The sequence below is a fragment of the Galleria mellonella genome, unplaced genomic scaffold (assembly GCF_026898425.1).
Source record: "Galleria mellonella isolate WM207_F2 unplaced genomic scaffold, CSIRO_AGI_GalMel_v1 utg121, whole genome shotgun sequence".
Classification (NCBI taxonomy): domain Eukaryota; kingdom Metazoa; phylum Arthropoda; class Insecta; order Lepidoptera; family Pyralidae; genus Galleria; species Galleria mellonella.
In genome coordinates, this window is record NW_026441983.1 from 3,061,167 (window position 1) to 3,122,907 (window position 61,741).

General features: G+C 35.4%; 5 protein-coding genes across 8 annotated transcripts; all 5 read right to left on the bottom strand.

The window, feature by feature from the left end:
* Window positions 1-1,090: 1,090 nt before the first annotated feature.
* On the bottom strand, window positions 1,091-6,945 carry LOC113510039 (serine hydrolase-like protein). The gene is made up of 5 exons (XM_052898940.1): window positions 6,486-6,945; window positions 5,876-6,037; window positions 3,855-3,962; window positions 2,976-3,255; window positions 1,091-2,713 (listed from the first exon to the last, which is right to left on the bottom strand). Exons 1-5 carry the CDS (start codon window positions 6,562-6,564, stop codon window positions 2,407-2,409), a joined length of 936 nt encoding a protein of 311 aa, XP_052754900.1. The 5' UTR covers window positions 6,565-6,945; the 3' UTR covers window positions 1,091-2,406.
* Window positions 6,946-10,472: 3,527 nt separating this feature from the next.
* On the bottom strand, window positions 10,473-18,784 carry LOC113510135 (serine hydrolase-like protein). The gene is made up of 6 exons (XM_026893562.3): window positions 18,405-18,784; window positions 16,117-16,248; window positions 13,967-14,104; window positions 13,160-13,310; window positions 11,322-11,450; window positions 10,473-10,807 (listed from the first exon to the last, which is right to left on the bottom strand). Exons 1-6 carry the CDS (start codon window positions 18,460-18,462, stop codon window positions 10,507-10,509), a joined length of 909 nt encoding a protein of 302 aa, XP_026749363.1. The 5' UTR covers window positions 18,463-18,784; the 3' UTR covers window positions 10,473-10,506.
* Window positions 18,785-23,638: 4,854 nt separating this feature from the next.
* On the bottom strand, window positions 23,639-35,904 carry LOC113510161 (serine hydrolase-like protein). Of its 4 annotated transcripts, XM_052898372.1 has the most exons (7): window positions 35,435-35,899; window positions 33,638-33,718; window positions 31,647-31,778; window positions 29,582-29,719; window positions 28,317-28,470; window positions 26,469-26,612; window positions 23,639-24,442 (listed from the first exon to the last, which is right to left on the bottom strand). In XM_052898372.1, the coding sequence occupies exons 3-7, from the start codon at window positions 31,738-31,740 to the stop codon at window positions 24,136-24,138; spliced, it is 837 nt and encodes a 278-aa protein (XP_052754332.1). In that variant the 5' UTR covers window positions 31,741-31,778; window positions 33,638-33,718; window positions 35,435-35,899; the 3' UTR covers window positions 23,639-24,135. The 4 variants fall into 4 exon arrangements, with proteins under 4 accessions (XP_052754332.1, XP_026749408.1, XP_052754342.1 ...); XM_026893607.3 differs by lacking the exon at window positions 33,638-33,718; XM_026893609.3 differs by lacking the exon at window positions 33,638-33,718 and having other exon boundaries at window positions 24,237-24,442; window positions 26,522-26,612; window positions 35,435-35,903.
* A 2,390-nt stretch (window positions 35,905-38,294) lies between these two features.
* Window positions 38,295-46,348, bottom strand: LOC113510166 (serine hydrolase-like protein 2). The gene is made up of 6 exons (XM_026893614.3): window positions 45,852-46,348; window positions 43,635-43,766; window positions 42,786-42,929; window positions 42,023-42,176; window positions 39,801-39,929; window positions 38,295-39,197 (listed from the first exon to the last, which is right to left on the bottom strand). Exons 1-6 carry the CDS (start codon window positions 45,907-45,909, stop codon window positions 38,891-38,893), a joined length of 924 nt encoding a protein of 307 aa, XP_026749415.1. The 5' UTR covers window positions 45,910-46,348; the 3' UTR covers window positions 38,295-38,890.
* A 4,232-nt stretch (window positions 46,349-50,580) lies between these two features.
* Window positions 50,581-54,017, bottom strand: LOC113510038 (uncharacterized). Its single transcript, XM_026893457.3, has 3 exons — window positions 53,759-54,017; window positions 51,969-52,056; window positions 50,581-50,848 (listed from the first exon to the last, which is right to left on the bottom strand). Exons 1-3 carry the CDS (start codon window positions 53,781-53,783, stop codon window positions 50,581-50,583), a joined length of 381 nt encoding a protein of 126 aa, XP_026749258.1. The 5' UTR covers window positions 53,784-54,017.
* Between the last annotated feature and the right edge of the window lie 7,724 nt (window positions 54,018-61,741).

A 61,741-nucleotide genomic window follows, 5' to 3' on the forward strand; every position in this document is an offset into this window, starting at 1 on the left:
GATGATAGGTGAGGATGCAAGTAGGTCAGTTGGCACATCGCAATGAATTCACCTGAAACGATACGAACACGATATGATATGAACACGATAGTTCCCAAGTAGACGTTTTACCAATGGAAGACTATACAATAGTTATCTATTTGGGTACCTCAATCCCATTCATGTTTCCCATTGTGTATAAAGGTCAACCGTCCACTGCTAAACGCAAGTCTCCTCCTTAAGGTAGCTTTCGACAGTAATTGTTACACTTGGCAGGCGGGTTGGCAATCGTAATTAGGATTTTTTCATAATACCGCCAAATCCTTTTAAAGCTTATATTGGGTAGAAGAATGATCTACCTGTTTATTTCGCTCTTACAAATATATTGTTTCTCTCTTACATTTCAAATTTAAATATTTTAAACCTGAAAATGATTAGCGCGTAAATGGCAGTAAAAACCAGTAGCGCCTCTGTAGAGCAATTTAGTAACTAAAATTAATACATATTTTATTACCTAAGTAGGATCTACTAAGTCTCTAAAATCGCCACTTGATCGCTAGTGGTTCCATAGACTAAGTAAAACATACTCACGTACTAAAGTGATACTGTGAGTACAATTTTTTTTTTTCAATTTTTTTACCACAGGTGGCAAACAAGCATACTGCCCATCTCATAGTAATCGATTGCCATAGCCTATGTACGCCTGCAATACCAGGGGCTTTACGCGCTCGTTGCCGACCCTGAAGAAATCTCTTTACCCGCCTTTTGAAGAACATCATGCTGTAATCTCTTGGTGAAATCTCGGCAAGAAGCTCATTCCATAATCTGAGTGTTCGTGGGAGAAAACATCTCTAAAACTGCGTTGTACGCAACCATTTTGGCTGTAGGGTATGAAGGTGAACTCCCTATCGATGGCGAGCCATCATACCGCTCGCAGAAAAAGGATGTAAAATAGATAAATTATATGATTCTGACGTTAAATACGATAACTGTCAAATTGTATCAAATATTTGTTTAACAGATACCATTGTCAATTATAATCACCCACAATAATCATTAAATCATAAATAAATATTAAGCAATAATAAAAGCAAATAAAAGTCATTTCATGTCATAATAGTATATTATATAATTTATTTAAATAATAACAATAACAAGTAAATAATCAAATGTTATAATGTTTTTCTATATTTAACACATCTCGGCATATTTTATTTCTGAAATAGCAGTAGGTACATAAAAAAACGAATGACAAATTATTTACCGATCGTATCCCGCGGCTCCGCCCGCGTGATTTAGTACATAAAGTATCCTGTATGCTAAGTTAGGATATAATCTATCTGTGTACCAAATTTCATTCAAATCCGTTCAGTAGTTTTTGCATGAAAGAGTAACAAACATACATCCATCCAAAGTTACAAACTTTCGCATTTATGGTATAAATAAGTTGTCATTTATATTGTGCATTTATTAAAAATGCTTCTATATTTTTTTACAAATATAAAAAAAAACACTTTTTCTTTTTAAAAGTTGCTGTTTCGAAGGTGACTTTTTTATTTATTCTTTATTGACCATATTACAAAAGGTACAAAAGGCGGACTAAATGCTTTTTTTTTTATTTTAAAACTGCGAAATTTAATTGTACTTGATGCGGGTTTCAATCATATTTCTATATACTTTCTTCAAAAGGTATTGTGTATACAAATCGCTCGAAGCCGGGTAGGTCGCTAAATTTTTTTTTTTATTACTACTATATACTAGACTTTTCTGTTCTATTTCTAGTAATTAAAAGACGAAGTAAAAATATTGTCTATGTCAAGTATAGAATATATATATATATATATATATATATATATATATATATATATATATATATATATATATATATGTATATATATATATATACATATATATATATATATATATATATATATATATACAATAATACCGAGTATTGCACCATAATCACATTTTATATACAGAAATAATTTATTGATATATCCAAAGCCCTTAATCCCTCCCACCCTTCACTGGTGCCCCACCAGCGAATACCGATAGCGCTGACAGGGTTAACACACCATTATTAATACATCAAAAACTCATTTGAACCACAACTAATATTATAAACTAGCTTTATGCCCGCTACTTCGCTCGCGTGGATTACAGAAGAAAACAAGACCACTTCTAGATAGCGTACCGAGATGAAGCGAAATTATACCAAGATTTTTAAACTATCAAAATACCAAACTGTGAAGGTATTTTAGAGGACTAAACAAAATAACAGTCGGAGATTGATGTCTAATATGGAAGGTTCTGGAACTTCTGCTAGTAATAATGGTGGTCAATCTTCGAGTGTTGCCAGTCGCACGCATACTAACGATAGCGGAATTAAACAAAATAATGCTAATGAAATAACCAAAACATCAACTATAATTTACACTTCTCTTTTTTAAAATCACGATTCAAAAAATCTTTAATGTATCCAATTATTCTGTCCGGATTCGTCAAGTGGACATCGTGGTCACCTTCGACTGTTACCAATACAAAATGTTGCATGTTCTTTGATAGGTCTGAGAGTAGTTTTTCGACGTGCGCCTTCCCTGGTAAGTAGCCCTGACTTAATGTACACTGTATGTGCAGAGTGGGGGGTGAATTTCTTGAGAACAATTGGTAATAATAGTCGGGGGAGTAATTTTGGGGGGCAGGGAATCGGAGGCGACGGTCCCACGAGAGTCTGAAACAAATATTTGAAGTTTGTATTATACAAATTAAATTTCGCACAGATGGACAGACAGAAAGATAAATTAGTATATATATATATATATATATATATATATATATATATATATATATATATATATATATATATATATATATATATAATATGTAAGATGAAAAAACTAATAAAATATAAAAAAATATATATAGGAGAGACTTATGTCCAACAGTGGACAGTTAACAGCTGATAGGATGATGACGATGATGATAAAACTTACTTGTATTGATCATCGCTGATACACTTCAAGCTTCTGGACAGCGCTATCTCCGCTTTCTCCACGTCCAGTCCCCTGGCCCTTATGACAGCGTCGATGGCCCTCTTTTTCGTGTAAACTCTGTCGTCCACGTTATATTTTTTATAATTATCATAATATTCCGCGTAGAAGGCGTCGAAATATTCCGACATATTGTGGATCTGTAGACGCTGCATGGCCATTGAGCCATCGAGTAGAATGAACTTTTTAACGCGGCCAGGGTAGATGACGTTGTAGAATAGGCCTGGAATTGATAGTTTTTTTTTTGTGACAGGGAAATTTAAGAATATAGATAGATAGATACTCTCTATTGTTTCCTCCAAAAGATTACAATAGTAAACTTATTATAAATATAAACAATTACAAGAAATAATCACAATGAGAAAACAATGGGCGGCCTTATCGCTAAAAGCGATCTCTTGCAGGCAACCTTTGGATGGAGAGGAGTTATTATAAACAGTTTATATATATATAAAATTGAACTACAAAAAAGATTCTGAGAATAATTGCGTTTGAATATTTTTTACATGTTCTTCCTACTATGTTGTCTTCCTACAAATCATTTGTAGGAAGACAACAGCTTACAGTTTAATAAAACTACGTGTAATGAATGAAAATCAACAGCAGTTTATTTGATTAAACTAAAATAAAAAATAAAAAAAAAATAGTTTTCGCGAAAAAGGGTCCGGTAGAATTGGTACATAGGCACTTATTGACATTCTGTAATTTTAAAAATATGTAAAAAGTGCTTATATTGTTTAAAATGAAAAATAAAAAATCTACCCTAGATTTTTATATTTCAAATCAAATGGGGAAAAAAAAAGTAGGTATAAAATCGCTCACCCTGGTCACAGCCGTTGGAGTGTCCGATATAAGTGAACTGATCCCACTTGAGGTGGTTGACGATAACCTCCAGGGCACCCAAGAAGTGGATACGACACAGTGTGACACCTAGAACAATTCTTACTAATATTATAAATGTGAAAGTGTGTTTGGTGCCTTATAGCGCCTTAACGGTTTAACCGATCAATATGAAATTTGAATGGAAAGCAAAAACACATATATACGTTTTTAATTTAGTAAGCATATCCCGGTCACACGTATAAAGTCACGGGTAAAAGTTAATAAGTTATAAACTTTTTAAAAATAGTAGTTTTTTGCTTTCACTAAACATTCGAGTCCTTTGCACAAAGTCTTCTTAGAGTAAAAAAATTACCTTTTTTAATTACAAATTACATTTTTTTATTTATTTTACTTATCTTATTCATTATTATTATCATATCTGCCCTTAACTGTCCACTGCTGAACATAGGCCTCTCCCTTTGGGGGGTTTTACCAGTAGTTGCCACGCTTGGCAGGTGGATAGGCGTCCGCAGTTAGGCATTGGAGATGTTTTAAGAGGGATGCTGCTGTCAATCCTTGCACTCTCCCTTAATTATCATTTAGGACATCCATGTGAAAGGAAGCGGTGGCTTATTCTATGCCGGAACCACACAGCATAGAATAGGTCACCCCTTTATTTAACATATTATTTTTACTAATCTTATTATATACTAGCGGCCTGTCCCGGCGTCGCACGGGTGGACATTTTTACATTTTAAAAAGTGGCCATTAAGGTTGCACACGCGACGGAAGCTTAAAAATGGAGTAACTTCTCCCATTTTCCCAACATTTCCCTTCACTGCTCTGCTCCTATTGATCGTAGCGTTATGAAAAGTATACTATAACCTGACCAAGAGTACGAAGAATAATTGTACCAAGTTTCGTTAAAATCCGTAGAGTAGTTTTTGTTTCTATAACGAACATACAGACAGACAGACAGAAAAATTTTACTAACTGCATTTTTGACATCAATATCGATCACTAATCACCCGCTGATAGTTATTTTGGAAATATATTTGATGTACAGAATTGACCTCTCTACAGATTTATTGTAAGTATAGATTATTAAAACTGTATCTATGCAATATATGTAGTACATAGGAGATATTTAAGAAAAATTAATATGAGGGGTCTTAGTAGGACCAATAGATGTCAAAAATAATAAAATTTAAACATATCGTCTGTATATCCATATATTTGTTCTACTTAAACTAGAAAAACTACACCAAATTGGATTTTTTTTATACAACTTAGAATGGCAAACAAGCAGACAGACCACCTGATGGAGAGTGGTAACCGTCACCTATAAACATAAGCAGTACCATGGACATAACAGAGTATACTGTTTTGCCCATGATACCCCCTATGCGTTGCCATTCCTGAGGACTCAGATCTTATTCCTCTGTACCCTATAAATTTACACCATATCCCACCCTTCAAACCGAAACAGCCATGCAAACACAATTGTTTCATGGTAGAAACACGAATGGGACAGAGGTACCCAAGCAATCGACTTTTGTACAGTCTCCCTCTGGTAAAGAAATGGATGCAGTTTTCCCAATTATATAGTGTATATTTTATCCTGATATGACATCTAGAACTGGTCTAGTTTCCTACCTCTGAAATCCACGCAGACAAAGTAGCAGACAAAAATCTAGTATATTTTTAAATACATAATCAGGGCTTAACGTGATGAAAAAGCTTTTATGGGTAAATAGTATATACATATCTGCTTCTTTATTGACCACATTTCGACCTAGATTGCACTACAGTATGGTCATGACAGGACAGGACATTTCGCCACGTTAAGTCCCAATTGTGTATTTAAAAATATGTGTAAACAATCCCAAATACGCACAACAGCCCCAATGAGAGGCTAAGTGCGGAAAATGGAGTCCTATTTACATTACATTTACAATCGCAAAGGGTAAAATTAACTAAAAATGTACTATAATCGTAAAACAAATTAAAATAAAACTCACCGACAGGGAACGGATCCGACTTTCCATTTCCAGGCAAATCTGCACCCACATAGTGGTAATTATCTGGCAGTAACTCCAACAGTGGGATGAATGTGGCTACACTGTCTGAACGGCCGTGTACCAGCAACACTGGCTCACCATCGGGATTACCCCAGGATATCACTGAGAATGTGAACATGTTATGGTTTTTTATTATTAAAAAATCAAGAACTGATCCTGAAACTAGTCGAGAGTTCTCAATCTGTCAGTTAGATTGCCTGTGGTCTCCCCTGGAAACCATAATGCTGGTGTAAACATCATGATGGGCTAACTGATCTGCCTTTTCCTTACCAATCATCCCTCACTGGTGCCTTGCTAGCGTATACTGATCGCGCAGGCGAGTTTACCATTCTATTAACATCCATTAAAAAAAAAAACACTTTAAATCCGTTTTCTAAATTTGGATTTAGCAACAATATGATACCACTTCGAGTAATAAGAAATAAATATTAATTTATTTACGATGTTTTATGGCCTTCCCTACTTTTCCATTACACAGACATTTCCTTTCAAAGCATCTATAGGTACAATAAGTAAATTTTATAAATTTATAAAAATATAAGATACTCACTTGCTATTTTACCCCATGGTGCATTGATAAACCATTCTTTATTTGGTTCTTTCATAATTGAATTTGGTTTTATTTGCATGTAATTTAAAATTAAGGTTAAATTATTCAATATTATAAATTAATTTTATTTTGGGAAAAAAATCCCTCAAATTATTACAGTAAGTACATATTTATAATTTAAAGTGTAATTTTCAATATTATTTAAATATTTGGAAAGTTTTTAAAGATAAGATAAATAAATAAAAGTATAAAAAAGAAAATTCTAAACAACTATCAAAGACACAGATCTATGTCAGTTCGAATAAAAAATATTTGAATGTGTCTACGCAAACAATAATTTTTATGACTTAAAAAAATTAATGATATAGCTGTTGCTATGATACTCATCAATGCCAATATTTTGGATAAAGAAATATTATATACTAGCGACCCGCTCTGGCTACGCACAGGTGCAATGTAAATAAATAGTGCCGCCGGCGCTGGCGCCGACTCCTATTACATTACGATATTATATTATAGTGATGGGATTCGAGTTGCTTTCCACTCGAGTGACTCGAGTAGTTTTTATATTACATGCACTCGAGTTAAATTTTTGACGACTCGAGTTTCGAGTGACTCGCGTCGACTCGAATTACGAGTGACTCGAGTTGACTCGTACCACTCGAGTGGTTTATACCGAACCGAGTGAGAAATTCAAATTATGACAAGCTTACCCGCGGTAGCAGGAAACTTTTAAGAGAGAAAATTCTTCCTGATGCTTATCATGCCGCACGCACTATAATTGTAGATATTCTACATTTAGTTGAATATACGGCTGCTACAACAGATTTATGGACTTCTGACAATAATAAAGCATACCTAACTATTACAATACTTATAATTCAAAACTTTTTTCGCAAACTGTTACTACTAAAGAGGTTACGGAGAAACATTCTTCTATTATTTTAACAAGTGTGCTGAAGTCGATATTATCGAAGCCGTTTGGTAGGGGAGAAATTGATCAATTTATTTTTTTAAAGTAGTTATTACACCAATTTCAGTTAAATTTGTTATCTCATTAAAGATACATTATTTTTGTTTTTTGTTGAGTTTATTTAAGTTTCATTTAAGTTAATTTTAAAACACGTATATTATTACATAAAATGTGTAAGAACATAATAAAACTGTTCATATTTGGATCTCATGAAAGTTCCTTGTTAGAATAAATTAAATTGGATTAGAACTTATTAGTAGTAGATTATAATATTTTAATTTGACTGATAGTTGATATAAGAGGTTTCTTGATTATGTAGTTTGAAGGAAAATTCTATTTTTTACATTTTGTTTAGATTTTTTTTTAAAAAAATGAATACACATTTTCTATGTAAAATTAAAACTGTTTTATTCGTTTTAAAATTTTGGTCACTCGAGTTTTATATTCCGAGTGACTCGAGTCAATAAAAATCACTCGAGTTTTATCTTCACTCGAGTGGCATTCAAGTGAGTAACTTATCAGTACCGAGTGAATCGAGTGAAAAAAAATCACTCGAGTCCCATCACTATTATATTAGAAACCTTTAAAATTATTAGTATTTCTTTACTATATTATGGATATATTATACATATAAACTTTCTTCTTGAATTACTATATTCAATAAAAAAAAAACCGCACCTAAGTCCGTTGCTTAGTTTTAAAGATCTATGCATAAATTAGGGTAGACAGCGAGAAGCGATTTTGTTTTATACTATGTAGTGATAATTGTATAATACCATAAATACGCTTTTATTTCATTGTATCACTACTTTCAAATAATTGCATAGATTTATTTATATATATATATTATTTTATTTCTCATTTATAAGTTTCGTAAACATATATATAGTGCCGACTCTTAATTAATGGACCAATGTGATATCTTTGATGACAGTGGTGATATGTCATTGTCAAAGTCAAATTCAATCATAAATATATATTATTCCAGACAAATTATCTTTTTGAAGACTAGGCAGCATGGTCTCCGACCTTAGCCTGTTCCAAACGGAACAAACGTACTAAAAAAAAAAAAATCATAAATATATAAAAAAAAGTGTCACTGAATTGCTAGTAAAGCAAATTGTCTATTTTATCAATAAGTATAATAAATAACTAGACAATGTTTGCACTTCGAAAATACTTAAGAGAAATTTATGTAAAGAGTCTAAATAAAAATAATAGAAGCTAAGATAATGTAAAATTTTTGTTTGTCTGTTTCACATGTCTGTTTTACACGAAAACTATTGCACAAAATTGAATATAGTTTTCACCATTATGTTAACTAAAGGTCTAATTTAAAAACATCAGTATGAATTGTTGCAGCCAACAGGTACAAAAAATAGACGAAGTGAAATACGTGTGCACACGCAATGCGTGAGTGACTGTGCAAATAGTTCTCAAGATATGAGAAGTCCATCGCATCTGGGAATTTTTAATCAAATTACGAATGGCGGTCTATGGCGCGATTAGTTTTATCTTTAAAACGCTTATCTCATTAAATTTTTATGTTGTTTTAGCAAAAAGTCAGTGTAAGCAAATTTTTTTTTTTTTTACAACACGGGGCAAACGAGCATGCGGCTCACCTGATGGTAAGTGACTACCGCCGCCCATGATCACCCACAACACCAGCGGCATTGCAGGTGTGCTGCCGGCCTTTTTATTTTTGATTATTTATTGATTTAATTAATTTTTGATTCCGTTGTTGCTTGTTGTTTTTAACTCTACATGGGTGGGGGAAGGGATTGTTGGTAATGGGGAGGTTAGTCCTCATTGCTATCAATATACCGTACCAGGTCGACCTCCACGCGGTTCCCCCTGGAAACCATCGTAACTAATTTATCGATGAATTCGTCACGATGGGCTAACTGACCTACCTATTCATTTTCACCAATCATCTCTCACTGGTGCCCCGCTAGTGTATACCGATAGCACAGGCGGGGTCATCATTCCGTTATCATCCATTAAAAAAAAAAAAACTACATGGGTAAAGGATAAAAACATATTATGTTTTTATCCTCTATCCATGTAGAGTTACAATCATTCAATACGTATAAGCAAAAAAAAATGGGATATACGTGGTGTGGACCACCAATTAAAACATTAAGCTAATTTAAAAACGACTCTTTCTATTTTTGACAAATAATTGATGAGTTGTGCTTGCATGACTGTGTTTCGGTCAGTAAATTTAAATAAGGTACGGAGATATAATAGTTGACACGCTTGGCAGGTGGGTTAGCGTCCGCAGTTAGGCTTTGGTCGATGTATTAAAAGAGACACTGTTGCTCATCCCTCGACTATAAGCTCCCTTAGTTGCCTCTGCCGACACCTACGGGAAAGGAAGAGTGGCATTCTATGCCGGGACCACAGTGCAATTTTACTATACTAGATAACACTAACTAATTATGCATACTCACGAACTCTTACAATGGGTAATATGGGTACGTTTGGTTTTACTTGAAAAACCTTTACTTAAATCTAGACATATTGTAGTATAATTCATATATGTTTTTACTTTAATATTTTAATTCTTAAATGATTAAATAATTTTTTTTTGCATAATTATGTATTACATTCTTCTATCTATGGTCATCGGAACCAGCGGGTCTACCATGAAATGAAATTCCGAATTTTCGGACTCAATTTCGTGTTTTTGTTTATACCAAAATCGGATCAATAAATGGAGTTTAACATTTCTTTCGTCATACATCCTATTATAAAAGTCCAAAGAAACGATATTTTAACATTTTTAATATTTCCAAACAGTATGTATTATGTAATTTTAACATCAAATTTGTGTTTCATTTGGCTCCGAAATTTTGGAAAACATTTTATGGTAGGCCCTCAGGAACTCTTTTAGGCCGAAAGCTCGTGGCATTTTGCTCGCTCTACCATCCTATTGTTACGTCAGTAATTCCAACTTACCACAACTGGCCATCCGCTTACTTGTCAAAAATTACAGAAAAAAAATAACTCTATTCTTTTCACTATGCCCTTTATTTCTAAAATACATCACAATTTTGACTTAACCGTAGTACAATTTAAAAAGTCGGTTATCTGATGCACTACTTCTCGCGGACTAGTGATGTGCACATCATGTTTGCCTTCCACGTAGACGTTTCGGTGTACACTATTTGGTTCCGTATATGTTTTTAACAGTTTATTAGCTATTTCCACCATGACCGGTGTGAGATTGTGTTTCGTGGCGTTCACCACGAGGGTGGGGGGCGGGTTCGATGTGATCACGTGTTCTAACGTGTACTCTGGCAGCCAGGTGCCGTACACACGACGCATGGCTGATTGGAATGTCATTCTGGAATTAAAATATATTATTTATTTATTTATCAAGTTCTAACAAAGACTATCTCATTGGACAGCGTGTACCACCGGTGGCCCGCACTAGACTGCCTTTTCTGGCGGCGCGTACCACCGGTGGTATGTATTCGATGATGAAGCGTAGCATCAATAAGAGCGCCGCCTCGCAGCAAAAAACATTAAAGTCAGCCCCCGCGTGAACGTGTTAAAGGAGAACGTATAGAAGTGAGTATGTAGCGCAAGAATGAATTAATAATATAACAATGAAATGAATAATAATGGAATGGCCGCCCTGCCTGCGCTAACGGTATACACTGGCGGGGCACCAGAGGGATGATAGGTGAGGATGAAAGGGCAGGTCAGTTAGCCTATCGTGATAAATACACCTGGAATCCAACACGACGGTATCCAGAGAGGACCACGTACTACGTCATCTCCTATCTTCCCCCTCCCCCCTATATATTTATTTGCTACTTGTCTAGCAGGCCCAAAGGTTTAGATAAAGAACTCACTTGTACAGTCCATAGTCAGTTGGCACTAAACACCTGGCCAACAAGTGCTCTGTCTGCTCCTTGGTGAGGCTCCGCGCCTTCATCATGGCGGCGACAGCTTGCTCGTATTTGTAGAGTTTTGCATCATTTCTAAGAAATATATTAAATTCATTAACTTAGGTATCTTACACCAAAAAGTCCTTTAAAATATGAGAGTCATAATGTCATACATGTCGAGGTAAAAAAGAACAGACTCAACTTTTTTTTATCTATGGTCTTGTCTCTATGAAAAATGTCTGCTTTATGGTTATTTGTCTTTGATGAGAACTCGGTATTTGCTGTATTAATTTGAATGTCTGAGAATAAAGAAACAATTTATATCATATTAGAAACACGTAAAAAAGAATTAAAAAAGTGTTTTTATTATTAAAAATACACATTATGTTAATACAAGTAAATAAAAATTTCAAATTACGAATGCTGATATCCCAGCTAATGGAGTGTGTTTTTTTTTAATGGAATGGTAAGGAGGGGGGATTGTTAGTAACGCGAACAATACGTCCCATTGCTAGAAATATACCCTGTCATGTCGACCTTCAACCATTAAAAAAATCCCTGCTGCACTAACAGTATATGCTGGTGGGGCACCAGTGAGGAATGATAGGGGCGAATAAAAGCAGGTCAAGTTGGTTGGTCGATGGTTTGATAGTACAGAACCTGACAGGGTATATTACTACCAATGGGACTGGTAGTTCGCATTACTTATCTCTTCCCCCCAATGGAAAATTAATTTAATAAAATAAGTGTGTATGTGTGCGTGAGTGCGTGCGGGCGTGAGTGCATGCGTGAGTGCATGCGGGCGTGCGTGCGTGCGTGCGGGCGGGCGTAAGTGCGTGCGTGCGGGGTCAGGCGGGCGACCGGGCGTGCGTGCGTGCGTGCGTGCGTGCGTGCGTGCGTGGGTGCGTGCGTGCGTGCGTGTGTGTGTGTGTGTGTGTGTGTGTGTGTGTGTGTGTGTGTGTGTGTGTGTGTGTGTGTGTGTGTACGTTTTCCAAAAATAAATAAATAAATAAGATGGAAAATATAATAAAAGTTAAAAGCTTGGAAATTTATATTCGAGATCGGCGTATAAAAAAAAATGGAAAATGATAACCGCTGCATATAGACAGGAACAGCACCATGTATATTATACTCACGTTAGATCTTGGACGGGCGTGTTATGTTAACGTAGACAATCTATACTAGGATCGATCAATATTATATATTGATTGATTTTTTAACATAGTATTATAATTTTGTTATTATTAGTTGAATAAATAGTTGGTGTAATGTTAAGTCACTTACACGTATGTAGATATTAAATGTAATGTATCTTGTACCCAATAATAATTTTGCATGCTTTAGACTATAAGCCGAACATTTGTACTTCACAATGGATAAATGATCTAATCTAATCTAATCTAAGATTATGGTGAAGAGCTTAAGTAATAATAATAATAAATAAATGTAATCTTTATTTCAAAAAGTGGATTACAAAATTGATTAACAACGGTCCCCATATGGGTCGAGCCTGTATCTGGGGAACCTACTAACTATTAACATGGATATATATAATTTTAATATAAATATATATAATAATTTGTGTGTGTATGTGTGTGCGTGTGCGTGTGCGCGTGTGCGTGTGCGTGTGCGTGCGTGTGCGTGTGCGTGTGCGTGCGTGCGTGTGCGTGTGCGTGTGCGTATGCGTGTGCGTGTGCGTGTGAGTGTGAGTGTGCGTGTACGTGTGCGTGTGCGTGTGTGTGTGTGTGTGTTGTGTGCTCGCATTTCAATAAATATTTTAGAGTTGAAGTCTCCTTACTTACTTATTATATATGTCATAATATTCTTGGTAGTTCGACTTGTACCACAGGCCTAAATCGTAAATTACATAATACTGGTTCCCAACGGGCACTGCGGGGTCAATGATGATCATCCGCTCGACTTTACCAGGAAACGCGTGGTGATAGTAAATTCCTGGAAAGATTTAATTAAATAGTATTAATAAATAAATTAATTCTAAAGTTAACTGTTCACCGTTGAACATAGGCCTCCCACTTGGGGTCTTCTGCCAGTAAATCTATACTTATAATAAATCTGTAGAGAGGTCAATTCTGTACATCAAATATATTTCCAAAATAACTATCAGGGGGTGATTAGTGATCGATACTGATGCCAAAAATGCAATCAGTACAATTTTTGTCTTTCTGTCTGTCTGTATGTTCGTTATAGAAACAAAAACTACTCAACGGACTTTAACGAAACTTGGTACAATTATTCTTCATACTCCCGGACAGGTTACAGTATACTTTTCATCACGCTACGATCAATAGGAGCAGAGCAGTGAAGGGAAATGTTGGGGAAACGGGAGAAGTTACTCCATTTTTAAGCTTCCATCGCGTGTGCTGTCTTAATGGCCATTTTTAAAATGTAAAAATGTCCACCCGTGCGACGCCGGGACGGGCCGCCAGTAAACAACTAAATCAAGACAAGTTTAATTCAAGTAATCTAATTTATAAGGTAATGCTTATAAATTTGATTAAAAAAATACGCGCGGATGTTTAAGAGAGACGCTGCTGTCCATCTATCATCTGTCTATGCCGGAACCGACACGCACGCACGCACTTACGCACCACTAATAAATCCCATAGAATGTGACACAAAAATGAACGTCTTCCATCCCATGTGGTCGACTATCCGTCGAATAACCTCCGTCAACAGGGTCTGCGTCACGAGGGGTCCACTTTGTACGTGGTCAGATTTGCCGTGACCTGAAAAACAATGCGTTTCATTCAGTGGCGAAACAAATATAATATAAAAATAGTTAATTTCTAAGTAAATGATATAATTGTCTTTAAACATAGGTAGAACCCTGCTCCCTAAATTGGTAAAATTCTCCCTTATAGGGGAGGTCTATGTTCACCAATGGACAGTTAATATCATAAAATCAACACCATACTCGACTGGGGGGAAAGGGATTGTTAGTAATGGAGACTAAAAATCCCATTGCTAGCAATATACCCAACCAGGTCGACCTCCTCGCGGTTCTCCCTGGAAACTATCATGATTAATTCCTGATGAATTCATCATGATGGGCTAACTGGCCTGTTTTCATTCTCATCTATCACCCTTCACTGGTGCTCCGCCAGCGTATGCCGTTAGCGCAGGCGGGGTTACCATTCCATTTTCATCCAACAAAAAACAAAAAAAACTATACTCGACTATTAATAATAAATATTTATCCGTGATAAGATTTCTAATAAACAATTAAAATATTAAAGAAAAACAATTTTATTTAGCTAATCAGCTATTAATGTCATTAATTTATCACTCGCTATCATTTTTTTATTTATGCTCAAAACAAGGCCGTTAGGTTTAGGCATAAATTAAATTCCTTTCGCATTACGCATTATATTAAAAAAAAAAAAAAAACCGACCACGTGCAAGTCGAACTCCCTCACTGAGGATTCCACACAAATTAGGTGTGGGTAGGGGGGAAAGGGATTGTTAGTAATGGAGACTGAGAATCCCATTGCTAGCAATATACCCAACCAAGTCGCTCTCCTCGCGGTTCCCCCTGGAAACTATCATGGTTAATTCCTGATGAATTCATCACGATGGGCTAACTGGCCTGTTTTCATTCTCATCGATCACCCTTCACTGGTGCACCGCCAGCGTATCCCGTTAGCGCGGGCGGGGTTACCATACCATTTTCATCCAACAATACTAAAGCCATCCCTCGCCCATAAATTCCCTTAGTCGCGTCTTACGATACTCACAGGATAAGAGGTAGCCAATTCTATGCCGGGACCACACAGCGAGACGATTCTGGAGTATAAAATTATATTTTCCCTAGTCATTCCACAAAGAATTATTAGTCATGAAAATCATCATGGTTCGATGCACGATATAATATATCTCTGTGCCAAATTTCATTTAAAACATATTGATAAGAAAATATCATATAAAACTCACGCTTATCTAAATAAACCCAATAGCCTTGTTAACATAATTCTGTAAGATAATCATAAATTTCACTAGTTAATTATCATTTCCGCAATTTTTTGCATTTAGAAGACTCAATTCAATACACTGGATAATAAATCTAATATATAAAATTCTTGTGTCGCGGTGTTTGTTACTAAACTCCTTTGAAACCGCTTTATCGATATTTATGAAATTTTGTGTGCATATCGGGTCGGTCTGAGAATCGGCCAACATCTATTTTTCATACGCCTCAATGATAAGAGTGACCTACCTCATTTTTTTTTTTATATTTTTTTACTTAATTTATTTTTTATTGTACACAAATGTTTTTTTTTTATTTTATTTTATTATGATTAAGCATTGAAAAATACATACATCTTCAAATTTTCATGCTTTTACGATCAGCCCCTGTTTTTTTATCGCGATTTTTATATGCCGCAATAGGATTGCAAGATGGCGATCGAATATAATAATTGTAGTACGATAAATTTTCATGTATAGTTCTCGAAATAATGTATATGGTAAAACAACGTTTACCGAGTCAGCTAGTAAATAAATAAAAAACTATAACCAAAACTAAAAAAAAAAAAACAAACTCTGAATACAAAATTATGGCAATTGACAATGACAGTATCATTATAAAAAAAAAAAATTAAAAAAAAACAACGTGACACGTCAGTTTCGTAGCTGTTTAAATACATGTGTCAAGATTTAATGAAAGTTGGCTTCGGTATAGATGGAATTTATCTGTCTAAATAGTCTAAGACTAGGAATTAAGCCCAATGAAGCAACTCACCAGGGAAGTCGAAGCTGACGTAGTAATACGTGTCGGGCATGTGATCGACTAGACGTGAGAAGGTGGCCGCCGTGTCCAGGTAGCCGTGCACCAGCAGCATCGGCGGCTTGCTGCTCTCGCCCCACGATATCACTGGGTGGACAAAAGAGAAATATTAGTTCATTCAAGTGTAATTTTGAGTGATATTATTTAATATAATGCATATATTGATATACTACCAGAGGGAGAGTTTGTACAAAAGTCGATTGCTTGGGTACCTCTGTCCCATTCGTGTTTCAACCGTGAAGCAGTTGTGTTTGCATGGCTGTGTTTCGGTTTGAAGGGTGGGATATGGCGTGAATTTACTGGGTACAGAGGAATAACACCTGAGTCCTCAGGAATGGCAACGCGTGGGGGGTATCATGGGCGAAACAGAATACTCTGTTATGTCCACGGTACTGCTCGTGTCTATAGGCGACGGTTACCACTCTCCATCAGGTGGGCCGTCAGCTTGTTTGCCATTCTAAGTTGTATAAAAAAAATACATATATTGGGTTTCTCTGGACCTTGATGGCAAATAAATAGTTTTTGGTTATTGGCCATTTCGAATATCTACTTGTACTTGTAATGGCGAATAAATAATTTATCTATCCATTTTTTTTAATAGATAACAATTAAATGGTAACTCCGTCTGCGCCAACGGTATAAATTGGCGGGGCACCAGTAAGGGATGATAGGTGAGGATGAAAGGGCATGTCAGTTAGCCCATCGTGGTGAACGCTACTAGAATTAACCACGATAGTTTTCAAGGGGAACCGCGTGGAGGTCAACCCGATACGGTATATTACTAGCAATGGATCAGTTAGATTCCATTACTAACAATCCCTTTCCCCCTCTATTTATTTCGATCGAGTTCTATCTATGTGTGTACTTAAATTCCGGTGTAGGTATATTTTACCCAAATAGGCTATCTACAAGTAAACGTTTTGTTTTTCTATTACTAGTATCACCTGATGGACAACCGCGTCCCTCTTAAAATATCTCTAAAAGTCTAATTGCGGTTACCACTACTAGCAACGCACCTTTACAAATGACAATAAAAAAAATTGTGTGCCACAAGTAAATGGACCTCAGTTGTACCGAACCAATTTTGACAACATTTCAAAGCAAATACTTTGAGATAAAAAAAAGTTTTTTTTTTTTAATCTGTTTATAACATGCGGCAATAAACATAAAAAAATACGACCAGAGAGAAAGATTCGATTGTTTGTTTGTATTGGATAAATTGTAAAAACTGCTCAATGTATTTTAAAAATTCTTTAGTAAGCTACAGTATCAGTAAATAATTTAGGTTGTATATTATTTTCTGTATATCCATATCATGCCGGGGTGAATCGGTAGTAATTCATAAAGATGTCGCGTTTTTATCGTTTTGCGCATGCGTATGCTGTTGCCTAGCAACGAGCGCGTGTTGCGTTTTAATTTCAAATATTTAATATTGTAAATGGTTTCTTATATAACTCTGTGATTATTTCTATACGTATATATATACACATACATATAAGCATAATTCCATAGCTATACATACGTGAAGAGACAGTGGAGTTTTATAAATGTCTTCTTGTTTGACACCATGATTTTAATTTTGTATTTTGCTAAAAACTACACTGCAAGCATATTCAATTTAATAGTCAGTTGGAATTGGATAGCTAAACCATGCCACTAAAAAAGGTAATTAATTTTTAAATGTGGATTGTGGATTCCACTAGATATTCTCTTAAAAGATTATATTGAATATTAATTCAAGTTATTGCTTGGAGTTTTTTTTATGCAACTTAAAATGGCTGTGTTTCGGTGTGAAGGGTGGGATATGGCAGTGAATTTACAGGGTACAGAGGAATAACACCTGAGTCCTCAGAAATGGCAACGCATGGTGGTATCATGGAATGGATGAAATAGTATACTCTGTTATGTCCATGGTACTGCACATGTCTATAGGCGATGGTTACCATTTTCCATCAGGAGTTCAGTTCAGGAGTCAGGAGTTCTCACTTTAACAGTGCGGTCTTTGGAGTCCAATGCTGCAAAAACCCTTCAAATCATCCCTAAGGGCCAACGAAGTGGTGGAGCAGTGGGCACAACTAATACTACCACCATACCTTCACGTGCATTTTCAGTGACAGATTGCCATTTGTAACGTTTTTGTAAATTTAACAAATAATCCTTGAATCAGGCCCACCAGAAATAAATAATCATAAAAAAAATTGGTAATAAATTTGACGCATAGATTAAGCATTGACAACACTCACTTGCCACTTTCCCCCACGGCATTTCCACGTACCACTCCTTAGTCACTTTATTTGTCATGATTAAAAAAAAACAGTCAAGACAGTTCACTTTAAAAAAAAAAAACAATTTCACCTTCTCACATCAAAAGTAGGTACTTATAATACTTGCACTATGCACCATAGACTTAACTTAAAAAAAAAAAGTATAAAACAACACTGCTGTACGGAAAAAAAAATAAACGTTCTTATTTTGTTTTACATATTTCTGTATAATAAATATAATGTGTATTTTAAAATAAAATAAATTATTATTTAATGTTTTATTTAAATTACTTTTTCTATATTATTGTTATGTGTTTACTTATAAAATAAGTGAACAACGCAGCGTATTATTTGATAATGGCATTGATACTGCTAATTTTGGCTGATTTTAAATTATGATTAATTTTATATCTACGCGTTACATACACGCGAAGATATTATTATTATTGCTTACAAAGTGCGAAGGTCAAGTGTAGGTCGGGTTTATAGTTGTGGAGTTCCGTAGCGTATTTATCTTATACTAGTGACCTTTTCCGGTTTGGCACGGTTTTTTTGTTTAAATAAAATATACCCCGTGTTACTTGATGATAGTGTAGTTTTCTGTAGAAAAAAGAAAGTTTATCTAATACAGGGTATCTCGAAGGTCATGGATCAAATGGAGTCACGCCCTATCGTAAAAAAAAACAAACAAAAATTAAGTAACAGTTACAAAGTATTGGTAATTATAAATATTTAATAACATTGTACATTCCACAGAATAATTTCGCTTTGCTTCTTTTTTAATTTCAGAATTCTTTTTCTTTGGCTTTCCGGTGAAAATACTTATTTAAAATTGGCCTATTTTAAAAAAAAACCTTTTTATAAAAAAATTCAATTCGAATAATTTTTAGTATGAAGTTTGAAGGAAGCCTTTTTAAAAAACATGTACTACACAAGTTTGGTACATTATTATATAAACTTCTACGTTTCACGACGATTCTAAAAATGTACAGGGCCTCCGTGAGTTGGAATGAGTCACCCGGCGTTGCTATCTCATTCTATCTCATGGACTCGCTAGCGATGTCGATTCCATCGACGAATTCGCTTGCCACTTGTCTAGAGGCCCTGAGGGCCTACCATGAAATGTTTTTCGAAATTTCGGAGCCAAACGAAACACAAATTTGATGTTAAAATTACATAATACATGCCGTTTGGAAATATTAAAAATGTTAAAATATTGTTCCTTTTGACTTTTACGATAGGATGTATGACGAACGAAATGTTAAACTCCATTTATTGGTCCGATTTTGGTATAAACAAAAACACAAAATTGAGTCCGAAATTTCGGAATTTCATTTCATGGTAGACCCGCTGTAATGTAATTTAAAATAAATACAAACGTCACTTTTAAATGACATTTCTAAAATAAGAGAAAACATGACGGTAAGTACAATTCAATTTGCCCATGTTTTAATAATGAAACACAAGTGATTAGTATTTAATTTTCGTTTATTTTTTCAAGAAGCGTTGTGATGCGATGTGGCTGCAGCATGATGGAGCTCCTTTTTTTATACCATTGAGGTGGCAAACGAGCGTACGGCCCCCTGATGGTAAGCGGTTACCGTAGCCTATGAACGCCTGCAATACAAGAGATATTACGCGCGCGTTGCCGACCCTGAAGAAACCTGTTTCACCCCCGTTCTGAAGAACACCATGCTGTAGTCTTTTAGGAAAACCTCCTTGTCATTTTTCTCGCATTGTGACGTAAATGAGTAAATAAATAAATTTGATAATTGTCTTGATCATTCCCAATATTGTATATTAATAAATTATACTCGGTCATTCAATAGATTTATTTTATGTTATTTTTTTCTTTCTCAGTAATAAAGTGTTACGGATCCCTAAAATGAAGAAAAGATAATATGTCAGCACAATATAGTTGAGAATCATAACTAAGATAAGATTGTGCCATACTGTATAAGGTTCACGTTATTATTCGCTATATATATTAACATACTTGTAACCTGTGGCCGAAACACCACACAAACATCATCCATTGCTTATCTATGACTAACATTATTATAAATAAACTAGTTGACCCCGTAAACGTTGTTTTACCACTTATTGCGAAATATAAAAATCGCGATTAAAATACAGGGGTTGATCGTGAAACGATGAAAATTTAAAGTTGTGTGTATTTTTCAATGCTAAATCATATAATAATAAAATAAAAATGGAAAAATTTATTAAAAAAGTAAAAAAAAAATTTTTGGGGAAGGTCACCCTTATCATTGAGAGGTATGAAAAATAGATGTTGGCTGATTCTCAGACCTACCCGATGTGCACACGAAATTTCATAAAAATCGGTAAAGCCGTTTCGAAAGAGTTTGGTAACAAACACCGTGACACGAGAATTTTATGTTATATATAAGATATTTTTAGCAAGTTTTTGTTTTTTAAGTTTTTGCTCAAACCATTTTTGTACTTTTATAATAATAAGAAACCTGTTATTAGCCTTAATATTTTAAATATTTGTATGTAAATCTTAACTGTAACGCCGTTGGTTTCTAATAAATAAATTTAAAAAAATCTACTATAGGTAGTAGGTTCATTATTTTAAAATTTACTAGTGGTCGTTCCATGGTCGAAATTCGACCATAACTGTCAAACGATAAATATAATAATTTATTATGTTTATCGTTTGACGTTCAGTGAGACTATAGACAGACATATTTGACATTATTTTACCATATACGATTGCTTTACGCTTCAACATATCTGATGGAGACTATAGACAAATAATATTAACAGACAAACAATATTAATCTATTCTCAATTTGACCATAGACTTTAATAACTTATATATAAAAAAAAAAAAAACCAAGTTTACTTTAATTTGATTGTGTCTGGATAATTTTTTAATGTCCATTGCAGAAAGAAAAAGCATAGCTGTCAAATTTGTTGTTTTAACCATTTTTTCCTTTAATTTTAAACATGAATTATATCACTTTGATTATATGACTTCGATTTAACAAAAAAAAAATGCAAAGAAGTGTTAATTATTGGCAAAGAATTTGTATGAAGATACTTTATCTATTAAACTAAGTTTACAGTACATAATAATTTACTGTGTACTTTAGACATATTTATATATATATAAATATATTCGTTTGAAACTTCGTATGCGTGGACTTTGGAAGTAGGTACTCGCGTCTAGACAGCGTGTTCTAACAATACATACCTTAGCAGGTTAACTCTTGAATCTAATATCAATATAGGTTTCATAGGGGAAAGGGATTGTTAGTAATGGGATCTAATAGTTCCATTGCTAGCAATGTACCCTCATCAGGTCGACCTCCACGCGGTTCCCCATGGAAATTACCGTGGTTAATTCTTACGGAATTCTTCACGATGGGCTAACTGACCTGTTTTCACCCTCATCTATCACTAATCACTGGTGCCCCGCCAGCGTATACCGATAGCGCAGACGGGGTTACCATTCCATTTTCACCCATTAAAAAAAAACAATATAGGGGGGAAGGAAAGGGGTTGTTAGCAATGGAGTTAGACAGTCCCATTGCTACAGCCCTATTAGGTTGGGTTGAAAGGGATTGTTTGTAATGGAGACTGAGAATCCTATTGCTAACAATATACCCAACCAGGTCGACCTCCTCGCGGTTCTCCCTGAAAACTATCATGGTTAATTCCTGATGAATTCATCATGATGGGCTAACTGGCCTGTTTTCATTCTCATCTATCACACTTCACTGGTGCTCCGCCAGCGTATCTCGTTAGCGCAGGCGGGGTTACCATATCATTTTCACTCATCAAAAAAACCCCTAAATTGTGTGAGGCTCTTGTCTTATCCAAATTAAACTATGGTGATGTAGTGTATGGCCCCTGCTTGTTGTCTAGAACTGAACGACTGATCCAGAGAGTGCAAAATGCATGTACCCGGTTTTGCTATCACATTCCTCCGCGCCATCACGTTACTCCTTTCTTAAACAATGCCGGTATCATGAAAATGTTTTCACGTAGGAAGTTGCATCTTGCATGTTTAGTGTTTAATATAATAAATACAGGTAAACCTCAATACCTTTACGATAAATTATCGTGGGCGCAAGAGCATAGTATATATAATTTAAGAGTAGCTTCTATACGTTTAAAGGTACCACGACATAGAACTGCAAGTTTTCAGAGAGGGTTCAAATATGCAGCTTCCAAGATCTGGAATGACCTCCCGCCTCCCATACGAAATTTAAAAACAACTTATACTTTTAAAAATTATGCTAAAAACTATTATTTAAATCTACAAAAAGCATGTAACTCCTTGTGATTGCATAACATTGCTGCTTCGTTGTATAATGTAGTGTTGTTGTATTGTTATTGTATTATTGTTGTACATATCTATATGGGTATATCTTGTCAGTTAAGTGTATGTATGTGTGTATATGTATGTGTATGTGTGTATACATACACACACAGTGTATGTATGTATATGTAGGTATGTATATGTGTATATGTAGGTATATATATGTATATATATATATATATATATATATATATATATATATATATATATATATATATATATATATATATATATATATATATATATATATATATATATATATATATATATATATATATATATATATATATATATATATATGCGTATGTTTGCTGTCGTCGTTCGTAATGTCACGTATGGGCACCACAGAATATCAGCGCTGTAGCAATTAAATTGCTGCAGCACATGCTGAGTGGTGACCATGTTGGCAATAATAAATGTAAAGTTTTTTTTTTTAATTCATAATGTATGTAACTTTTTGTTGTTGTCAATAAATGTTTTCTTTCTTTCTTTCTTTCTAAATATTAAGTCGACCTCCACGTGGTACCGTACGACCTTCCCTGGAAACCATCGTGAACAATTCTTGTTGAATTCGTCACGATGGGCTAACTGACCTGCTTCATCCTCACCTATCATCCTTCACTGGTGCCCCGCCGGTGTATACCGATAGCGCGGGTGGGGTTACCATTCCATTATCATCCATTAAAAAAAAATCAATATCAATCCAGTCTATTGCTAATGACCATTTTGTACTGCATGCATAAAACAACAGTTAGGAATTAGCTTATAATTGGGATCGGTTTACAATAGTTTGCATTGACAAGTTGCATCAATATGCATCTATCAGAACAATATGGATAGTGATAAGATCCAATACTATATCTTAACATAAAATATTTTTATTCTAAAACCATAAAGTAACAATGTAAATTTTGTATATGGAAACACTGATTAATGTAGCATTGTAACACGGCGATCTGTTTCCGTTCGGGCTTCCTCCATCAACTTTCATACGGGTCACTGTGAATTTCTCATTCTTGTAAAATAATTAATTAAAATTTGATAGGGTTATACGGCCGTATAACGTTTTCTGTACACTAGTTTGCTATGAATTTAGAGAAATAGTAACTGATGGTGTATCTTTCGTCTTCTTTTTACTAATTATACTTGCATAAGAAGAAAGGAGACAACCATATGATTTACAGTTTTTATTTTATCATTTCTTCTGTGTAATTTCTTGTTTAAAGGTTAGACAGTCTCTCTAATCTGTCTCTGAAACTGGTCGAACGCGTCACGCGGTCGTAGTTTACAATGAAAAAAAAAAAAAAAACATTAGATTCGAACGTTTCCCGCCATTTTTGTCATATGTCAAATTTGTCATCATAATTTCGATTTGGCCGCAATAGGTCGCTTTAAAAACTCGATTATATGAGATGCTACACCTTGGGGATTGGTGATGTGCACATCGTGTTTACCCTCCGCGTAAACGTTTTGATGTACATTGGATGGTTCCGTATATATTTTCATTAATTTCTTTGCGAATTTCTCCAAATCTGGGGTGAGCATGTGTTTTGTGGCGTTTATGATGATGGCAGGAGGCGGATTCGATTTAATTACGTAGTCCAATGCGTATTCAGGTAACCAAGTGGAGTAGATCGTACGCATAGTGGCCGATTGGAATGTCATCCTGCAATGAAAATATATACACAGATGTTATACATGTAAAATAAAGAGACTACATTGTGTAGTCAAGATTATTTGCCGGAGGTGGAGATAAAGTTTTTTTTTATCTTTTTTATTTAGCGGCTTTTATAAGGATATGTCGGCCTCATCGTGCCCTAATTTTATAAAATACCTCACATACTTAAAACATTGATACATAAATAAATAATACATAATATCTATGTAGTCTATTTTAATAAAGGGAATTATTGATACAAAAATATAGTAATTAAAGATTTCGCCATTCCGGAGTGTGGCTCTGCGTATATATTTGAAAACAAACCAATCTCCCGTCTATTGAGACTATATTTCTGTATCAATACTTGCCTTTGAGTTTCGTATTTCGTACATTCGGATATCATATGCTGAACATCATCCAATGTGATTAAAAGTTGCATATGCACTCTTTGACGTGGCTCAGGGAAGCTTCGCAGCTTTGCTTCATGGGGATGTGCACCAGTCTATTATCTGGTGGGCATGGCCCAGAGCCTCCATAGGTCCCATAGACGTAATTAAGGGGGGGGGGGGCTTAATTACGCCTATGGTGCCTATTGTGCATTGAAAAAACAATGGTTGACTAGATCGTATACCCTTTAAAATAGAATTATCATCAATCAATACATATAATAAAATCGTAACTGGTCGCTGTCTGTAGATCATGGAAGATATATAAGGAAAACTATTATAGGTAATAGACTATATATATACTATTATAGGGGGGCTTTAAGAATGCAATAGAATGCAAATCAATTATTTTTAGAGTTTCTGTCTGTTTGTCTGTTTATTTGTGCATGTTAATCTCAGAAAAGGCTTAACCAATTTGAATGTGGCTTTCATTAACGCCTTGCGGTTTCCCCGCTTAACATTTAGCAATACCAATGTAAAGAATCACATATAAAATGCTATAAAAAATCGGTCAGTTTTAATTGCTTGAAACTTTTTTTTTATTATATGTATTGATTTTCGAAAATTCTGTCTACTCGTGTAAAGCCGTGTCGGATTATTAGTAGTTGCTTTGCTAACCAACATGCCAATTTCATAATTTAATCAAAAGACCAATAAAGTCATACTTGTCTAGCTCGCTCTAACATATGTTTTAATATTTTATCTTTTATTATATTGCCAACTATATACTTATAATCTAACGGTTAAATTCATATTTCTGAGATAAACAACGGGACAAAGACAAAATATGCAAGTTATGAATTAATTCATAATAGTAAATTTTGCTGTATGGACTACACTCTTTGCCTCTCCAATTTAAACTAATTTTAAAACAACAATTGCAATTTTAGTTCCGAAATTGCTCTGCAGAGGCGGCACCAACAAAATATCAAATTAAATTAGACATCAAAGTAGTGCAATATTCGATTACCGCAACTATTTAGCTATTTACTTTTACAGAGCAGTGTTTTTAAATTTTTTTTATGACACGACCTCCCTTAGTATGAAAAAATATTTTTCGAATCCACGACTTATTTTTTTTTTATTTGTATTAACGTATAAATATTTTAATTATTATTATTCTCAATAAATCTATCTTTATAACATTGTTTTACTTTTTTACTGAGGTAATTAGACCTTCAGAAGGTCACAACCTACACGTTGAAAAAGACTGTTCTAGAGAATCACGTCAGCTTAATTCCTTTATAATAAAGTATCATCACACGAACCACATCATACCAGACGGAGACTTTGTACAAAAGTCGTTTGCTTGAGCACCTCTGTCCCATTCATGTTTTAACCGTGAAGCAGTTGTGTTTGCATGGCTGTGTTTCGGTTACAAGGGTGGGATATGGCGTGAATTTACAGGGTACAGAGGAATAACACCTGTGTCCTCAAGAATGGCAACGCATGGGGGGTATCATGGACGAAACAATATACTCTGTTATATCCATGATACTGCTTATGTCTATAGGCGACGGTTGCCACTTTCCATTAGGTGAGCTGTCAGTTTGTTTGCCATATATATTGCATATCTACAATCTGACCTGTATAATCCATTATCAGCCGGCACTAAACATCTGGTCAGCAAGTGTTCTACCTGCTCCCTGGTGAGGCTCCGCGCTTTCATCATGGCGGCGACAGCTTGCTCATATGTGTACAATTTGCTGGCATTCTTCATATTTTTATAGCTAGAAGAGAGAAAATACTTATATTTGAAACTTATATATTTCGTTTTTTTTCGTGTTGTTTTTGCTATTGAGCGTAGATTTTTTTTTTTTACAACACAGGGGGCAATCGAGCATGCGGCTCACCTGATGGTAAGTGACTACCGCCACCCATGATCACCCTCAACACCAGCGGCATTGCAGGTGTGCTGCCGGCCAAGATTTTGTAAATCCTATTAATACTCGTATACTAAATACAAAAGTTTATAACGTTGGATGGATAAATGTTTGTTACTCTTTCACGCAAAAACTACTAAACGGATTTGAATGAAATTTAGTACACAAGTAGATTATATCATATTTTAGCATACAATATATTTTATATACTGATTAACGCTATATGTATATATATATATATATATATATATGATTTAGCTATAGATATATATGGTTGTGTTTTTTTTTGATGGGTGAAAATGGTATGGTAACCCCGTCTGCGCTAACGGGATACGCTGGCGGATCACCAGTGAAGGGTGATAGATGAGAATGAAAACAGGCCAGTTAGTCCATCATGATGAATTCATCAGGAATTAACCATGATAGTTTCCAGGGGGAACCGCGAGGAAAACGACCTGGTTGGGGATATTGCTAGCAATGGGATTCTCAGTCTCCATTACTAACAATCCCTTTCCCCCCTATATAATTGTATTAGTATCTATGTAATGATGCGTCATCTACCCTTTACCTTTTTCTCAATGTCCTCTACCCAAAGGTCGTCTGGAAGAGATTGCTTAGCGATAAGGCCACCTTTTGTATCACTTCTCATTAAAATCAACTGTATTTATTATTTTTATAAATGGTGCAATAAAGTGTAAATAAATAAATAACGCAAATAAAGCCGCGGGATACAGCTAGTACTTACATAATTGTAAGAATACGGGATATCCAACAAAACTCATTAATAATTCACCTCCCTCTTGGGAAGGTTTTGCCAGTAGTTGCCACGCTTGACAGGCGAATTGGCAACCGCAATTGAGCTTTAGAGATGTTTTAAAAGGGACTCTGCTGCCCCTTAGTCGCCTCTTACGACACCCACGGAAAAGAGAAGAGGTGGCCCATACTATACCGGGCACATACGGCCAACTTCAGTGGCGTAACGATGGGGTGGCAGGGCTGGCAAAATGCCACGGGCCCCCGACCCAAAAGGGCCCCGGCTCAAGAGGCCGCGAGCTCAGAAGTATTATTTATTACATCGTATCTGAGTACTTTATTTTACTTGAAAAGTTTTTTTTTTACTGATAGGGCCCCATCAAAAGAATTTGCCGCAGGCCTCAAATGGTATAGTTACGCCACTGGCCAACTTCTTACTAGGCGTAAGTTTAATAAATCTTTTTTTTTATACAACTTAGAATGGCAAACAAGCTGACGGCCCACCTGATGAAAAGTGGTGACCGTCGCCTATCGATATGAGCAGTACCATGGACATAACAGAGTATACTGTTTCGCCCATGATACCCCCCATGCGTTGCCATTCCTGAGGACTCAGGTGTTATTGCTCTGTACCCAGTAAATTCACGGGATATCCCACCCTTTAAACCGAAGCACAGCCATGCAAACACAACTGCTTCACGGTTGAAACACGAATGGGACAGAGGTACCCAAGCAATCGACTTTTGTACAAAGTCTCCCTCTGGTATAATTAATAAAATAAATAAATATTTAACTTACTTCTTGTGATAACTGTCATAGTAATATTGATAGTTAAATTTGAACCACCATTGGAAATTATGAGATACATTGTAATGGGCGCTCAGTGGTATCGTCGGGTCGATAGCAATCATGCGCTCGATTCTTCCGGGAAATGCATTATTGTAGCAGAGACCTGGAAATATAATAAATAAATAAATATATATGTATTCTTTATTGCACTTGTTAGTGCATTTATAAATATTGTGAGCAAGGGTGGACTTATCTCTGACAGAGATCTCTTCCAGTCAACCCAGTACAATAAGAAAGCATATTGTACTATACTTGTATATACTCACGACTTAAAATGTAGCAGCCTTTTATTAGCATTTGTCGACTGTGTTGTGTGCGTTTTTTTTTTTTAATTTTTTTGTGTTGAGGGATATAATGGGCGACACAGTATCTTCAATATGATACTGTTCGTTTCTATAGGCGACGGTTGCCATTTTCCATTGCGTGAGCCGTCAGCTTATTTGACATTTTAAGGTGCATAAAAAAAACTGTCGGCCCACCTGATGGAAAGTGGTAACCGTCATTCTAAACAACGAATTATTATATGAGAAATTGCTTCATATAATTGATTATGGATTAATCTATTGGGTTATTTTATTAATTTGTGATCTATATTAACTATTGATACGATATTTCTAATTAAATAGATAAAAGAGTTTTAAAAATGTTGATATTTGCTGATTAAATTAAACATCTATTTTTTTTTAATAAAAACAAAAAAGAAATACTAGGAATTGAAGACAATGGGGCTGGCGGGGAAGTTTAGTTCTTTTGCCTTCCTTAATAATAGAGAAAATATAACCAGAAATACACCATTTTTTAATGTTGCCAGTACTTAGATTAAACATTTTTCCAGACCAAGTCGATTTTTTAAATGTAAATTGTAAAATATTTTTTTCTGATATTATATAAATACACATAAGTATGTTCGTATTGGTTTCGTTAGTTCGTACAAATTAATATAATGTATGATATTCGAAACGAAAACATCCTCATATCAGCCTTTAAAAGTCCACTGCTGAATATAAACCTTCATCTTGGGGGGTTTTGCCAGTAGTGGTCACGCTTGGCAGACGGATTGGCAACCGCATATAGGTTTTTGGAGATCTTTTAATAGGGACTCTGCTACCCATCCCTCGCACTCTCTTAGTCGCTTCTTACGACACCTACAGGAAAGGAAGGGGTGGCCTATTCTACGCCGGGACCACACGGCAATAGTAATCATTACCACTCACCAATAACGAATGCCATGGAATGCGCCAAGAAAATGAAGCTCTCCCATCCCATGTGGTCCACTATTCGCCTTACGACCTCCACCAGCAAGGTCTGTGTAGATGGAGGTGCTACCGGTAAATATTCAGATTTGCCGTGTCCTGGAAAATATGTATTTCTCAAACATGCTTGGAAATGTGAGCATTATTTAGGCAATCTCCTTCGAGATAGATCAAAATTGCCGTACTGGCCAGATACATGCGGGCAGCGGCCGGCAAAAGTTGTATGAAAATCCTGTCGTGTTTTGCGGCCAGATAAATTACTATATAAACTCATATCTGTCCTGTAATTTAAAACTTCGAAACATGGCTACTAAGGAGGTAACTAATAAAAGGTTTTATTTAAATTTCGAACTGACTTGCAAATAGAAAGCTGTTTATTGAAAAAAAAACATAGGAACATTATGACATACTAACTTTTTACTCCTATATGTGCGACCTTATACATTCCCAAAGAGGGTTGACGTCAGGCAGGCGACCGGTCGTAAAACTATAAGCCAAATCTTTTTGTAATATGGATAGAAAAACATATTACGCCGACCCCATATAATAATTGGCATACGGGTAGGAAGAAAAAGAAGTTGTGTGACCTTTGGTGCTCTGTTTGTGTTTGTGAGGGAACATCTTCAGTAGCGATCCGGCTGGAGGGGTATTATACTCCTCGGTTGAAACCTTGTAAATATTTTTAGTCACACATTTTTAATTCTTTGGCTTTTGGAGATATATGCCATGTTATTGTAGACGTAGACAATCTTTATAATTAAATATATTATGTATGTATATCAAATTATTTATTTATTCATTAGTACAAATATGTGTACATGGCGGACTTAATGCTAAAAGCATTCTCTCCCAGTCAACCGTAGGGAAGTGTCAGAATACTTGAATGCGGTACTAGTAATAATTGATATACATACATACTAAAATTTACATATATAAACAAGTAAAATTATAGAAAATAAAAAAAAAAGAAATTTCTAAATCAGTTTACAACTGTCGGAGTCATGGGGTAACAAACATAAAAAAAATATATTCGTACAATTATAACTTTGAAACGTCTGAACAGATAAAAAATATAAAGTATAGCTAAGAGCCATCTTGATCACGTTAGCTTTTATCATCATCACCATCTTCCTAACAATGTCAGTTTGTCATAATTTTAAAACAGCAATAAAAAAACACTTAAACTTTTTAAAGTCAGTATTAAAAAAAAGGTATATTTGTATTTTTATGTGGCAACATTATTCTGTTTCCCGCCTTTTTTCTCTACGGCGCGCCGTAGAGAAAAAAGAAAAAAAACGACAGACGCCGCGGCGTCTGTCGTTTTTTTTCTTTTTTCTCTACCTATTACTATTTTATAAAGCTTTTAGACATTGCAGTATTGCAGCAGGCGTTGTGACAAAGAGTTACGTAAAGTTTTGTTACGTTAGTTTAAATATATAAGAAGAGAAGTGATTTTTGTGTGCATTGCACATTTTTAATACTCTAAAATTATAATACATTTTTAATGACGTTTCACGAATACGTATTTATCATATAATATTTTTGTTTATAGGCTCTTATCCTACTGCTGGGCACGGATCCCCTCCCCTTTCTCTCCGTCCTTAAGAGGAGAATATTAGTAGTAATAGGTACTTATTTCTGTACCTATTATTTAGCGTGTGTAAGCTGTCAACCTTATATTATAGAGAATTATAGATAGAATGTCTCCATACAAAAGCTTAGAGATAAGCAAATAGTTATGAGTGTTCCCTTTATAACTTCCATATTTATCTTATAATTTTTGCATCTTTTTAATGCGTAAAAACTAATTTTATTTAATTAATAATTACATATAGATACGTCAAGGTACATTTTGTGCGTAAGTATATAGAACATTGCTAAAAAAACGAGTCAGCTAATTTGACAATTAACTGACAAAAAGTTGGCCCGTTTTAGAGGCTTCATGCTCTATCTATGTAATCTATCAACATAGTTAAAATAAGATTAATTGTATTTATTCCTAAGGTGATAAGGGCTGTGTTCTCACCAGGGAAGTCGAAGCTGACGTAGTAGTATGTGTCAGGCATATGTTCCAGCAGACGTGTGAAGGTGGCCGCCGTGTCCATATAGCCGTGCACCATGAGTATTGGCGGCTTGCTGCTCTCGCCCCATGATATCACTGCGGAAACAGGCATAATAATGCTGGTACCATAAAAAAACAAAACAAGTAGTAATAAATCTCCTTTGTAGTAGAGCAAAAGCCGAGGGAAGAACGATTGTTAGTAATGGGGATGTTTATCCCCATTAGTAGCAATATACCCTATCAGGTCTACCTTCACGCGGTTTCCCCTGGAAACCATCGTGATTAATTATTGTCAAATTTATCGAGATTGGCCAATTGACCTGCTTCATCCTCATTTATCATCTCTCACTAGTGGGAACCACTGGAAACCACGATGGTTTCCCGTAAGAACCGCGTGAAGGTCGACCTAATAAGGTGCATTGCTAGCAATGTGGCTGTTAGAACCAATGATTCCTTTCTCCCCAATCGATAGGGTTGTACAAAAGAGAGAGGGAGACTGTACAAAAGTCGATTGCTTGGGTACCTCTGTCCTATTCGTGTTTCTACCGTGATGCAGTTGTGTTTGCATGGCTGTGTTTCGGTTTGAAGGATGAGATATGGTGTGAATTTACAGGGTACAGAGGAATAACACCTGAGTCTTCAGAAATGGCAACGCATGGGGGGTATCATGGGCGAAACAGTATACACTGTGATGTCCATGGTACTGCTCATGTCTATAGGTAACGGTTACCACTTTCCATCAGGTGGGCCGTCAGCTTGCTTGCCATTCTAAGTTGTATAAAAAAAATCAGTAAATCAGTATTAATATGAGACATCTTTTTGGTATAAAAACGGAATGATAAACCTAAGCTTTAGGTTTAGGCCAGCGGAGAACCAGTAACATCTATCACAGGTGAGAATCAAATTAGATAAGTTATTTCATTGTGACGAGGTCAAGAGAAATTTCAAGAGGCACCGTATACCATAAAGTCCAAAGGAAGTCCACCTAATAGTTATATTGCTATTAAAACCCCTACTATTAATAAAACTCCTCCCCTCCTCCTGCTGCGACATCGATCTTTAAAAGCCATAGATTATATAAATAGAGTATGGATTGTCAAAAATCTTAGGCTATATGAATAGAGTGTCTTCGTACAAATGATTAGCCAAAAAAGGCCAACTTTATCTATGTATGCGTGAACAGGGTTACCATAATGTAAATTTTTAGCTTAGTATATGGGAGAATTTATACTGCAAATTGAAAAATAAAAACTATACAAAATTCTTATGAAACTTATTAGAAAGAAAAAAAAAATAAGATAAACAGTGCGTAATTATTTGTTTATCTTTACTGATTACTTTGATTATTTCTTAAAAGAGGCTTAAAATATGTTTTATTTTTCATATCATCCTTTTAATTTATATATGTAATTTGTTTTTTGTATGTATGTAATTGTAATTTGTAAAGCAATACTTGTGTTTTTTTATTATATTAGATAAAATAGTTCCCAATTAAAATTTAAAAAATCTACACGATCTGGTAAATTTTTAAATCCAATTAATTGCAACATTATAAAAAAAAGCGCGCTTGTCAAAATTTATTTAGCCAAACGTCAAATTAGTTAACTTTCTTTTAAAGGAAACAATAAAGAGTATCTATAGATAAAGAGTATCTATAAATTTTGAACCCTTTATGATACTCAATACAATACTGTATCCATGTCATAGACTTAGTATAACGTACTTATATAGGTACTTCATAATCTAAGATCCAAAACACTTATTGAACAAAGCCTATTACACACTAAACGATTACTCGAATGATCGTCTATTATCCACGGGCTCTCTCTTCACTCTTTAGTGGCCATGTATCGTTGGACCGAGTACATACATACATACATACATATCTGTCACGCCTGTCTCCCATTAGAGTAGGCAGAAACAATGGAACGCCAAATGCTTTGATTCAAACAAACCTCTTTCGCTTCTTCCGCATTCATCAATCTTTTCATACACGCTCGCCGGTTACGGGTACTTCTAATTTGGCCCTTCTTCACCTAGTACATTTAAATAAATATATATAATGTTAAAAGAGATTTAAAAGAGTAACTGTTGAGTTTCTTGCGGGCTCTTCTCAACAGATATCAACTTTCCGAATACTGTATTCGTAACAAAAATGATAATTTAAGTGCTTGTAAACAAGTCTGTTTAAATAAAGATGAATCTTATCAGAAACATAAATGTGAAATAAGAGCCAAGTTCAATATCATTAAGTATAATAAAATTATGAATATGCGTTGTTTCGACTCCGCCGGAAAAAGAATTAAGATCTATATGGGTATCAAGTACTTAATAGAAAATCTTAAAATTTATATGCGCATGCAAAACTAGCAAAAAAAAAAAGGCGAAACTCTGTTATATCCATGGTACTGCTCATGTCCGCATCCGAAATCTGAATCCGAAAGGATTATGTGCATTCGTCTATCAGAAGGGCCGTCAGTTTGTTTGCCATTCCAAGTAAAAAATTGCAATATTATAAAATTAATTTATAAACTTTTTTTTTATTTCTTAGTACCATGTTAAGGTTTTCTACAAAGAACTCGGCACTCAAATGGATCTTAATTTTTTTTCCGGCGGAGTCGGAACGAAACATTTATAAAATTAAACTTGACTTTCATTTCACATTGATATTTTTAATGAGATATCATGATTTTTATGTATAGAAATTATTAGTATTCATCATAAATACATTGTTATTTGGAAAATTACTTTATTTTTCTATGTTTACGCTGTACAGTTTTCTTCTTCGTGCTATTTCCCATACTTGTTTTTAACTGTTTAGCCACACCCCCGTTACCCTCTCACGCTGTACAATAGGATTGGCATGAATTCAGCCGGCGTAAAAACTAACCTCTACAGTATTAACTGTATAAGACGGGGGAAAAGGATTGTCAGTAATGCGGATTACCAGTCCCTTTACTAGCAATATACCCTGTCAGGTCGACCTCCATGCGGTCCCTTTGGTAAACATCGTGCTGAATTCCAGGTGTATTCATTACAATAGGCTAAATGGGGGGGGGGAGATTGTTAGTAGTGGGGTCAAATAGCCTCATTACCAGCAATATACTCTCTCAGGTCGACCTCCACGTGGTTCCCCCTGGAAACCATTGTGAACAATTCTTGTTGAATTCGTCACGATGAGCTAACTGACCTACTTCATCCTCACCTATCATCCTTCACTGGTGCCCCGCCGGTATATACCGATAGCGCGGGTGGGGTTACGATTCTATTATCACTTATTAAAAAAAATAGGCTAAATGATCTGCCTATTCATTATCAGCTATCATGCCTCACTGATGCTTTACCAGCGTATAGAGTTAGCTCATGTGAAGACCATCCATTAAAAAATAAAAAAATAAAAAATCTTCCCAATACAACATTGTAACAAAATTTTATTTTTATATTTACCTGCTTTCATACTTAATTACTTAACTTTAATACTTAATATGGATTCTAAGCAAGTTAAGGGTCTTTAATAACTGTGTTGAATTTCCTATATTATTTTAAATAGATTAAATAGGCTTCAAATTGTGAGGCAGTCAAAAGCAGTTTCAAATAGTTCGTGTAATATTACACTTGGCTGCTGCATCGCCAGTTCCTTTTTCTTTGAACTTGGCTGGACACGCTGCCACGTGTCTAGGTTCGAATTTGAACATATAATATAATTCTACTCATTTAAAAAAAAGTTAATAAAAAAAAAATACAACACTTACTGGCCACTTTCCCCCACGGCATTTGCATGAACCATTCCTTGGACACTTTATTCGTCATTATTAATTATAAAACAAAATAAAAAAAAAAAAACAACAATAAAACAAAAATTAACTTTTTAATATAACACTAATTCTCCTTCCTCCATTTGAGTACCTATTTATTATTGTCCGTTATAAATACCTATATATCATACATATCATTATCAGTCGATATGTATTTTTTTTAATTGCAATTAATAACAAAAAGTATGGTACACAAAACGCGGTGATACGCTGAGCAAATAAAAACTTTGCACTGTTACATAAAAAGTTTAAGGTAAATAACAATGTTCCATTTGTTTTACACGTTTCAATTATAAAATAGACATCGTAATAAACCGATTGACACGCGAACTACGCGAACATTTAACAAGTACTACAAATAAATTTGGCCATATTTATCTGCGCGGAAAAAACGTAGGTACCTACGCAGCGCAGTTAGAGACGACATATCAAGGTCAAACGAGCGTCTGACATTTTATTTGAAGTAAAATTTTAACAAGTGTCACAGAATAACTAGATGTGAATTTATTCTCAACTAACTGTGTCTCGCGGCTTCGTTCTTTTATTTTTTTAATACAGGAGCATGCGATTCACCTGATGTTTAGTGACTACCGCCGCCCATGATCATACGCCGCACCAGAGACAGAGAGAGAAGAGGAGAGATACATAAAGTATTCTATGGGTGAAATTAGAATTCATTCAAAAGTTCATTGAAATCTGTTTAATAGTTTTTGCGTGAAAGAGTAACAAACATACATCTGTTGATCGTAACATACTTTCACGTATTGAGGGGGTCAGGATTGTTAGTAATAATAAGTCGATCTCTACGTTGTTTTCCCTGGAATCCATCATGTTGAATTCCAGGTGTATTCACCACGATGGGCTAACCTGCCTTTTCATTCTCACCTATCATCCCTCACTGATGCCCGCCAGCGTATGCCATTAGCGCAGGTGGGGTTCTTTTTAATGAATGATAATGGAATGGTAACGTTGCCTACGCGGGGAGAAAGGGTTTGTTAGCCATTGAGTTTGACAGCCCCATTGCTAGCAATATGCTCTATTAGGTCGACCTCCACGTAGTTCTTTGTCAGCTAATTGTCAAATTAGCTGACCTTGAAAAACTTGACCTCTTTTTGAAACTCGATGCTCTATTTCTCGTTTGCCCTCTGTGTTGTAAAAAATAAAAATAAAAAAAAGTCTATATAATGGAAGGTAATCTACACTAATATTATAAAGAGAAAAGATTTATATTTTTGTGTGTATGTATGTTTGTAATGAATAAACTCAAAAACTACTTTGCTGATTTTAAAAATCCTTTCACCATTAGAAAGCTACATTCACCCTGAGTAACAGAGACTTATATTTATTGCTAGAAAACATTAGGGATCATTACTAAAACTTTAGTAACGTAACTCAAGGTGTAAAAAATGCTATAAAATATCTTTGGTCGCGTGCGCTGCGGAAACTATTGGCGATAGAACAAAAGTATGTTCTACAATATTGAAGAAAATTTCAATAACTACAAAAAACTTCGCAATACTATATGTCCAACTATTATCGTTATGTCACAATAACCACTTTTTAAAATGTTGTAAAAATGTCCACCCGTGTGAAGCCGGGACGGGCCGCTAGTATAATATAAGTGCACTAGATCTAGTATAGTATTATATTATCTGTGACTAGATTTTATATTTGATCTTTACAGAGATAACTGTGTAAATCGAATACATTTTGGTGCAATAGTTTTTACGTGATTTCATAACAAACATGCGTAAAATTTTTTTTTAATAAATATTGTTTTGACTTCTATTGCTCGGAGCATGGCCTCTCTTATCACTTTTTTAAATATCTTCTATGTATAAACAGCGTTTAGTTACAAATTTATCATATCTATTGCTCTTAGCAAGACCTCTTTATATATCTTCAATCGATTTTAGAAAGAAGGTTTTTTTTATACAACTTAGAATGGCAAACAAGCTGACGGCCCACCTGATAGAAAGTGGTAACCGTCGCCTATAGACATGAGCAGTACCACGAACATAACAGATTATACTGTTTCGCCCATGATACCCCCCATGCGTTGCCATTCCTGAGGACTCAGGTGTTATTCTTAATTCGATATCATTTTTTTTATGTTTACATTTGTTATTTTAAAAGGAAATTAATGAACTTACCGTATTTTTGTAGTTTCCGACAATTGTTTCCACTTCATCTGGAAATCTTCTTCAGGGGGCGTTTAGGCAAAAATACAGAGAAGTCATTAAATTCCCGTTATATATATGTATATATACATATATATTTGAACACAGGATCTATGAAACGATGGTATAAGGCAGGGGGAAGCACAAAAGATCCCGATGGGTCAACGTGCAACGGCTTAGCTGACCCCATATGCGAAAATAAGATATATATAGACAGTTTTTTTTAATGGGTGATAATGGAATGGTAACCCGGCCTGCGCTAACGATATACACCGGAGGGGCACCAGTGAAGGGTAATAGGTGAGAATGAAAAGGCAGGTCAGTTAAATTATTTATATTATTATACTAGCATTCGTCCGCGACTTCCTCTGCATGGCCAGAACAGTTACTGACCGTGACAAAAAGTAGCCTCCATCGCATATAGTACGGCTTGTGGTCACCCATCCTAGTTGGAAGCACGGCCGAGGTTGCTTGACTTGCATTTTTGCACTTCTGCATTTTTGCACGATTTTATTATACATATGTATTGATTGAGTGACAATATACATATATATGAATATTGTATGAATATTACATATTGTATATTTCTGTAGGTTGACAACAAATAAATACACAGGTCTCACCGAATTTTCTATATTAACAAAACTATCGTCACAATGTCGACTTAGGAGTATTTTGATTTAAAAATTGGATTATATGCGGCATTAATCCATCCGGATTAGTGATATGTACATTTTGTTGACCCCTCTCCGCCCCTCCATACACAGTATTCTCGATGGTTAAAAAAGTTGTCGCATTATTTTTCTTACTGGATTAAAATTTTTCTTAATATGTTTTTTTTCTCTTTAGAGTCTTAATATATTGCTCTTTTATATTAAGCATTTCACAGATTTTTTAATTTTAATTCTATATAAAAAAACACCAGATTCAATGGTGATATAACCAGTTATTTCGACTTAAAACCAAACTACTGAAACGACTTAAATGAAATTTCTATGAGTTCAATCTGAAAGTATATTCTTTCAAATAATAAAAAAAAAATTCCAAATGGTGACCCATTTAATAAAGCAGACCTAAGGTAACAAACAAAAAAAAATCAATTTGCGAGCCTTCTCCTGTTCCTGAAGTCAGGTGGAAATATTTTTTTTTTATATGTTGGCAGCAAATAAATACACAGTTCCCCAGAATTTTCTACATTGACTAAAAACTATCGTCACAATTTCGATTTGGCTGTTGTGTCTCGATTTAAAAATTCGATTATGTACGGTACTAGTCTATCAGGATTAGTGATGTGCACGTCGTGTTTCCCCTCCACATACACGGTGCGATGTACCTTCGAAGGTTCGGAGAATTTCTTCATAAGGTTTCTAGAGAATTCCACTGTTATTGGATTATTATGTGTGTTTGTGGTTGCGTTTATGTTCAACACAGGGGGCGGGTCGGTCGCGATTGCGCAACTTAGAGTGTACTCAGGTAGGCCAGAGCCCGTGATCCGGCGCATGCACGATTGAAACGTCATCCTAAAAATAAAAAAAATGGAATACAATCTAGTCGGAAAATTACAAACGTTAGGGGGAAAGGCGAATGTTAGTAATGGGGATTTAAAAGCTCCGTTGCTAGCAATATGCCTTATCAGGTCGACCTCCACGTGGTCCGCCCTGGAAACCATCGTGCTGAATTCCAGATGTATTCATCACGATGAGCAAACTGATGGTTTGATGATGGGGGGATTGTTAACAATAAGACTAAGGGCACCATTGCTAGCAATATACCCAACCAGGTCGACGATCACGTGGTCCCCCCTAGAAACCATCGTGCTGAATTCCAAGCGTATTCATCATGATAGGCTAACTGACCTGTCTTTTTATCCTCACCTATCATCATTCACTGGTGCCCCGCCAGAATATACCGATAGCACAGGCGGGGTTACTATTCCATCATCACCAATTAAAAAAAGACCTGCCTTTTCATCATCACCTATCATCCCTCACTGGTGCCCCGCCAGCGTATACCGTTAGCGCAGGTGGGGTTACCATTCCATTATGATACATTAAAAAAATATACAAAGTTTCCCCTCCGTCTACATCAATGAGTAAATACAAAACTGTACCAAATGTTCTCACCTATAGAGTCCATTATTGGCCGGCACTAAACACCTGGCCAGTAACAACTCCGTCTGCTCCCTGGTGAGGCTCCGAGCGTTCATCATGGCGGCGATAGCTTCCTCGTATGTGTACAGTTTGTCATCCATTCTAAGGGAACAAGATAATCATCATCGTTATGATAGATAGATAGATAGATAGATACTCTTTATTGTTTCCTCCAAAAGATTACAATAGTAAACTTATTATAAATATAAACAATTACAAGAAATAATCACAGTGAGACAACAATGGGCGACCTTATCGCTAAGAGCGATCTCTTCCAGGCAACCTTTGGATGGAGAGGAGTAATTATAAACAGTTTGGTGGGAGGCACGATGAAAAATTTTGTTAGTTCTAAATATGGGAGATGTGATACATGATGATATCTTCTTTTTTTTTAAGTAGGTTGAAATATCCACGCGTATTTACAGAATACTGCTAGAGAAACGCTACTTTGAGATCAAACAATAGGAATAATAATATTGCTGCTACTTGTCATTTGCGTAAATATGTATGTGAACGTTAATTAGTAATGAAAAAACGCTAGTCAGCGCCATCTCCAGGCGTCATTTGTACTGCCCGCTTTTTTTATAGGTGATAATGAAATAGTAACCCCACCCGCGCTATCGGTATACACCGGCGGGGCACCAGTGAAGGATGATAGGTGAAGATGAAGCAGGTCAGTTAGCCCATCGTGACGAATTCAACGAGAATTGTTCACGATGGTTTCCAGGGGGAACCACGTGGAGGTCGACCTGATAGAGCATATTGCTAGCAATGGGGCTGTCAAACTCCATTACTAACAATCCCTTCCCCCCTGATATCAGCCGTCCACTGAACATAGGCCTCCCCCATGGACTGCCATAAGGAACGGGGCCATTCCTTATGATGGTTTACCATTGGGGGAATTTGCCAGTAGTTACCACGCTTGGCAGGCTGATTGATCACCAAAGCCTAGCTGCGGTTGTCAACTCGTCTGCTAAACGTGGCAACTACTAGAACTCCCCCCCCCCCCCAATGGGGGAGGCCTATGTTCAGCAGTGGACAGTTAACGGCTGGAATGATGATGAGAATGAAAAATACATATGTACATATAAAATAAATATATAGTCGAATTGAAAACTTAATTTATTTTGAAGTCGGTTAAAAAGATGAAAGTAGGAATTTCAATTGAATTCAAATTCAGTTTTTTTCATTCAATATTTTTTTTTTATTCAACTTAGAATAGCAAACAAGCTGACGGCCCACCTGATGGTAAGTGGTAACCGTCGCCTATAGACATGAGCAGTACCACGGACATAACAGAGTATACTGTTTCGTCCATGATACCCCCCATGCGTTGCCTTTCCTGAGAACTCAGATGTTATTCCTCTGTGCCTAGTAAATTCACGCCATATCTCACCCTTCAAACCGAAACACAGCCATGCGAATACAACTGCTTCACGGTTGAAACACGAATGGGACAGAGGTACCCAAGCAATCAACTTTTGTACAAAGTCTCCCTCTGGTTTTATTCATATTTATTCATTCTTCACAAAACAGTATGAACAAACTGTTCACTTAAGAACACACAGTGTATGTATTGTGAAGACCGATGGCTGTACTAGAAAAACCTGTGCTACAGCCACCAGGCGACCACCTACAGACAACTTGTTAAAATAGAAGTAAATAACATATAAAATAAATAACAAAATAAACTATCTAACGTTAACTATACATTATTTTATAATTCTAATTCTAATGATAAAATGTTATATAATAATAAATGATAAAATCCAAGAACGGGTGTGTGTGTATGCTAGAGAATGTGCGTGTGTGTGTAAAGTGTGTGTGATGTGTGTGTGTGTGCGCATGTGTGTGCGCGTGTGTGATGTGTGTGCGCGCGCGTGTGTGTGTGCGTGTGTGATGTGTGTGTGCGTGCGCGTGTGTGCGCGCGTGTGTGTGCGCGTGGATGATGTGTGTGTGTGCGCGCGTGTGTGTGCGCGTGGATGATGTGTGTGTGCGCGCGTGTGTGTGCGCGTGTGAGTGCGCGCGTGTGTGCGTGTGCGTGTGAGTGTGTGTGTGCGTGTGCATGTGCGTGAGTGTGAGTGTGTGTGTGTGGGATTAAACGCAACGCACGAAATAAACGTACGCACATAAGAATGGTTATATGAGTGTGGTAAACAATTAAAATCTTTATATATGAAATTTTAAGTACTCACTTGTGATAATTGTCATAGTAGCTCTGATGATGGTACATGAACCATGATTCAATATAATCATAGTTCAAATAATATTGGTTGCCGGTGGGCGGCTCGGGGTCCAGGTTTATCATGCGCTTGATCCTCCCGGGGAATGCGTGGTGATAAAAAATACCTGGAAAATATTAAGTACTAGCTTTTATTCATTCATTTATTATACTTTAATATATCTACACAGGCGGGAAAGGGAATGTTAGTAATGTGGACTATCAGTACCATTGCTAACAATATACACTGTCAGGTCGACCTCCACGTGGTCCCCCCTGGAAACCATCGTGCTGAATACCTGGTGTATTCATCACTGCCTTTTCATTTTCACCAATCAACCCTCACTGGTGCCCCGCCAGTTTATACCGTTAGCGCAGGCGGGGTTACCATGTCATTATCACCCATTAAAAAAAAAAGACTCCATATTTTGTTATCTACCAGTCGACTGTAGACAGGAATAGGAATAACAGAAATTAAAAATTAACGGTACAACGTGATGAGCAAATGAACAAAAACAATCTTCTAATTTGAAAATATATCTATTGAGATAAAAAAAAAAAGTTCCAAATCGGTTCGTAACTGACGGAGTTATGAGGTGACAAACATATTTTTTTATATATTTGTCACCTCATAACCCCGTACAATACAACCAAATCGAGAACCTAAATTTTTCGAAGTCGGTTGAAAATCAAATATTTTCTTTTTATTAGTTTAGACAAGCCATTTATGTACTTACCAGCAAAAAAGGCCATAGAATGTCCCATATAAGTGAAGGTTTCCCATCCCATGTGGTCCACAACTCGCCTTACCACCTCCGTCATGAATGTCATCGTCACAAGCGGGCCCCCTGGCGGTAACACGTGGTCGGATTTGCCGTGACCTTGAAATGAAATTTATTTATTTAATAAGTAGTTAAGGATTGTGTTTCACAAAAAAAAAGACTTCAGTTATGAGAAAACCAAATATTTTGAGTAAAAAACTAAACTCTTATTTTTGATTATATTTCTGTTAGACTAATCTGTAAGAATAAATCCTTTCAGATAAAAAAAAGTATTTTTCCAAATCAAAAGACATAAAAAATACAACGAAATTGAGAACCTTCTTCTTTTTAAAGTCGGTTGAAAAATTATAAGACAAATAATTGGTAAAGGGGTAGTCAGAACTATTTGCTGAATGCCGTTCTAATGTATATTGTCATGCCATGCCTACATTTCGCCGAGCATATTAGAAACCAGCGAGTCTATTGCTGGGCGCTTAAAATACCATCAAAAGCCTAGCTGCAGTTGCCAATCCGCCTGCCGTGTGGCAAAATAGATATCTACGAAACATGTCGTTATAGGATATCTAACAAACGTTGTTATAGAGTATCTAACAAACATGTCGTTATAGGGTATCTAACAAACATGCCGTTATAATGTATCTAACAAACATGCCGTTATAATGTGTCTAACAAACATGCGGTTATAATGTATCTAATGAACATGTCGTTATAGGGTATCAACGCAATGTGTTATCATTTATTAGTGCTATTACGATTAAAGTCGATTGTTTCGCGGTATTTTGTTTATATACTTGTAACACTCACCAGGGAAGTCAAAACTAACATAATAATGTGTGTCAGGCAAGAGCTCAAGCAGACGTGAGAAGGTGGCCGCCGTGTCTAGGTAGCCGTGCACCATGAGTATCGGCGGCTTGCTGCTCTCGCCCCATGATATCACTGTAGAAACAAGCATAATGCTGGTACCATAAAAAATGGAAACAAGTAGTAATTAATGTCCTTGGTAGTAGTTATTTTTTTTATTGGGTGGTAATGGTATGGTAACCCCGCCTGACCTATCGGTATACGCTGGCGGGGCACCAGTGAGGGATGATAGGTGAGGATGAAAGCAGGTCAGTTAACCCAACGTGATGGAATAGGACACGATGGTTTCCAGGAGGAACTGCAAGGAGGTTGACGGCGGTCGAACTGGTAGGGGTATATTGCTAGCAATGGGACTGGAAGTCCGCATTACTAACAATGCTCCCCCCTTTGTGGTAGTGTAAAAGTCGACTTTCTTGACATTTGTCAAGAAAGTTCGTTTCACCCCGCAAAATTTGCGGGGTTACCATTTCATTTTCACACATTAAAAAAAACATATACAGAGCACACAATATACAGAGAAAACAAATCTAGACTGATTGTATCCCGTGTCTTCGCCTGTCGTGTCGTGATGATTAAATAGTTTATTATCTTCCTCAAGAAATGAGATATTTATGATATCTCATTTCTGTATAAAGAATTGATTAAATTAATTAAAATAATTTAATCGACTGGTGGTTCTAAAGATTAGCGTAAATACTTCCGCTTTATTCTATTAGTATAGGTACATTGGGGGAAAAGGGATTGTTAGTGATGGAGACTGAGAATCCCATTGCTAGCAATATACCTAACCAGGTCGACCTCCACGCGGTTCTCCCTGGAAACTATCATGATTAATTCCTGATGAATTCATCATGATGAGAATGAAAATAGGTTAACTAGCCTATTTTCATTCTCATCTATCACCCTTCACTGGCGATCCGTCAACGTATCCCGTTAGCGCAGGCGGGGTTACCATACCTATTTCACCCATCAAAAAAAAGTATAGGTACATTGTACATTTGTTTCTGAAAGTTGACAGATTACAATAACAGTATAATAACTGTCACACAATTATACCAATTGCCTAGTCCTCAAGCCAGGATATCCTGTGTAAAGAGGAACCAGGCGGTGAACATCTGGGTATACATCAGCCTAGTACACCCAGACCGGGGGGAAAGGGATTGTTAGTAATGGGATCAAATAGCCCTATTACCAGCAATATACCCTGTCAGGTCGACATCCACGTGGTTCCCCCTGGAAACCATCGTGACTAATTCTAGTTTAATTCGTCATGATGGGCTAACTGACCTACTTCATCTTCACCTATCATCCTTCACTGAATATGAAACCAGATGAATATGAAAGTAGGTCTACTTTCATATTCATCTGTCATCCCTCACTGGTGCCCCGCCGGTGTATACCAATAGCGCAGACGGGGTTACCATACCATTATCACCCATTAAAAAAAAAAGTACGACTAGACCCGATTCAATTTAGAAAATTTTCGTTTCCTAAATTTGTCTAATTAGGAATCGAACCCGTGCCTCATTTATGCACAGCAACGTGCCCATTTCTACGCCACGGAAGTCATCAATAATTGTACGTAAGCTTCAATTAGTTTCGGCACAAATAATGTACTATCAATATGTACAATTTATCTTTTTTTTTTTATACAACTTAGAATGGCAAACAAGCTGACGGCCCACCTGATGGAAAGTGGTAACCGTCGTCTATACACATGAGCAGTACCATGCACATAACAGAGTATACTGTTTCGCCCATGATACCCCCCATGCGTTGCCATTCCTGAGGACTCAGGTGTTATTCCTCTGTACCCAGTAAAATCACGCCATATCCCACCCTTCAAACTGAAACACAGCCATGCAAACACAACTGCTTCACGGTTGAAACACGAATGGGACAGAGGTACCCAAGCAATTATAATGTACTATAATGTATAAAATTAATGTTTTGGTTTCTATTGCTCTTTTTAAGAGCCCCATCCCAAAGGTTGACGGGTAGAGAATGCTACTAGCATTAAATCCACCTTTTGTACCATATTTTCTTTTAATTAATTAAGTTATTATATATATATATATATATATATATATATATATATATATATATATATATATATATATATATATATATATATATATAATTTAAACATAATATACTTACTTGCCACTTTCCCCCATGGCATCTCCACAAACCATTCTTTGATCAATTTATTTGACATGATTTAAAAAAAAAAAACTATCACAGGAATTCACTTTATAATAAATAAAACTATATTAAATGTTCCCTTTAATTATATTATTATACCAATCTACAATATCACAGACTATAAATATGTAAAATATTTTAATTAATCTCTTTACGGTCACAGGGATATATTTTTCATTTTTCTAAAAAAACAATTTTACATCATTTCGTTACATTTGCACTTATTGAAAAAAAAAAAATAAGCACACTCCGTACTCTATGATAACAAATTGGCAACTAGCTATAAACGGATGTATATATCACAATAATACATAATCAAACATGATTTTAGCAATTCATTTGTGAGTATGGCCGCGTCATATTGAATTTTACATACAATTTTATTGATTAGATAAAACATACTCGTGTAGTTGCTCAGATTGTCGGCCATTTCTGTTTTTCGTTCAAGGTAATTTATGATTTAGGATTGACCACATATATAGATAGCTAGATGGAGTGCCGCAATAAAAATACGCTTCGTATAAACACACAAGCTTTTTTATTCGTGTGTTCGTGGATAGTGATACTAGAATGGATAATAAAAAAAAGTACAATGAAAAGAAAATAAAAATATAAAAACAAATCGAAATAATAGCATCTACATTTGAAGTTGGAGTGGACGTGATTCATATTTTTCGTCATTTACTTTTGTGGGCGACAAAGGAAACCAGGAATGGAAATTGGAAATATATGTATTATATGTCAAAGGAACTTAGAAGACTAGGGCCGTTAAGGGAAGCCAAAAGGAAACAATAGATATGCGTGTCAATTTCGAATTTGGTAAATAATAATATATAGCTATAAATAATATATGTGGCCTGTACTCCACAACTTTGTTTGACGTCTGAGAAGAAAAGAGTACGTACATAGTAAAATAGCTTTAAACTTTTAAAACAATCACAAAATATGGGAAATTTTAATCGAATTATTAATAAAAAATTCAGTTCAATCAGAAGTCAAAATTTTACTGTTTAACTGAACGTTTTTAATCCACGATGCTACATCTTTCCGCACATGTGTTCAAAATTTATGAGCTCTAACTGTTCACTTCCTTTGCCCACAATGGACACTGATAAACGAAAATAATTATAATACATAGATAAAGGAGAGTACTTTTGTTATTATCACATTTTTATCTATATGGCGTTCATAGTATGCATATAGCTTAGATTGTATAGATAGAGTGTCTACATAGAAATGCTTTGAGAAAAAACGGGTCAACGTTTTCATACAATTTTGCGTGATAAACAGTTGTGAGTGATTCTTTTATAACATCTATATTTAATTTGTTTTATAATTTCTGCATCTTACGTAAAGATACATTGTATGCGTAAATATATAGAACACTAATAAAAAGAACGAGTCAGCTAATTTGACAATATATAATACATGCATAATGGGGGGAAAGGGATTTGTTAATAATGGAGACTGAGAATCCCATTGCTAGCAATATTCCCAACCAGGTCGACCTCCTTGCGGCTCCCTCTGGAAATTATCATGGTTAATTCCTGATGAATTCATCATGATGGGCTAACTGGCCTGTTTTCATCCTCATCGATCACTAGTGAATACTGGTGCCCCGCCAGCGTATCCCGTTAGTACAGGCGGGGTTACCATTCCATTTTCATCCAATAAAAAAAATACATGCATAATATAGTAGAGGAACACTGATAATTTTAAAGGTTTCTAATGTGATGTGCTGTAATGTGCGCCCGTGCGAAGCCGGGGCGGATCTTTGTATCATATATACGCTTGTCTTGCAAGTAATCTTTTAGTATTTAGGGAGACTTTGTACAAAAGTCGTTTGCTTGGACACCTCTGTCCCATTCGTGTTTCAACCGTGAAACAGTTGTGTTTACATGGCTGTGTTTCGGTTTGAAGGGAGGGATATGGCGTGAATTTACAGGGTACAGAGGAATAACACCTGAGTCCTTAGGAATGGCAACGCATGGGGGGTATCATGGGCGAAACAGTAGGCATACTCAGCAAAATATCGCTCGCTCGGCTGCTCATATCACAGTTACCACTTTCTATCAGGTGGGACGTCAGCTTGTTTGCCATTCTATGTTGCATAAAAAAAAGTATGGAATAGGCCTTATTCATTACATTTTTTAAAGAAACTTAATTTTTTTTATACAACTTAGAATGGTAAACAAGCTGACGGCCCACCTGATGGAAAGTGGTAACCTATAGACATGAGCAGTACCATGGACATAACAGAGTATACTGTTTCGCTCATGATACGCCCCATGCGTTGCCATTCCTGAGGACTCAGGTGTTATTCCTCTGTATCCAGTAAATTCACGCCATATCCCACCCTTCAAACCGAAACACAGCCATGCAAACACAACTGCTTCACGGTAGAAACACGAATGGGACAGAGGTACCCAAGCTATCGACTTTTGTACAAAGTCTCCGTCTGGTTGATTAAATTTAATTTAATGAAAGGCAAATATTTATTAAAAACATTTACACTTGTAAAGACAAATTTGTTTCTTGATCTTTGAACTATATGTGGCAAACTGAGATACGAAACAAAGTACTATGTTGTATATAATTAAGTAATATAAGTGTATTTTTTGCTTATAACTTTATAAATTCGACTTTGTTCCAAATGTGATCTTTGCACCGTTTTTGGTTATTCTCTATCTATTTAGCGATCAGCAACTGAATGGCGTTATCTATTAATAACAATGGCATTATTTCCTCATTAGGTACATTTTGTTGAATTAATAATTATACACAAGGACATTATAAGGTACTGGTTTTTTTTTTTAATTTTAATTACTTGCAACACTAAAAAAAAGCGCGTTTTGTCGAGATTTAAAATAAATATATCATTTTAATTTGTTTTTGATACTCGATGCTCTGTCAATATACCTAATCTATATTTTTATAATGTTAGTATGGCGATTGAAGCGCCTATTTTTTTTTTACTGAGCAAGAAATTGATGTCGGACTGTTACTTGTAAAGTTTTCATCGAAGAATCTTATGTCGAATACGTCTACATTAGACACGATACCGCGTTCTAAATTCAAATAGTTTAAATGTAATGTCAGATAAATACGATAGATTTCGTGTTTCATTAGTATGGGTGTGTTCATGATTGTAGATTTTTGCGGACTAGACCAGAATGTAGAATGTACAGACATAATGTAACTAAGGAGGGGGAAAGGGATTGTTAGCAATGGAGTTTGACAGCCCCATTGCTAGCAATATACCTTATTAGGTCGACCTACACGTATTTCCCCCTGGAAACCATCGTGAACAATTCTTGTTGAATTCGTCACGATGGGCCAACTGACCTGGTTCGTCCTCACCTATTATCCTTAACTGGTGCCCCGCCAGCGTATCCCGTTAGCGCAGGCGGGATTACCATACCATTTTCACCTATCAAAAAAAAAACTAAGGTGAGTGTACCTTTTTGTTTGTAATCTAGTGAATTATTAACTATAATTATGACAGGCGCTTTAAAAGTTGTTATTTTAATTTTATATACAATAATATAGAAATATAAATAATATGTACTAAGTAATAAGATTGTTTTTTTCTGGAGACTTGTCCGGTTCTAGAATAAAAACACACGGATATGCGACACCGGCCTCCCGAGCCATCGCTCTTTCTGACCAGTATCCTCATCACCCTCAACTGCAGTGTTGTAACTTTTATTTTTAATTTTACCTCTTCCCAAATTATTGCTTTTTTTCTTCGATCGAATACCATATAATGGATAACCACACTACCAATAAACGTATTTTCAAAGAGATTTGATTGAGGCGCCGATTGTAAAACCAAAAGCCACAATCTTGGGTAAAATAAAAAACAAATTATGCCGACCACAAAATTTATGTAATTAGGTTAAGGGTAGAAAGATGATGGGGGTGATAAAATATGGATGGACCGTTTGCGCTATCGATATACGGACATATCTCCGCAACTATGTTTAATCTGTGTATTACCCCTAATCTATAATATATACCTCCCTGAGTGCGGACTAAATTGCATAGATTAAAAATAGTACTAGATAATATCTATCTGTGGATCTACAGTATTTTTTTTTAATAATGGCAAAGAGCTATCATATATTAGTATACAATATTAGTATACGTTGAATTATTATTTCGTTATTTAAGACACGACATTATCCTTATATGAAAGAAATGCATCTGTGCAACCACATAGACAGATCATATAAATATCAACACAATAAATTAAAAATGATATACAAATTATTAAAATATTTGTAACATGTCTCTGATAAATATATAAATATCGATAGACATCATAAACTACCTTGCTACTTTATAGTGAAAATTTTCAAAATTAATAAAGAAATTATAAAAAAAATAAAGGTGCATAGAAAATATACAAATATTTTTTATTCGAAGTGACGCATGCCTGTACCTATATACAGAGTAAAATCTCAGGTACATTACTATTTAACTCATATAAAGAAAATACTTTCCTTAATCTATAAATTATCCAATATCTCAGGTAAAATCTTTCTTTTTGCACAGACATAATTATATGTGTTTTTTTAAATTCAGTAAGGGACTAATTGAAGAAAGAGAAATGCTTAATCTTTGGGACTAATGTTACCTATTATGACACTAACAAACACAAAGGGGTTTTAAAAAATAACCATTAATAAAATAAAACAACACACAAAAGCTTAGACCTTTTATATATACAGCTATATTTCATGACATTACCATTCGTCAGCCTAATTACACCATTGTCCAATTCGTATTGGCCAGTATTATTTTTTAAAAACTTTAGTGAATTATGAAATTCATTTAATTTTTTCGTGTCACTTGTTAGAAATATTCCGTCGACTATTGCGTTTTGTAGGTAGAACGTGTTGGGCGAATGCGACCATGGTTCCTTACTCATTTGCTGTAAATGAATTAACCTGTAAACAAGTTAATATAGTCTGATTAGTATTTTAGTGCGGTTTCAAAGAAATTTTCTCCCGTGAACGCTCAGGCCATGGAATGAACTTCCAGCCGAGGTTTTCCCTAGAGACTACAGTATGGGGTTTTTCAAAAAGGGTAATATACCCTTTTATAATCTATACTTATAATAATTCTCTACAGATTTATTATAAGTATAGATTATGCAATAATTAATAAAATATCTATTACAATAGTTTTATTATAAATTTTTTGGTCATCAGGTATGCAGTGTGGAATACTGTCTTAACAATAGGATTTCTTATTATCATTAATCTTTCATGAAATTTTGTTTTACATTTACGTAGTCTATAGGCGACGGTTACTACTTTCCATCAGGTGGGCCATCAGCTTGTTTGCCATTCTAAGTTGTATAAAAAACAAAAAAACATCTCATCTCCATACAAAAATTCTCATCTCCCCTCTTAAGGAGAGTAGATGGCAAGTAACCCCCGGCAGAAGCACAGTCGGCCGGGGTTCAGGGCCCCAGGGAGAGAAACTGGCGTACAATGCGGGCAGAATCTAAGAGCACCGCTTTCTGCATCTTTCCCGGGAGTGAGCCGCCTCGGAATCCCAACCGTCTGAGATGTTGTTCCAGACTGGTTGGGATAAGACCGTTCACCGACATAACGATTGGGATGATTTCGGTGGACGCCACCCCCCACATTTCGGTCACCTCGTGAGCCAGGTCGAGATATTTTCTCTTTTTCTCAGTTTCGACTAAAAATTATTATTATTATTATTTTTATTTTAAATTTACGATATCTCTGCTTAAAACCGGTTTTACAGGTGTACACGGGCCTAAGCCAAGTGCATAACTGTGTGCTATGTTTTTTGTATAAATGTAATTTGTCTGGTAATCTGTTTGTAATATTATGTTAACCTGTAGATGTACCAGGAACGTCTAGTCCAATTTGCAGAAACTTCCTGACAATTCGGCATGTATTTAGGATTACGGCTTTCTGTAATTGATGGTAAATATTGGGTGGTAACTTTAGAGTATTTATCGCGTGATGCAGTTGTTTTGGTATTACACCTGTCGTGGACAGTACTATTATTATTATAAGATTGCTATCTCACCTCGCCACATTTTCGTTGGGACGCAAATTGCTCACCCATCCATCGAAGTCCACATACCATGCCTGCAGTCCACTCGCCGGTGTCGATCCTGAAATACCATATTTTCAAATATTGGATCAAATAACCTGTGCTATGATGAGTGACATATGTAACAGTTAAGTTTTTTTAATGTTTTTTTTTTTTTAAGATGGTTGACCACTAAACAAAATTGGCCACAAAATTCTAGATGGCGCTAGAATATTTTTTTTTTTAATGGATGATAACGGAATATTAGCCCCGCCTGCGCCATCAGGATACGCTGGCGGGGATCACCAGTTAGGGATGATAGGTGAGGATGAAGCAGGTCAGTTGGCCCATCGTGATGAATTCATCGAAAAAACTGATGCTCCGCCAGCGTATCCCGTTAGCGCAGGCGGGGTTACCATACCATTTTCACCCATCAAAAAAAAAACCACAATACTTTCCGGGGGAATTACGTGGAGGTCGACCTGATAAAGTATACTGCTAGAGATAGGACTTTTAAACCCGATTACTAACTATCTCTTTCAAGAAGAACTTATTAGAAATTTTATCATAATCGATTGAATACTTTAGTTGTGAAATTAATTCTTAGATCGTTCCAAAAGTCGATCGTACGTCTGTTTGTTTGTAAATAATGCTAAATAATAAGTAATAATTGCTCTAGAATTCCACTCCACATATTATGGGTCGCTAATTTGATTTCGATCATTTACCACCATTAATCGATGACCGTGTCGTAAGCAAGCGTGGATCCAGCTTTTTTTCTAAATGTTTGATATTGGAATGGTAACCCCGCCTGTGCTATCGGTATACGCTGGCGGAGCACTAGTGAGGGGTGATAAGTGAGAATGAAAAGGCAAGTAAGTTAGCGTATCGTGATGAATTTACATGGAAATGAACACGATGGTTTCAAGGGAGGACCACGTGGAGGTCGGCCTGACAGGGTATATTGCTAGCAATGGGACTGAATAACATAACCGAATGCATCGTGATGAATTTACTTGGAATTGAACACGATGGTTTCCAGGGAGAACCGCGAGGAGGCCGACCCGACAGGGTATATTCTCTCACCTATCATCCCTCACTAGTGCCCCGCCAGCATATATGGTACCGTTAGCGCAGATGTGTTACCATTCCATTATCATTCATTAAAAAAAAATAGACAATTGAATTATAAATCACTGTTTATACTTCATTACATTGATTGTATCATAAACTCGTCTTTAACCGGTTTGAAAACAGGTCGCGTGTGTAAATAAAAAAAAAAATAAACACAAAGGAACAAAGTACAAATATGTTTACTCGAGTGCTCAAAACAGGAGAGTAATTATTTTAAGGTTCTTGTAGATTGATAAATAGATAGATAGATACTCTTTATTGTTTTCTCCAAAAGATTACTGTAGTACATTTTTGAAGAATGGAAGAAAGAAATATATTACACCGACCCCAAATAATAATTGAGGTAATAGTAGTAAGAGAATAATAATGATTACCTACATTTTTGGCGTGTTATATCTATATAACAATTTGTGTCAAATTTTATTTTTTGTTTCTGGCCATTTAACATCTCTAAGCCTTAATTTTTTTTTTCTAAATAAATAATTTAGTCAAAGCATAATAAGCCAGGAGCTCTTTAACGTGTATACTATGCTACTGCGCCACAGAGATCGGTAGAATTATGAACAACAGCAGATAACAGTCCCTTATCTCCCATTAGATAGCTATAAATAATTTTATTAGATAGCATTAATTAATGTTTTAAAACTTACCATTATCATTTCTTTGGCCATCCATTGTCGATAAAAAAAAAACTTTACGCAATTCAATTACAATTACATTCCAAATTCAAATAAATATTGCAATAATTCGTTTATAACTCGTATATTTTGCCAAAAAAGTGTTGTAACTCGTAATACAATTAACCTGTACTAATATTTTTTTGTAAATTATTATTATTATATTTAGAAGACAGTGTTATCACGCCAGCGTCTTTATATTTATGAATGTAAACAAATACTGTATTTCTGTTAGGTGCCTACTTAATACATGTTTACAATGATAGTGAGTCTGTTATTCAGGAATGATAAAGTGTCGATATTTTTAATTCACATATCGATGTTTTGTTCTTAATAAATAAAAAATAAATAAACAAAGCCCAAATTTTATTTTAAAGAAAAAGGGATACCTATCGCAAGCTTTATACTTACATAGAGACAATATGTAAAAATTTGTTTTAGATGTAAATATATAATTGCAAATTTTTTTATACCACGAAGGTGGCAAACAAGCATGCAGCCCGTCTAATGGTAAACGATCACTGTAACCTATGGAGATCTGTAACACTAGGGGTGTCACGTGCGCGTTGCGACTGAAACTGTTTGTAATTAATTGGTACTATATATCATCATCATCATATCAACCGTTAACTGTTCACTGTTGAACATAGGCCTCTCCCTTGGGGAGGTTTGCTGGTAGTTGCCACGTTTGGCAGGCGAGTCGGCAACTGCAGTTCTGCTTTGGTGATTTTTATGCAACTTAGAATTGCAAACGGTCCACCTGATGAAAAGTGGTAACCGTCGTCTATAGACATGAGCAATACAATAACAGAGTATACATTTCATTTTAAAATGAATTTGATATTTTTTTGCAATTTAAAATGGCAAACAATCTGACGGTTTTTTTTTAATTTATTAAAAATTTATTTCCTTATTTTTTACCTTTTGGCGATTTGATGGCTCAAACGATCTATGTAAAATTTGCTTTAGATACCTACATGAGGCAGTATTTGAAATAGAGAATAACACTCTCTTTTCGGTGCAACTAATTCATGCATCTTCCTCCAGCCAGCTCTATCCCAGGCCATATCCTTGACCTCCCTATACGACATGACACCTAGTGTTTTTTTTTATCTGTCTCATAACATAACTGCTAAATTTAATTATAGCTCCAAGACAGTAGACAACAGACAAATAGATTTTCAAGTTAATAATATTCGAAAGGATTACTTAATTCATTTGTCGATATCGAAAAGAGTCATCGACATCCCCGCACTATTCAGAGGTCGCGTTCGGCAACCGGTCGTCATTTCACTTTTCCCTATTAGTTCACGATGCTAACGCTAGTCGAGCAATAGTGTTGCAATGCGATTACAAATATTAAATGACACGGAAACCTTTATTATAGCTAGCTAGTTATAATTATTAGGAAATAAAAAAAAGTATGCTCACGATGGGGTAATCATTATAATGATGATTTTGTAGACAGTTACCGAATCGACTTTCTATCATCGTACGGCTCGCCATCGACAGGGAATTCACCCTCATACCCTACAGCCTAAATGATCGCGCACAACGCGGTTTCAGAGATGTTTTCTCCCACGAACGTTCAGGTTATGGAATGAGCTCCCTGCCGAGGTTTTCCCAAGAGACTACAGCATGGGGTTCTTAAAAAAAGGGGGGTAAAGAGGTTACTTCAGGGTCGGCAACGCGCGCCTAATACCTCTGGTATTGCAGGCATTCATAGGCTACGGTAACCGCTTACCATCAGGTGAGCCGTATGCCTGTTTGCCACCTCAGTGGTATATAAAAATCGACTTCAATTTTTTCATACCACGAAGGTACCACAAGCATACAGCCAGTCTGATGGTAATGGTTACTGCAACCTATGGACGACTGCAACATTAGGGGTGTGTGGGCGGGCGGGGTAGAGCTCGTTATACACCCTATCAGACCGACCTCTACCCGGTTCCCCCTGGAAATCATCGTGGTTAATTCTAGTAAAAATCAAGTCATGAGGAGCTAATTGACCTGCTTTCATCGTCATCTATCATCCATCCCTCAATGATGGGGGTAAGGGATTGTTAGTAATGATGAGGTTAGTCTCCATCGTTGTCAATGTAACTTATCAGGTCGACCTCCACGCGGTTCCCTTGGAAACTATCGTGACTCATTTATCGTTGAATTCGTCACGATGGGCTAACTGATCTGCCTTTTCATCCTCACTAATCATCCTCACTGGTGCCCCGTCGGTGTATACCGATAGCAGAGGTGGGGTTATCATTTCATCATCAAAAAATCCCAAGAATATTTGTATTACAGGTCACCAGGGCCTCACTCCGCAGGATTACTTACTAAGTATTTGTAATACAATAAGTTAATTCAATGTAATAAATATAATTTATAGGAAGAGATAGAGACTGAACTGAGCGTTGATTTTATTATATAAGTAACTACCTAGAAAACAATAAAATACGAGCCACTCGTATAATTTTCCTAACGATTTGAATAGGCTGATGGGGCGAAAGCAGTAGGAAGAGACTTGTCTTTCCCTGGTTTGGGAAAGCCGATGACATTAGCTTCTTTCCAAACAACCGGGATGATGGCATTGGAAATTGCCGCATTGAAAACTAGTAGAATAAACTAGTAAAATAAAAGACGTATAATTTCTTTTAAGATTAACGTCGCACACTTGCTGTAAGGCTGGCTGTATGCATGTTTGCCACGCTGTTGTATAATACACATAAAATATGCGTGTCCACTTTGGAGTTAGTAACTTTTTTTTTTAGTACGTTTGTTCCGTTGTGGAACAGGCTAAGGTCGGAGACCATGCTGCCTAGTCTTTAAAATGATAATTTGTCTGGAATTTTAAGAAGTTAGTAACATTTTTTAAATGTGTGGTTGTCATTCTTTATCTACCCTTGCTGTCAGCTGTCAGTCTTCATTGACATTGACAAAACAGTACAATACAAATGTCAAGGCGGGAAACTCGAATAAGAACAAGCGGGTTTTTTAAATTTTTTTTATTAATTTATTAAAACTATCTCTATCAATTCTTATTATTGAATAAAATATTATATTCTCACTAAATTCAGCGACAGTAATATAATTAGCATTCATGGGGAAGCGCAGTTGTAGAAAAAGGAAAAAAAAAGATGACGATTCAGGTGATGTAGACCATGAACCTTGTAATGACAAGGATATATATTCGGAAGATACTTCTACTGACTCAGAATCTGAAATTGATAAGGCCGATAAGTATAAACCTTACTACGTCACAGATTATATTAGAAGATATCCCGAGGAATCCCCTGGGACAGAATTTGTTGTCTTTGTAGAATCCTCAGATAGTCAGAAAACCATTGGATCCAGAGACTTGCTCTCACTCTCCTCCTGTTTAAAACGATTTAATAAAGGGGTAACTTATCTTAGATCTATAAATAAATTCAAAATCGGAGTATACTTTCAAAAGCCAGACTTAGCCAATGCTTTTTTAAATAATAAAACTTTTTTAAATGACTACCATTTTAAGGCCAGTATTCCTGCTTCTTCAACAGAAGTTACAGGCGTTATTAGAAATGTACCTACAAATATATCAAATAAAAAAATATATACTATGATATCGAGTTCTAAGAAAATTATTGCTATTAAAAGAATTTTAAGAAAAAATACCTTGACTCATGGATATGTGTTACAGCCAACTCTAACCGTGACAATTACTTTTGCTGCATCTGTATTACCTGAATATCTGGATATTGGAGGTTGGCGCCACAATGTCACTCCATATATACCACCAGTTAAACAATGCTACCGGTGCTTGAGGTATGGACATTTAGCTAAATTCTGTAAGAATTCTGAGCGTTGCAGCATCTGCAAAGGTGAGCATAATTATAAAACTTGTACAACTGGAATGGAAAACGCTATTTGTGTACACTGCAATGGAAATCACACAAGTGTATCACCGCAATGCCCTGTTAAACAAAAGAAAATTGCTGAAAATAGATCTAAATTCAGACCTGCTTCTTTTGGAGATATACTTAGCACTGAAATATTTCCTAAACTGGGTAACAAACCTAAAAAAAATGTAGACCTAATTTCAAATCTAAATTCTGATAACAAGAGTTTATCACTTTTAATAGAAAGCATAATCAAACTTATTTCACTACATAACACAAAGAACACATCTATTAACACTAAAAGTGTTTTGAATGTGTTATATGATACTTTTGGTAATTGACCTATTTCACAAAATTCAATCGAGACCAATTAACTATCATACAGTGGAACGCTCAGAGCCTACTGAGCAATCGACATATTTTTACACAATTTTTAAATGAACATCATATTCACATTGCTCTCATCTCAGAAACTTGGCTAAAACCACATTACAAATTAAAAATTAAAGATTATTGTATAGAACGAAATGATTGTGGTAATAACCACAATGGAGTAGCGATTATTATACATAATAGTATTAGATATAAAAAACTTCACTCTTTTTTCGACAATTCTTTGCAAACTATAGCTATTAGTATTGAAGTTAATAATTCTTGGTATTCAGTTGCCAGTATTTACTGTCCTACCAATAGTACACCTAGTTTTACTAAAGCCAAATTTAAGTTCTTTTTGGAGTCTCTTCCTAAACCCACTATCATATCTGGAGATTTAAATGCACATCATACTATGTGGGGTTGTACCTCCACTAATACAAGAGGTAAAGACATTCTTGATTGTTTAGATGAATGTAATTTGGTACTATTAAATGATAAGCAAGTTACTACTGTTGGCTCTCATATTTGGAGACCCAATGGCCTTGATTTAACTATGGTATCCCCATCCATATCATTAAAATGCGAGTGGTCGGTTCATGATGATCCGTTAGGAAGTTATCACCTGCCGACTTTTACTAAAATAAACACAAAGAACTCTTCATCAACTCCGTCAGGTGAACAACATGCTCCTATAGATGAAGTTAATAAACTTTTGTTAAATCGTATAAACCTACGTCTCGTTAATTGGGATCTTTATTCTGAAACTGTTAATCGATTACTTTTGGATTTCGAGTATGATGTCAATGAACCCTTAAACAATTACAATAGATTCTGTAAAATTATTTTGACAGCTGTGGAACGTTCCGTTCCACGTAGGAACTTATCAAATAGCGGTGCAAATACTTCAAAGAGGCACAAACATATTGCAGTACCTTGGTGGAATAACAGGTGTGCGACAGCTGTCAATGATAGTAAAGCGGCTTACCTTAGGTTTAAACAAAATCCAACTCTCGATAATTACATAAATTTTAAAAGAGTTCAAGCTGTTAAAAAGTTAGTAATTAAGCAAGTAAGACAACAGGGGTGGCAGGAATTTTGTTCCAAATTTAATAGATTAACACCAATTTCCACTGTTTGGCAAAATATGAGAAAACTAAATTCAAAACATCGTCAAAATCATTTTAAAGATATATCATGGGTCAATGATTTTTTACGCAAATATACTCCTGATTTTGTACACTCACCTTTTGATGACAAACAGTTTAATTCTGTTAATTCATGCCCAAAATTTCTCACTGACCCATTCTCAATTGATGAAATATCCAGTGCAGTAAAATCTAGAAAAGATACAGCTAGTGGCCTTGATCGCTTAACATACAATATGTTTCGATTGCTGAATAAAATAAACCTTACTAAACTCTTACAAATTTTTAACGATTTATGGAAGGACTGTATTATCCCACCAGAATGGAAAATGGATTGTTTGATTCCAGTAATTAAACCCGGTAAAGATCCTACAAATTTCGACTCCTATAGACCTATAACATTGACGTCCTGTGCAGGCAAATTATTCGAACAATTAATTAAACAGCGTTTAGAGTTCTTTATTGAAAGTAATAGTATATTACCATCGAATCAATTTGGTTTTCGCCGTGGATATTCAGCGCGCGAAAGTTTAGCGAACTTCTATGTCGACCTTAGTACTGCTTTGAATAACGATGAATATGTTCTATCTGTTTTTTTAGATGTCGTAGGAGCTTTTAACAATGTAAATTTAACAGTTCTATCTTCGATTTTATCCTCATTTCTTCCAATGAAACTTATCGAATGGATTTATAATTTTCTTAGTAATAGAGAAGTGTATGTTAAAGTAAATAGTAAATTAATAGGACCTAGGTTAAGCTCTAAAGGAGTATGTCAAGGTGGTATTCTAAGCCCGCTACTATATATTTTATATATCTATAAACTTAATTCAATTTTAGGAAACAGTGTGAACAACTTGCAATTTGCCGATGATTTATTAATTTATATAAAAGGAAAGAATATTATTGATATGCAATTAGTGTTAAATGAGTCATTAAAAAGACTTGAGAAATATTTTTCTCTTCTTTCCCTCGATATTAGTTTAACCAAAAGTAAAGTAGTTGTTTTTCATCAAGTTCATAAATATGTTCCATTAATGAATATTATATATAATAATCAAACTCTTCCAACAGACTGTAGCGTTAAATTTCTGGGGGTAATTTTTCATCAAAATTTAAAATGGGATCTATACGTTGATTGCTTAGTAGATCGTGCTTTAAGAGCCACTAATATAATAAGATCTGTAATTGGTCGTAACTGGGGAGCTGATCCTAAAATTATCCTTTTACTTTACAAATCTCTTGTTAGAAGTAATTTTGATTACGCTTTCTTTTGTTATGCCTCAGAACATAAATTAGTAGAAAAACTCGAAAAAATTCAAAATATGAATTTAAGACTTATTTTAGGTGCTATGTATACTTCTCCAATTATCTCAATGCAAGTAGAATGTAATTTGCCTCCTATCCTTCTTCGTTTCGAATACCTAAAACTCAAATTTCTCTTCAAAGTTTTTTCAGTTTCCAATAACCCACTCATACTCAAATTATTAAATTGCCCCATTTCTATGTTTTTGAATAAAACTATTGTCAATGATTTGAATTTACGAGATGAATATAACATCTATAGTAGTAAGATACTTCCTTGTTATAATGGCCTTTATGAGAGTAAGTTCTGTAAAATCAAAATTGTTATACGTAAAGACATAAAAGAAAAGCACGATATGTATGAGACTTTATCAGAATTTATTGACTACAGGCAGATATATACAGATGGTTCCAAAAATGCACTTAGCACCTCAGTGGCTTTTTACGATTTGTCAAATAGATTTGGTCACGGTTATAAAATTTCAACTTTGGCTAGTATTTACACAGCAGAAGCAAAAGCTATATTTTTAGCATTAGAATACATAGAAAAACAGGTACTATATTAGAAATGGATTATAATTACAGATAGTATGAGTGTTCTTATGGCATTAAAAAATAACACATTCATTTCATCATCAAACTACTTAATTCAAGAAATTCGTAATAAATATTATCATCTCTGTACTATATATGGAAAAGATATTATCTTCATCTGGACCCCTTCACATATTGGAGTGTTTGGGAATGAACAAGTAGACACTTTGGCTAAAATTATTAATTCAAGTGCTGCTCGTGTTCAAGATTTACCCCTTTGTTACTCAGATTGTAGTATTGGAATACATAAAATCGTTACAACTAAATGGGAGGAGCATTGGACTCAAATATTACAGACTAAAGGCAAATGGTACCGCAAAATTAATTGGCGTATTGGAAAACCGTGGTTCTGCAAAGGAAAGGACACAAACAGAAAATTTTACACCAATATTTGTAGATTACGAATCGGCCACGGACATTTCAACGAACACCTGCACCGAATGGGCATGATCGCTTCCCCATCATGCACATGGTGTAACTCAAATACAGCCCAATCTCTACATCACCTTTTTTTTTGATTGCTCTGAATTTGTCATTCAAAGACACATTATGTTTGACGAACTTAGGATTATCTTCAAAAAACCCGAAAATATCCCGCACTCAATCCCGATTCTCTTAAGATTTCCTTCTTGTTTCAAAGCTATTTTCACTTATATTATTACAAC

What these genes read in the sequence shown, in the direction of transcription:
- LOC113510039 (XM_052898940.1), bottom strand. Translation starts at nt 6,564, where the DNA reads ATGCAAATAAAACCAAATTCAATTATGAAAGAACCAAATAAAGAATGG. An exon ending in ACCATGGGGTAAAATAGCAA is followed by an intron (nt 6,038 to 6,485) that starts GTGAGTATCTTA and finishes TCACATTCTCAG; the next exon opens with TGATATCCTGGGGTAATCCC. An exon ending in ATCAGCGATGATCAATACAA is followed by an intron (nt 2,714 to 2,975) that starts GTAAGTTTTATC and finishes TATTTGTTTCAG; the next exon opens with ACTCTCGTGGGACCGTCGCC.
- LOC113510161 (XM_026893607.3), bottom strand. Translation starts at nt 35,492, where the DNA reads ATGACGAATAAAGTGTCCAAGGAATGGTTCATGCAAATGCCGTGGGGG. An exon ending in GCCGTGGGGGAAAGTGGCCA is followed by an intron (nt 31,779 to 35,434) that starts GTAAGTGTTGTA and finishes CTGTTTCCGCAG; the next exon opens with TGATATCATGGGGCGAGAGC. An exon ending in TTCCATGGCATTCGTTATTG is followed by an intron (nt 28,471 to 29,581) that starts GTGAGTGGTAAT and finishes TTATATTTCCAG; the next exon opens with GTCTCTGCTACAATAATGCA.
- LOC113510166 (XM_026893614.3), bottom strand. Translation starts at nt 45,909, where the DNA reads ATGTCAAATAAATTGATCAAAGAATGGTTTGTGGAGATGCCATGGGGG. An exon ending in GCCATGGGGGAAAGTGGCAA is followed by an intron (nt 43,767 to 45,851) that starts GTAAGTATATTA and finishes TTGTTTCTACAG; the next exon opens with TGATATCATGGGGCGAGAGC. An exon ending in TACTATGACAATTATCACAA is followed by an intron (nt 39,930 to 42,022) that starts GTGAGTACTTAA and finishes TTGTTCCCTTAG; the next exon opens with AATGGATGACAAACTGTACA.
- LOC113510038 (XM_026893457.3), bottom strand. Translation starts at nt 53,783, where the DNA reads ATGGATGGCCAAAGAAATGATAATG. An exon ending in TGGCCAAAGAAATGATAATG is followed by an intron (nt 52,057 to 53,758) that starts GTAAGTTTTAAA and finishes ATGGTATTTCAG; the next exon opens with GATCGACACCGGCGAGTGGA. An exon ending in CCCAACGAAAATGTGGCGAG is followed by an intron (nt 50,849 to 51,968) that starts GTGAGATAGCAA and finishes ACTTGTTTACAG; the next exon opens with GTTAATTCATTTACAGCAAA.
- LOC113510135 (XM_026893562.3), bottom strand. Translation starts at nt 18,462, where the DNA reads ATGACAAATAAAGTGACTAAGGAGTGGTACGTGGAAATGCCGTGGGGG. An exon ending in GCCGTGGGGGAAAGTGGCAA is followed by an intron (nt 16,249 to 18,404) that starts GTGAGTGTTGTC and finishes TTGTCCACCCAG; the next exon opens with TGATATCGTGGGGCGAGAGC. An exon ending in TATTATGACATATATAATAA is followed by an intron (nt 11,451 to 13,159) that starts GTAAGTAAGGAG and finishes TATATTTCTTAG; the next exon opens with AAATGATGCAAAACTCTACA.